At 44.2% G+C, this 72,089-nt stretch overlaps 1 long non-coding RNA gene across 8 annotated transcripts; it reads left to right on the top strand.

Moving 5' to 3' along the window:
- The first annotated feature begins 39,332 nt into the window (after positions 1 to 39,332).
- LOC123052633 (uncharacterized) lies at positions 39,333 to 44,248 on the top strand. 8 transcript variants are annotated; one of them, XR_006424862.1, is made up of 6 exons: positions 39,333 to 39,874; positions 39,994 to 40,095; positions 40,172 to 40,515; positions 42,011 to 42,094; positions 43,011 to 43,131; positions 43,798 to 44,248. It is a non-coding gene; the product is annotated as an uncharacterized lncRNA (long non-coding RNA). The 8 variants fall into 8 exon arrangements; XR_006424861.1 differs by having other exon boundaries at positions 39,333 to 39,908; XR_006424860.1 differs by having other exon boundaries at positions 39,994 to 40,515.
- Positions 44,249 to 72,089: the final 27,841 nt, after the last annotated feature.

The raw sequence follows: 72,089 nt of genomic DNA, 5'->3' as shown, positions 1-72,089 counted from the left end.
CGCGGTTGATGTAGTCGTACGTCTTCACGATCCGACCGATCAAGTACCGAACGCACGGCACCTCCGAGTTCAGCACACGTTCAGCTCGATGACGTCCCTTGAACTCGGATCCAGCCGAGTGTTGAGGGAGAGTTTCGTCAGCACGACGGCATGGTGACGATGATGATGTTCTACCGACGCAGGGCTTCGCCTAAGCACCGCTACGATATTATCGAGGTGTAATATGGTGGAGGGGGCACCGCACACGGCTAAAAGATCGTTGATCAATTGTTGTGTCCTTGGGGTGCTCCCCTGCCCCCGTATATAAAGGAGCAAGGGGGAAGGCGGGCGGCCTAGGAGGAGGGAGCGCCAAGGGGGGAGTCCTACTCCCACCGGGAGTAGGACTCCTCCTTTCCTTGTGGGAGTAGGAGAAGGGAAGGGAGAAGGAGAAGGAAGGAAGGGGGCGCCCCCCCTCCCTAGTCCAATTCGGACTAGTCCATGGGGAGCGGTGCGGCCACCCTTTGGGCCTTTCTCTCCTTTCCCGTATGGCCCATTAAGGCCCAATACGAATTCCCGTAACTCTCCGGTACTCCGAAAAATACCCGAATCACTCGGAACATTTCCGATGTCCGAATAAAGTCGTCCAATATATCGATCTTTACGTCTCGACCATTTCGAGACTCCTCGTCATGTCCCTGATCTCATCCGGGACTCCGAACTCTTTCGGTACATACAAAACTCATAATATAACCGTCATCTAACTTTAAGCGTGCGGACCCTACGGGTTCGAGAACTATGTAGACATGACCGAGACACGTCTCCGGTCAATAACCAATAGCGGAACCTGGATGCTCATATTGGCTCCCACATATTCTACGAAGATCTTTATCGGTCAAACTGCATAACAACATACGTTGTTCCCTTTGTCATCGGTATGTTACCTGCCCGAGATTCGATCGTCGGTATCTCAATACCTAGTTCAATCTCGTTACCGGCAAGTCTCTTTACTCGTTCCGTAATACATCATCCCGCAACTAACTCATTAGTTACAATGCTTGCAAGGCTTATAGTGATGTGCATTACTCAGTGGGCCCAGAGATACCTCTCTGACAATCGAAGTGACAAATCCTAATCTCGAAATACGCCAACCCAACAAGTACCTTTCGAAGCACCTGTAGAGCACCTTTATAATCACCCAGTTACGTTGTGACGTTTGGTAGCACACAAAGTGTTCCTCCGGTAAACGGGAGTTGCATAATCTCATAGTCATAGGAACATGTATAAGTCATGAAGAAAGCAGTAGCAACATACTAAACGATCGAGTGCTAAGCTAATGGAATGGGTCAAGTCAATCACATCATTCTCCTAATGATGTGATCCCGTTAATCAAATGACAACTCATGTCTATGGCTAGGAAACATAACCATCTTTGATCAACGAGCTAGTCAAGTAGAGTCATACTAGTGACACTCTGTTTGTCTATGTATTCACACATGTATCAAGTTTCCGGTTAATACAATTCTAGCATGAATAATAAACATTTATCATGATATAAGGAAATAAATAATAACTTTATTATTGCCTCTAGGACATATTTCCTTTAGGTACCCCAAGGGCTCGGCTTTTGATCTCATTGGATATTCTGACTCTGACTATGCTGGTGATCGTGTGGACCGCAAGTCAACATCTGGTACATGTCATTTCCTGGGACGATCTTTGGTCTGTTGGTCCTCGAAGAAACAGAACTGTGTATCACTGTCTACTGCTGAAGCTGAGTACATTGCTGCTGGCTCTTGCTGTGCTCAATTGTTGTGGATGAAGCAAACTCTCAAGGACTACGGCGTCAACGTGGAGAATGTGCCTCTCTTCTGTGACAATGAGAGTGCCATCAAGATTGCTCACAACCCAGTTCAGCACTCGAAGACAAAGCACATTCGGATTTGTCATCATTTTCTTCGCGATCATGTGTTGAAGGGCGAGATTTCTATTGAGCATGTGAAGACTGAAGAACAGCTAGCAGATATCTTCACTAAGCCCTTGGATGAGAAGAGATTTAGCAAGTTGCGGTGTGAGCTAAATATCCTAGAATCTTCGAATGTTCTTTGAAAAGGACACTCATCCTAACACTTATATAAAATTGATGACTTAGATGTGCAACACATGAAGAAACGTTTTTCCTCAATCAATGAAGAATAACACTCTAAGTGTGAAGAAATTAACGAAGAATTTGATTGTCGGAACCCTACGACAATTGTACGCGGTGTCTGAAATCATCATTCTTATACGGTGGGTCACGCCACCACCAAAAGTTGAAAATCTTCAATTTGAGTTTTTCCTCAGTTTTGAAATTCCTCAGTTGTTCAAAATCTTCACTGTTTCCGTCGTTTTTCTTCATTGGCTATATATATATGAGTTTATGTCCTCTACAACATCCACTTATTGCTATTTCTTCAAGTTGCTATTCCTGCTAAGTGAATGTGATCGGACCCTTCCCCCTCTATGCTATACTCAACCCAATCTATTCACAAATTCTTCATGTGCGTTCTATTTGAAAATCGTTCAAAAACTTCACTATGTCCTTGTCAGCTGAAGAATTTGCGAACGGAACTTTTAACTTATCTTAACCAAATTTTCGGCTTTGCCGCTCAAACCGTTCCGCATCCCACGAAATACTTATCTATTCACCCACGATCTAACACGATCTCCACTTCTCAGTACGTGGGTGACACATGTCAAGCGAATGAGAAGGGTCAGGGGCACGTTCGTCCAATTTCTTCGGGTGAACCGTTTTTCACCGTGGCTATAAATACCCCCTCTCCCCTTCCTCACTTCCTTTACTCCGCTCGACCTCTCTCCAGCTCAAGCTTCTCAAACCCTAGCGCCGCCGCTACTTCATCGTCGCCGGTGAGGAAGAACTTCACTGCCTCGACCTCGTCGCCGTCATACTCGCGCCGGCCGCGGAAATCTTCACTCCGCCGCCGCCGTAGCCGTCTTCCTCCACCGAGTTAGGGCGTGGAAGATCTGCACAGACGAACTTCACTTCTCCACCTCACAGTTTGTCGTGTTCTTCGTTCAGGGTAATTAAAAGTTACTTTTAGTACCCTCTTTGATTCAAATGATTTCTGCAAAATCTTCAAAAGGTGTTTATTCTTCAAATTCTTCACACACTAAACACCTCACATGTCATCTGTTCTTGATTCGTTTCTCTAAGCAATAATTTTTCTTTAAGATTCCTCAATTGTGCGGATTTCTGATTTGTACAACTCTAGAACCTAAGACTAAGAACGCTTAGTGACATTCTTCAAGACACATCTGGTAAAATTCCTCAAACTTGTTCTTTTTGAAAAACCTTCTGAGAACGCATATGACCTCTCCAAATTCCTCGCAACTATACTCTGTTCACAGGTACTCATGTCCGCTGCTAAATCACTAGGTTCTCATCAACTTAACTCATTTGCAGCGTTCCTCAAAGAAAAGTTGCATACTTCTTCAGAGGATTCCATTGTTCAAATTCCTCATCTAAAGAAAATGGCTGACGGTAAGAAGCCACAGAAAGGAGGAAAGAGGCCTGAGGTCAACACTGCTTTTGAAATCCCTGAGGACATCTATGCTGGGTACTGCGCACCCCCTGAGGAGGATAAAAATCAGTGCAATGTGCGCATTCAAAAGATTGAGAGGAGATGGGCAAGAGAGTGGAGGGAGTACAGATATGTGACTCCAAAGTACATGAAGAAATTCGCTGTTACTCCTCCATGCTCAAGACCACCATTGGCACCTGGCCAAGAAGCAAATCCCACTAGCATCAAACGCGGTGAGGAGTTTCCTGAAGAATGGGCCAAGCGACAGGCCAAGTTGGCTAAAGAGGCAAAAGATGCAGTGAAGAAATTCAACGAAGATTCCACTGCTGCTGCTGCTGAGGCCTCTGTAAGGCCGAAGAAATCCATGGCAAAGAAGCCTGCACACAAGCCAAGTGCCTCTTCTTCAATGCCCTCACGGCCAATTTCCTCAGCTAAGCCCTCACAGCCAATTCCTCACGCTGCTCTTACTCCTCCAAAGTCCTCAGTTGCTCCGATAAAATCCTCAGCACCTGTGCATCTTGCCACGTGCAAAGGACTACAGGCATCTCTATTACCTCAGGAGCTTCAGCTAGTTCCTCAGCTGCACCAAATTCTTCAACAGGACCCTCTCTACTGAAGACTAAGACCACTGCTAGACGAGGCTCTCCCCCAAGTCCTCACAAGAAGCAGGTCGCCTTCCAAGTGCCGTCTGAAGAAGACGAAGCTGATGATGAAGAACTTGCTGAAATCATCAGAGACAGGCAAGTCAGGGCCGCTAGAGCCAAGGGCACAAATGTGCCTCTGCTTTTGGATCCAAAGTTGATCCTCGATTACATTGATCTCTGGCACAAGGACCCAAACACTCCTATGCCTGACTTCAAGCTGACTCCTGGTCAAAGTCATATGCTGACTGCCTTCATCCAATAAGAGAAATGGAAGTTTGAGAAGGCCAGGCAGCTCAAGATAGCACAGTACAGGAAGGAAAAATTCCTGAAGAACAACGTTGTCTCTATGACAACTGATGAACTTGTGAAGATCCAGTCTGAAATCAAAGTCCTCAACGATGATTTCAATGCTTACTATGCTGATTGGAAAGGAGCCAAGGTCAGGTTTGTCAAACTGACAAAGATGTTCACCTCAAATGTTGCAGCCCCATCGCAACAAGAATTCCTTAGGCTGAAGCATCTGCTCAGCCAACTGAAGAACATGCCAGCACCGCTGATGACAATCAGGCTGCTGAAGAAAATGTGAGTTCCAGGGCTGATGACTGCATTCCAGCTGCTAATGAAACTGCTAGGGCACCCACTAGTGGTGCGCCTGAAGAAAATGAAGAGGTCAGGGCAACTACATCAGTTGTGCCTGAAGAAAATCAACCACATTCCTCTGCTCCTCCTGCGCCTACACCAACTCCAATCCTTCCATCTGCATCAGATGTGAAGAGAACCAAGGCTGCAGAGCGTGCAACAGTGAAGAAAAGGAAAGCATCAGCTCCTTCAGATTCTTCGGCACCGAAGAAGATGAAGAAATTGACAAGCTCATTTGCTAATCCAATTGATGTTGTTACAGTTTCCTCCATGCCATCAAAGGAAATCATCCCTTTTGATGAAGAATATGTGATCCCTAGCGGATCTAATGAAGAAAATCCTTCTGCTGCTTCGTCAGAGCAGATGGATGAAGAAATTGAAGTGGATAAAATCCCTTCAACCCGCACAGTTTCCTCGCCTATGCCTCAGTTTACTGCTGAAGAGGCTGGCGTTGAAGAAATTGAAGAAGAAGAAGATGTGGACATTGGTTGTACCACACCAGTGATGAATGATGACTTTTGGGAAAGTCAGCACCCTAATTCTCCACTCTTCACTCCACTGCAGCAAATTCCTCAGTCCCCAGCCACTACAATTCAAATGGGATCTGATGAAGCTCATGAAGACATTCCAGCCGCTAGTGCTGAAGAAAATGAAAATGAAGATTTGAAGAACCAGGCTGCCACTAAAGAGGAACCAGAAATTCCTCAGCCTAAAGAACCTGAGATTGCGATTCCCGAGGTCATCATGCAACTGACTGACACTCCCCTGCCCAAGCCAAAGGATCCATTCTCAAGGAAGCAAAAATTCAAGGCTAATGATTTCTTCGGCGAGCACATATTCTTCACTGATTACAACCCTTATGACTCTGCTCGCATAAGGAAGAGGCGTTTCTGGACTGCCAGCCAGGCAAATTTCTATTCCTAAGTGCTGTTCGACAAAGACAAAGTCTTCGATCATGAGCACATTCCTCACGTGGATATGGAATCTCTGCCATGCTTTGGGCCAGTCCTCAGTGTTCTCTACGACGCTGGACTGTTAAATTTCTGCACTAACATATGTGATTGGAATGAAGAGCTAATTCTTCAATTTTATGCAACTCTGCACATCACCGGCAGCTCTGAAGACATGAATTCATGGGTGTTGGACTGGATGTCTGAAAACACTCACTACAAAGCACCAGCTACTGAATTGCTTCGTGCTTTGCCTCTCAGTCCGCCCCTTGAAGGTGCTTGTTGCGCCTACAATGAACCTGAGCTTACCGATCACTATATGCAAGTGCTGATGAAGTCTTTGTAGCCAAGTCAGGCCCCAAGAACAAAATTCCTTGTCAAGGAATTGTTGTATGTGCCTCGGACTGTCTATCACATTCTGACGAAGACATTGTGTCCTCTCAAGGGCCATGACTCGAATGAAGAAGAAGTCGTTGGCATCATGAAGAATCTGCTTTTCAATATCATTCATGGCGTTCCCGTCAACTTCCATGATTTCTTCATGAGGACTCTGGCCAATGTCGCAATGTCACCATTTGAGTTGAAGCCTTATGCACTGTCGATTATGAGATTCATCAGAACAAGGTCTTCACTCAACTACAAAGCTGATACACTGAACCATTGCAGCTACTTGCCCCCGATTGAAGTCCTCAAACAGACATTTTCCTCAGCTGATGAAAAGGGCAAGGCTACAGCTGTAATTGATGAAGGTATTCGTCCATTGGATGGTCAATTTCGCAAGGCTGCATCCTACTCCACCAAGGATGACTCTGCCACCCATGACTCTGCCGCCAACGCACCCAAGCAAAATCCTCAAGGCACAGCACCCAGGGTGATGACTGACCGTGAGCTTCTCCTCAGTCTTCACCAGAAGGTTGATCGCAATCATAAATGGGTCAAACGTCAGTTTGGTTCAATTCTTCACAACATGACTGCTACCCACAATGCAGTGAAGAAAAATCACTACTACCTTAATGAAACCCTCAACCGCACCTGCGCTGTTCTGTCGCACATATATGGTGAAGAAGATCTGAAGAAAATGGGTCTCAAGGAAGATCTTGACTGGGCTAGACCTCCTCCGAAGAAGTACAAGAAGGTCAATGTTCCTTCCTTGGTGGCCAGCTCCTATTCTTCATCACGTGACACTGATGAACATGAGGACTTGGACGACACTGCGGCAGGCCCTACTACAACAAACAACCCCGACAACGCTGACGCTCCTTCATCAACTTGATATTCTTCAGGGGCGTAGTCCTCATTTTCGAACCTTTTGGTCATTCGATGACAAAGGGGGAGAAATTTGAGTTAGTCTTCAAGCGGGTCTATTATATGGGCGTTTTTTTCCCTAAGTTACACTAGGGAACGTAGCAGAAATTTAAAATTTTCTACGTATCACCAAGATCAATCTATGGAGTCATATAGCAACGAGAGAGAGGGGAGTGCATCTACATACCCTTGTAGATCGCGCGCGGAAGCGTTCAAGAGAACGGGGTTGATGGAGTCGTACTCGTCGTGATCCAAATCACCGATGATCCTAGCGCCAAACGGACGGCACCTCCGCGTTCAACACACGTACGGAGCGGGGACGTCTCCTCCTTCTTGATCCAGCAAGGGGGGAGGAGAAGTTGATGGAGATCCAGCAGCACGATGGTATCCCGGCAGGGCTTCGCCAATTGCAAGCAGGGAGGAAGAGGTGTCACGGGAGGGAGGGAGGCGCCAGGGCTTGGGGTGCTGCTCCCATGCGCCTCCCCACTATATATAGGGGTGGAGGGGGCTGGTTTCTTGCCCTCCAAGTCCATTGGGGCGTTGGCAAAGGTGGGGGAAAGAAATCCCATCATTTCCCTTCCCCACCGATTGTTATCCCCCCTTTTTAGGGATCTTGATCTTATCCCTTCGGGATATGATCTTATTCCTTCTAAGGTGGGATCTTGGTGCGCCTTGACCAGGGGTGTGGGGCCTTTCCCCCACTACCTACGTTCATGTGGGTCCCCCCATGCAGGTGGGCCCCACTTCGGAACCTTCTAGAACCTTCCCGGTACAATACCGAAAAACCCTGAACATTTTCCGGTGGCCAAAATAGGACTTCCCATATATAAATCTTTACCTCCGGACCATTCCGGAACTCCTCGTGATGTCCAGGATCTCATCCGGGACTCCGAACAACTTTCGGTTAACCGCATACTAATATCTCTACAACTCTAGCGTCACCGAACCTTAAGTGTGTAGACCCTACGGGTTCGGGAGACATGCAGACATGACCGAGACGACTCTCCGGTCAATAACCAACAGCGGGATCTGGATACCCATGTTGGCTCGCACATGTTCCACGATGATCTCATCGGATGAACCACGATGTCGAGGATTCAATCAATCCCGTATACAATTCCCTTTGTCAATCGGTACGTTACTTGCCCGAGATTCGATCGTCGGTATCCCAATACCTTGTTCAATCTCGTTACCGGCAAGTCACTTTACTCGTACCGTAACGCATGATCCCGTGGATAACTCCTTAGGCACATTGAGCTCATTATGATGATGCATTACCGAGTGGGCCCAGAGATACCTCTCCGTCATACGGAGTGACAAATCCCCATCTCGATTCGTGCCAACCCAACAGACACTTTCGGAGATACCTGTAGTGCACCTTTATAGCCACCTAGTTACATTGTGACGTTTGGTACACCCAAAGCATTCCTACGGTATCCGGGAGTTGCGCAATCTCATGGTCTAAGGAAATGATACTTGACATTAGAAAAGCTCTAGCAAACGAACTACACGATCTTGTGCTATGCTTAGGATTGGGTCTTGTCCATCACATCATTCTCCTAATGATGTGATCCCATTATCAATGACATCCAATGTCCATCGTCAGGAAACCATAACCATCTATTGATCAACGAGCTAGTCAACTAGAGGCTTACTAGGGACATGTTGTGGTCTATGTATTCACACATGTATTACGGTTTCCAGTTAATACAATTATAGCATGAACAACAGACAATTATCATGAACAAGGAAATACAATAATAACCATTTTATTATTGCCTCTAGGGCATATTTCCAATAGGCTCCCACTTGCACTAGAGTCAATAATCTAGTTCACATCACCATGTGATTAACACTCAAAGTTCACATCGCCATGTGACTAATACCCAAGAATTTACTAGAGTCAATAATCTAGTTCACATCACCATGTGATTAACACTCAATGAGTTCTAGGGTTTGATCATGTTATGCTTATGAGAGAGGTTTTAGTCAACGGGTCTGCAACATTCAGATCCGTGTGTGCTTTACAAATCTCTATGTCATCTTGTAGATGCAGCTACCACGCGCTACTTGGAGCTATTCTAAATAACTACTCTACTATACGAATCCGGTTCACTACTCAGAGTCATCCGGATTAGTGTCAAAGTTTGCATCGACATAACCCTTTATGACGAACCCCCTTTCCACCTCCATAATCAAGAAAATTCCTTAGTCCACTAGATACTAAGGATAAGTTCGACCGCTGTCATGTGATCCCTTCCTGGATCACTATTGTACCCCTTGACTAACTCATGGCAAGGCACACTTCAGGTGCGGTACACAGCATAGCATATTGTAGAGCCCACGTCTAAAGCATAGGGGATGACCTTCGTCCTTTCTCTTTCTTCTGCCATGGTCAGCTCTTGAGTCTTACTCAATACTCACACCTTGTAACACAGCCAAGAACTCCTTCTTTGCTGATCTATTTTGAACTCCTTCAAAATCTTGTCACGGTATGTATTCATTTGAAAGTACTATTAAGCGTTTTTGATCTATCCTTATAGATCTTGATGCTCAATGGTCAAGTAGCTTAATCCAGGTTTTCCATTAAAAACACTTTTCAAATAACCCTGGATGCTTTCCAGAAATTCTACATCATTTCTGATCAACAATATGTTAACAACATATACTCATCAAAAATTCTATAGTGCTCCCACTCACTTCTTTGGAAATACAAGTTTCTCATGAACTTTGTATAAACCCAAAATCTTTGATCATCTCATCAAAGCGTTCATTCCAACTCCGAGATGCTTACTCCAATCCTTAGAAGGATTGCTGGAGCTTTGCATACTTGTTAGCATCTTTCAGGATGGACAAAACCTTCTGGTTGTATCACATACAACCTTTCCTCAAGAAAATCGTCGAGGAAACAATGTTTTGACATCCTATCTGCAAGATTTCATAAATAATGCAGTAACTGCTAATATAATTCTAACAGACTCTTAGCATCGCTACGAGTGAGAAAGTCTCATCGCAGTCAACTCCTTGAACTTGCCGGAAAACATCTTAACGACAAGTCGGGCTTTCTTAATGGTGACACTTACCATCATTGTCTGTCTTCCCTTTAAAATCCATCTGTACCCAAGAGCCTTACGACCATCAAGTAGTTCTTTCAAAGTCTATACTTTGTTTTCATACATGGATCCTCTCGGATTTTATGGCCTCGAGCCATTCGTCGGAATCCGGGCCCACCATCGCTTCTCCATAGCTCGTAGGTTCATTATTGTCTAGCAACATGACTTCCAAGACAGGATTACGTACCACTCTGAAGTAGTACGCATCCTTGTCGTCCTATGAGGTTTGGTAGTGACTTAATCTGAAGTTTCATGATCACTATCATAAGCTTCCACTTCAATTGGTGTAGGTGGCACAGGAACAACTTCCTGTGCCCTGCTACACATTAGTTGAAGTGACGGTTCAATGACCTCATCAAGTCTCCACCATCCTCCCACTCAATTCTTTCGAGAGAAACTTTTCCTCGAGAAAGGACCCGTTTCTAGAAACAATCACTTTTGCTTCCAGATCTGAAATAGGAGGTATACCCAACTGTTTTGGGTATTCTATGAAGATGCATTTATCCGCTTTGGGTTCGAGCTTATCAGCCTGAAACTTTTTCACATAAGCGTCGCAGCCCCAAACTTTTAAGAAACGATAGCTTAGGTTTCTCTAAACCATAGTTCATAGGGTGTCGTCTCAACGGAATTGCGTGGTGCCCTATTTAAAGTGAATGCGGTTGTCTCTAATGCCTAACCCATAAACGATAGTTGTAATTCGATAAGAGACATCATGGTATGCACCATATCCAATAGGGTGCAGTTATGATGTTCGGACACACCATCACAATATGGTGTTCCAGGCGGTATTAGTCATGAAATAATTTCCACAATTTCTTAATTGTGTGCCAAACTCGTAACTCAGATATTCATCTCTATGATCATATCACAGAAATTTTATCCTCTTGTCACGATGATCTTCAACTTCACTCTGAAATTACTTGAACCTTTCAATAATTCAGACTTGTGTTTCATCAAGTAAATCTACTCAAATCATGTGTGAAGTAAGAACATAACGATATCCACTGCGTGCGTCAGCACTCATTGGACTGCACACATCAAATGTATTACTTCCAACAAGTTGCTCTCTTGTTCCATCTTACTGAAAACGAGGCCTTTCAGTCATCTTGCCCATGTGGTATGATTTGCATGTCTCAAGTGATTCAAAATCAAGTGAGTCCAAATGATCCATCTGTATGGACTTTCTTCATGCATATATACTAATAGACATGGTTCGCATGTCTCATTCTTTTCAAAAACGAGTGAGTCCAAAGATCCATCAACATGGAGCTTCTTCATGCGTTTTATACCAATATGACTCAAGTGGCAGTGCCACAAGTATGTGGTACTATCATTACTATCTTATATCTTTTGGCATGAACATGTGTATCACTACGATTGAGATTCAATAAACCATTCATTTTAGGTGCAAGACCATTGAAGGTATTATTCAAATAGACAAAGTAACCATTATTCTCCTTTAATGAATAACCGTATTGCGATAAACATAATCCAATCATGTCTATGCTGAACGCAAACACCAAATAATAATTATTCAGGTTTAACCCCAATCTCGATGGTAGAGGGAGCATGCGATGCTTGATCACATCAACCTTGGAAACACTTCCAACACATATCGTCATCTCACCTTTAGCTAGTCTCCGTTTATTCCGCAGCTTTTATTTCGAGTTACTAACACTTAGCAACCGAACCGGTATCTAATACCCTGGTGCTACTAGGAGTACTAGTGAAGTACACATTAATATAATGTATATCCAATATACTTCTGTCGACCTTGCCAACCTTCTCATCTATGAAGTATCTAGGGTAGTTCTGCTTCAGTGACCGTTCCCCTCATTTTAGAAGCACTTAGTCTCGGGTTTGGGTTCAACCTTGGGTTTCTTCACTAGAGCAGCAACTGATTTGCCGTTTCATGAAGTATCCCTTCTTGCCCTTGCCCTTCTAGAAACTAGTGGTTTTACTAACCATCAACAATTGATGCTCCTTCTTGATTTCTACTTTCACGGTGTCAAACATCGCGAGTTGCTCAAGGATCATCATGTCTATCCCTGATATGTTATAGTTCATCACGAAGCTCTAATAGCTTGGTGGCAGTGACTATGGAGAACCATCACTATCTCATCTGGAAGATTAACTCCCACTCGATTCAAGTGATTGTAGTACTCAGACAATCTGAGCACATGCTCAACGATTGAGCTTTTCTCCCTTAGTTTGCAGGCTTAAGAAACTTGTCAGAGTTCTCATACCTCTTGACGTGGGCATTAGTCTGAAATCCCAATTTCAGTCTTTGGAACATCTCATATGTTTTGCGACGTTTCAAAACCGTCTTTGGTGCCACAATTTTAAACCGTTAGCATCACACACTGAACTATCACGTAGTCATCAAAACGTGTATGTCATATGTTTCGTAACATCTACAGACGACGCTCGAGGTTCAGCACACCGAGCGGTGCATTAAGGACATAAGCCTTCTGTGCAGCAATGAGGACAATCCGCAGTTTACGAACCCAGTCCGCATAATTGCTACTATCAACTTTCAAATAAAATTTTCTCTAGGAACATATCTTAGTAGAACTAAAGCGTAAGCTACGACATTATTTGCAAAGACCTTTTGACTATTTTCATGACAATTAAGTTCATCTGATTATTTAATGAACTCCCACTTAGATAGACATCCCTCTAGTCATCTAAGTGATACATGATCCGAATCGACTAGGCCGTGTCCGATCATCACGTGAGACGGACTAGTCATCATCGGTGAACATCTCCATGTTGATCGTATCTACTATACGACTCATGTTCGACCTTTCGGTCTCTTGTGTTCCGAGGCCATGTCTGTACATGCTAGGCTCGTCAAGTCAACCTAAGTGTTTTGCTTGTGTTCCGAGGCCATGTCTGTACATGCTAGGCTCGTCAACACCCGTTGTATGCGAACGTTACAATCTATCACACCCGATCATCACGTGGTGCTTCGAAACAACGAACCTTCGCAACGGTGCACAGTTAGGGGGAACACATCTCTTGAAATTTTAGTGAGGGATCATCTTATTTATGCTACCGTCGTTCTAAGCAAATAAGATGTAAACATGACAAACATCACATGCAAATCATAAAGTGACATGATATGGCCAATATCATCTTGCGCCTTTTGATCTCCATCTTCGAGGCGCGGCATGATCACCTTCGTCACCGGCATGACACCATGATCTCCATCATCATGATCTCCATCATCGTGTCTTCATGAAGTTGTCTCGCCAAGTATTACTCCTACTACTATGGCTAACGGTTAGCAATAAAGTAAAGTAATTACATGGCGTTTTTCATTGACACGCAGGTCATACAATAAATTAAGACAACTCTTATGGCTCCTGCCGGTTGTCATACTCATCTACATGCAAGTCGTGATTCCTATTACAAGAACATGATCAATCTCATACATCACATATATCATTCATCACATCCTTTTGGCCATATCACATCACATAGCATACCCTGCAAAAACAAGTTAGACGTCCTCTAATTGTTGTTGCATGTTTTACGTGGCTGCTATGGGTTTCTAGCAAGAACGTTTCTTACCTACGCAAAAGCCACAACGGTGATATGCCAATTGTTATTTACCCTTCATAAGGACCCTTTTCATCGAATCCGATCCGACAAAAGTGGGAGAGACAGACACCCGCTAGCCACCTTATGCATCAAGTGCATGTCAGTCGGTGGAACCTATCTCACGTAAGAGTACGTGTAAGGTCAGTCCGGGCCGCTTCATCCCACAATGCCGCCGAATCAAAATAAGACTAGTAACAGTAAGCAAATTGAACAAATCGTCGCCCACAACTACTTTGTGTTCTACTCGTGCATAGAATCTACGCATAAACCTGGCTCATGATGCCACTGTTGGGGAATGTAGCAGAAATTTAAAATCTTCTACGTATCACCAAGATCAATCTACGGAGTCATCTAGCAACGAGAGAGAGGGGAGTGCATCTACATACCCTTGTAGATCGCGCGCGGAAGTGTTCAACAGAACGGGGTTGATGGACTCGTACTCGCCGTGATCCAAATCACTGATGATCCTAGCGCCGAACGGACGGCACCTCCGCGTTCAACACACGTACGGAGCGGGGACGTCTCCTCCTTCTTGATCCAGCAAGGGGGGAGGAGAATTTTATGGAGATCCAGCAGCACGACAGCGTGGTGGTGGAAGTAGCGGGATCCCGGCAGGGCTTCGCCAAGCGCAAGCGGGGAGGAACAGGTGTCACGGGAGGGAGGGAGGCGCCAGGGCTTGGGGTGCTGCTCCCATGCGCCTCCACACTATATATAGGGGTGGAGGGGGCTGATTTCTTGCCCTCCAAGTCCATTGGGGCGTTGGCAAAGGTGGGGGAAAGAAATCCCATCATTTCCCTTCCCCACCGATTGTTATCCCCCCTTTTTAGGGATCTTGATCTTATCCCTTCGGGATATGATCTTATTCCTTCTAAGTTGGGATCTTGGTGCACCTTGACCAGGGGTGTGGGGCCTTGCCCCCACTACCCACGTTCATGTGGGTCCCCCCATGCAGGTGGGCCCCACTTCAGAACCTTCTAGAACCTTCCCGGTACAATACCGAAAAATCCCGAACATTTTCCGGTGGCCAAAATAGGACTTCCCATATATAAATCTTTACCCCCGGACCATTCCGGAACTCCTCGTGACGTCCGGGATCTCATCCGGGACTCCGAACAACTTTCGGTTAACCGCATACTAATATCTCTACAACTCTAGCGTCACCGAACCTTAAGTGTTTAGACCCTACGGGTTCGGGAGACATGCAGACATGACCGAGACGACTCTCCGGTCAATAACCAACAGCGGGATCTGGATACCCATGTTGGCTCCCAAATGTTCCACGATGATCTCATCGGATGAACCACGATGTCGAGGATTCAATCGACCCCGTATACAATTCCCTTTGTCAATCGATGCGTTACTTGCCCGAGATTCGATCGTCGGTATCCCAATACCTTGTTCAATCTCGTTACCGGCAAGTCACTTTACTCGTACCGTAACGCATGATCCCGTGGATAACTCCTTAGGCACATTGAGCTCATTATGATGATGCATTACCGAGTGGGCCCAGAGATACCTCTCCGTCATACGGAGTGACAAATCCCCATCTCGATTCGTGCCAACCCAACAGACACTTTCGGAGATACCTGTAGTGCACCTTTATAGCCACCTAGTTACATTGTGACGTTTGGTACACCCAAAGCATTCCTACGGTATCCGGGAGTTGCGCAATCTCATGGTCTAAGGAAATGATACTTGACATTAGAAAAGCTCTAGCAAACGAACTACACGATCTTGTGCTATGCTTAGGATTGGGTCTTGTCCATCACATCATTCTCCTAATGATGTGATCCCGTTATCAATGACATCCAATGTCCATGGTCAGGAAACCATAACCATCTATTGATCAACGAGCTAGTCAACTAGTGGCTTACTAGGGACATGTTGTGGTCTATGTATTCACACATGTATTACGGTTTCCAGTTAATACAATTATAGCATGAACAACAGACAATTATCATGAACAAGGAAATACAATAATAACCATTTTATTATTGCCTCTAGGGCATATTTCCAACAGTTACAACTCTCGTTCTTCTGATGACTTTGTTGGATCGAGTTGTAAACTTGAAACTCTATGGTGGCCTGATACTTTTGCTGTTTCTTCTGCATGCTTATTCCTCATGAATGTCATTGCACGCATGCTGAATTACATCAGTCACCATATTTCATCATGCATTTCAAATTCTTCATATATTATGTCAAATGTGTGTATGAATTACAAGATATAGGGGGAGATCTCCATGATTCAACTCTTCAAGTGTGCATTGCTTCAAAAGCAAATTCCTCACCATGCACATCTTCAGGGGGAGTTCTTCTATATCTTGCAATCAAATTCCTCAATATCAGTATTTACATTTCATATGTTTATCCCCATTGAAAACTTAACCTATATTGTCATCAATCACCAAAAAGGGGGAGATTGTAAGTGCATCTAGTGCCCCATAGTGATTTTGGTGTATTGAAGACTTATAGGTTAAGGGACTAATGTGTTTATGAGTGTACACAGGTCTATAAGTCTATGAGGAGTTTGATATTTACAGAGAAAGTCGACCCCTAAAAATGAAGTTCTTCGATTGAAGACTTTCTGAAGACTTTGAAAGTGAAGAAATTGGTGTGACCTTGAAGACTTGGTATTCATTTGAGGAACATGAAGCGTGAAGACTTTTGTTTACGTAGTTTCATTTTCTCTTTCTTGAGTCATAGGAAACACCGTACTGTTAAAGGGGGTCGAGGAAATACTAAGGAAAAATTTCCATGTGATGCTCAACTCAAGATCCTACACCTACCAACCCCTTCGAGTGAAGCCATTGGAAATCTCATACAGTTCAGTCATATTCTTCAGTTACAGAGACGAAGTTCTTCTAGTCTTTGAGGAATTTGTTCTGACTGAGGAGTTAGAAATTCGCCAGTGCGGATTGCCTACACAGTGAGGAACATGATAGCCCTGAGGAATTTGATACTCAAACTTCCGACCATTGCGGTGTTATACGCCAGCTGTCCTAAAATATCTACCCACCTAATGGTCATATCATTTAAGGGCATTTATGTCTTATTATGCCGGGCTGCTCCCTAGGCTATAAATAGCCGCCCCCTACAACCACTAGCTGGTTGGCTGCTCCGAGAGAAACTGACACTTGTCATTTGAGAGCATCCCATCCTCTGAGGACTTTGAGCGAAAATCATAAAGTGAGGAAAACCCAAACCCAAACACCCACAAACCTAAAGTGATTGAGCATCACTGAAGAGATTAATCCTGCGTGGATCCGATGCTTGTTACCTTTGAAGACTGTGCTTCTTCCAGACGGTTAGGTGTCATGGTCTAGAGCATCCAAGAGGAAATTGTGGATCGCCGAGTGACCGAGTCTGTGAAGTTTTGGAAGTCACCTGAAGACTTACCACGAGTGATTGGGCGAGGTCTGTGTGACCTAAGCTCAAGGAGAATACGGTGAGGACTGTGTGTCCTCAGGTTTAAATACCTAGCCGCTCCAACCAGACGTACAACTGAGACAGCAGTTGGAACTGGTCTACCGAATCATTATCTTCACCAAGCCTACTGGTTCTATTTCCTCAACTCTTTCATTTCCTCATAACTGTGTTGTGCACTTGTTCATATCTGTGTTTGAAGACTTTGACTGAAGACTTTCTCAATTTCCTTAGTTAAATTTCTTCAGTCTGTTTGTCTTCATCCTGTGCTATCCCGTGTTTACGCTTCTGTACTCTGTGCTTGTCTTCATTTCATCATGATGACCATGCTTGTGTTCTGCTATGCATACTTTTGAGTACTTATTCCGCTGCAAGTAGTTCTTCACTAAGGAATTTCCTCACTGGTAAATTCCTTAGTGAAGAATTCATAAAAATCGCCTATTCACCCCCCTAGTCGATATAACGCACTTTCATTCCTCCCACTCACATCTTTCGAAAGAAACTCCTTCTCTAGAAAGGACCCATTCTTGGCAACAAAGATCTTGCCCTCGGATCTATGATAGAAGGTATACCCAATGGCCTCTTTAGGGTATCCAAGATGCACTTCTCCACTTTGGGTTCATTCTTATCAGGCTGAAGCCTCTTGACATAAGCGTCGCATTCCCAAACATTAAGAAACGACGATTTAGGTTTCTTGCCAAACCATAGTTCATACGTTGTTGTCTCAACGAACTTGGCGCCCTATTTAAAGTGAATGCGGCTGTCTCTAATGCATAACCCCAAAATGGTAGTGGCAAATTGGTAAGAGACATCATAAAATGCACCATACCTAACAAAGTATGATCACGACGTTCGGACATACCATTACGCTGTGGCGTTCCAGGTGGCGTGAGTTGTGAAACAATTCCACATTGTCTTAAATGAGCGCCAAACTTGTAACTCAAATATTCACCTCTATGCTCAGATCATAGAAACTTTATTTTCTTGTTATGATGATTCTCCACTTCACTCATAAATTCCTCGAACATTTCAAATGTTTCAGACTTGTGTTTCATTAAGTAAATATACCCATATATACTCAAATCATCTGTGAAGGTAATAAAATAACGATATCCACCGCGTGCTTCACCACTCATCGGACCGCATACATCAGTATGTATTATTTCCAGTAAGTCACGAGACTGCTCCATTGTCCCAGAAAACAGGGTTTTAGTCATCTTGCCCATAAGGCATGATCCACATGTATCAAATGATTCATGACAAGTGATTCCAAAAGTCCATGAGCATGAAGTTTCTTCATGTGTTTTATACCAATAAGACCTAAGCGGCAGTGCCACAAGTATGTGGTACTCTCGTCATTAACTTTGCATCTTTTGGCATCAATATTATGAACATGTGTATCACTACGACTGAGATTCAATAAGAATAAACCATTCACAATGGGTGCATGATCATAAAAGATATTATCCATATGAATAGAACAACCATTGTTCTCTGACTCAAATGAATAACCATCTTGCAATAAACAATATACAAATATAATGTTTTATGCTCAACGTAGGCACCAAATAACCATTATTTAGATATAATAATATTCGTGAAGGTATTATGAGCGTGCCGCTGGTGATCATATCAACCTTGGAGACACATCCAACACTCATCGTCACCTCGCCCTCGGCTAGTCTCCGTTACTCTGCAGCTCCTGATTCGAGTTACTAATATTAGCAACTGAATCGGTATCAAATACCCAGACGCTATTACGAGCACTAGTGAGGTACACATCAATAATATGTATATCAAATATACCTACATTGATGTTGCCATCCTTCTTATCTGCCAAGTACTTGGGGCAGTTCCACTTCCAGTGACCATTCCCCTTGCAATAGAAGCACTCAGTCTTAGGTTTGGGCCCAGCCTTGGGCTTCTTCATGGGAGCGGCAACTAGTTTTCCATTCTTCTTGAAGTTCCCTTTCTTCTTGAAACTGGTGATCTTATTGACCATCAACACTCAATGCTCTTTCTTGATTTCTACCTCCGCGACCTTAAGCATCACGAATAGCTCTGGGATCATCTTTTCCATCCCTTGCATGTTATAGTTCGTCATGAAGCCTTTGTAGCTTGGTGGTAGTGACTGAAGAACTCTGTCAATCGCTACTTCATCCGGGAGATTAACTCCCAATTGATTCAGGCAGTTTTTGTACCCAGACATTTTGAGTACGTGCTCTCTAACGAGTTGTTCTCCTGCATATTGCAGCTAAAGAACCTGTTGGAGGTGTCATACCTCTCAACCCGGGCATGAGCTCAAAATACCAATTTCAGCTCCTCGAACATCTCATATGCTATGTATTGCTCAAAACGTCTTTGGAGCCCCAGTTCTAAGCCGTAAAGCATGGCGCACAGAACTATTGGGTAGTCATTAGAATGTGCCAGCCAGACGTTCATAACATCTGCAGGCGATCCGTGAGGGGGTGCATCACCAAGCGGTGCATTATCGACATAAGCCTTGTGTGCATCAGTGAGGATAATCCTCAAATTACGAACCTAGTCCGCATAGTTGCTTTCATCATCTTTCAACTTAGCTTTCTGATACGTCTCCATCGTATCTATAATTTTTGATTGTTCCATATCAATATTCTACAACTTTTACATACTTTTGGCAATTTTTTCTACTATTTTTGGGACTAACATATTGATCTAGTGCCTAGTGCCAGTTCCTGTTTATTGCATGTTTTTTTGTTTCGCGGAAAATCCATATCAAACGGAGTCCAAACGGGATAAACACCGACAAAGAATTTTTTCCGGAATATATGTGAATTTTGGGAAGTGGAATCATCGCGAGAAGATGCCCGAGGGGCCCACGGGGATGAGGGGCGCGCCCTGCGCCCTCGTAGCCACCCCATAAGGTGGTTGGTGCCCTTCTTTCACCGCAAGAAATCTAATATCCGGATAAAAATCGTGTCCAAATTTCAGCCCAATCGGAGTTACGGATCTCCGGGAATTTAAGAAACAGTGAAAGGGTAGAATCATAGAACGCAGAAACAGAGAGAGACAGAGAGACATATCCAATCTCGGGGGGCTTTCGCCCCTCCCATGCCATGTAAGCCAAGGACCAGAGGGGAAACCCTTCTCCCATGAGAAGGTCAAGGAAGAAGAAGAAGAAGAAGAAGAAGAAGGGGCACTACAGGAAACAGCTACTTTGCCGTCTGCCACGGCGGACGGCAAAGGCTCGAAAGGCGGACGGCAAAGACCTTTGCCGTCAGCCGCGGACGGCAAAAGGCTCCGGCAAAGAAGGCTATGGTAAACAGCTGCTTTGCCGTCTGCTTCCTGGCGGCGGACGGCAAAGAGCCTTTGCCGTCTGCGGCGGACGGCACAGAGGGTGGACGGCAATAATTGCGCTGTCAGTCCGTTAAGTGGCTAACGGCAGACCTTTGCCGTCCGCCGTGGACGGCAAAATTTCTCTGGTCTTTGTCGTCCGCCTTATGATGTCATCTACACGTCACTAGATGGCAGGTTCTTTGCCGTCTGCCACGGACGGCAAAGTCTTTGCCGTCTGCCACTGTAGGCAAACTGACCAAATGGGTCATCTCCCAGGAAGCACAGTTGGCTGCCACGTGGCTTCTTTGCCGTCTGCGGCAGACGGCAAAGAGCTCTTTGCCGTCGGTGGCAGACGGCAAAGAGCCTGCATATTGTCTGTTTTTTCTTTTTTTGTTAAATCCCACAATTTGCACAGAAAATATATATGACATATAGATATATTTCACAGGCATTCATCACATAAACAAGTTCATACATCATTTCATACATAAACAAGTTCCATCCATCATTTCATACATAAACAAGTTCCATCCATCATTTCATACATAAAGAAGTTCCATCCATACATAAAGAAGCACTCCATAGCTAAGGTGACTAGAATGAGAAGACAAGAAGAAGAAGAGTAGAACAAGCACTCCATCCAGCACATAATGAAATCTGCAAAATGGCAAAATAAGAAAGTTAGAAATGGATCGTTTTTGAGGTAACTAAGGTGAAATGGATCGTTTTTGAGGTAACTAAGGTGAAATGGATCGTTTTTTAGCTCACTTAGGTCAAATGGATCGTTTTTGAGCTAACTTAGTTGAAATGGATCGGTTTTGAGCTAACTTTGTTGAAATGGATCATTTTTGAGCTAATTTAGTTGAAATGGATCTTTTTGAGCTAACTTAGGTGAAATGGATCATTTAAGAGCTAATTTAGGTGAAATGGATCGTTTTTTAGCTCACTTAGGTCAAATGGATCGTTTATGAGCTAAATTAGTTGAAATGGATCGTTTATGAGATAACCTAGGTAAGATGGGTCATTTTGGAGTTAACGTAGGTGAAATGGGCCATTTTAAAGCTAACGTAGGTAAAATGGATCATTTAGGAGCTAATCTACGGTAAAAGGGGTCATTTTTGAGCTAACTTGGATGAACTGCATCATTTATAAGCTAACCTAGGTAAAATGGGTCATTTTGGAGGAAAATAAGCTAACTCTAGGTCATTATGGTAAGCATATAGGAGGAAATAAAGCTAAGTCTAGGTCTTTATGCATTTGTTAAGCAAAACACTAGAGAAACTTACCGTGATCAGGGAGGTGTAGGAGCGGGGTGGCTAGTGCCGCTACCTGGAGAAGGATCGTGCGATGCGTTTCTGGAGTTAAGCTGCACCAAAGATCATTTCCAATGTCTCGTTAGCATTACGACACTCAAATGTTAAGACTACCAAGTAATGTCATTCAAACTAAACTCACCGTGCTCCCAGGAGCAATCACTGGCATCGGCGGAGCGGGCTGACCGGACTTCTCGCACACAGACTGCACATTTGGTTTTCAGAACAGAGTCATACTAGTTAGTAATGAGACTCAAATGTTAAGACTAGCAAGTAATCTGCAGAAGAAACTTACCACAAGGAGCTCGTACATGGCCCTTGCCTGCATGTCATTCCGTGCCCTCTCCTCCTCCATCATCTTTCTCGTCCTCTCCTCCATCTCCCGCTGCCTCTCCGCCGCCTCCGCCAGAAGTTTCTCCGTTCTATCTCTCTCAGTCTGTATAGCAGCCTGCAACACCACTCACATGACCATTTGTAATCATTGATGGAAGCGCACACAATGTAATGGAGAAAGATAACTGAGTACGTATCACTAACCTTGATGGCGAGTTGCACTGGCCGTTCACGAGGCCTTATCTCAGGAGCGGAGCTCGACTGGCGCGCCTTGATCTCCGGGAGAGTGCTAGGACAACGGATAAGTCCATCTCCAATGGCTATGGAGCCATGGGACCTCCTGCCACCAGATATCATCACCAGGTCTGGATCAATGGGACCCTGGCTCGGGTTAAAGTCCTCCCCTTTCCTCGCCTTCCCCTCATCTCTATATCTCACGAGCTTGTTGTGGGAGGAGATGTTGGTGAAGTTGTTTGCATCATCGAGGTCAGACAGAGAGAAAGCCTTGACTTTCTTGAAAGAGCCAGTGTGGGCCATGGCATACAGGTCGTACACCTCTGGCACCTTATCCGCCTTATTGTGGCGTGCCTGAAAGAGAGAAACAATGAAAATTAGTAATTAAAGGGCTCAAGCTAGCATGATGAATGAATTGCATGAATCATATAGCAAACCACATACCCAGTTGCGCCCGAACTGATATAAGTTGGAGCTGCCTTGATGGTGTGGCACACCTTCCATTTGGGCACGTTTGTCCTTGGCCTGGATGTGGAGGGCTAGCCATTCTTGTGAGCACCACTCATCGACCAACACCTCCCAACAATCCATCCGATCCGCACACCATCTCGGAGGCGCCTAAGTTAGCAAATAGAAACTTGAGCGCTACGGCTAAGAATTACTAAATGAAGGAACTTAAGTAGAAGGCCTTAAGAATTACCTTCATGTACTGCTCCTTACTCAGGAACTTATCGCGGCACGCCGGCTTGGTCTTCTTGATACCACGCAAGGCGTAGTAGTCTCGAACAGCCTGCACCCGAGCCTCGTGCCGTAAGTTCTGGAGTAGGCGCTTGCAGACGTTCTGGATAACATTTGCGCTGTCCTCCTCGTATCCCTCCTCACACCTGTAGAATCTGCAATCAAATGAGACAATATTGATTAGTACAATTAATAACTAGCTAGTTGAAGATTTTGAAATGTGTAAAGGAGAAATTACCCAGAACGTCCTGATCACCATGTCTGCCCTCGTGTCGCACAAGACATCGTCGATAATGACATCCGGCGGGGCCGGGGCAGCCACGTAGTGCTCCCAGCTCAACCCAAGCTCTGGAAGCCGACCCTCACCAGGCAACGTGACAAACCCCGGGAAGTTTTGCCGGCAAAGAACTCCAAGGACGGAGTTGGGCCGGCGGACACTATGATGGTGGTCCCAACCCCTGCAGCATGACAAGGCCAACGCATTAGTTATTTGAAGAAATGTGAATGCAGAAGGTACAAAAATATTAAATGCACTTACGTACCTCTCCCCATCAGGGAAGATCAACCACCTCTGCTCGCGGGTCGCCGGCACGGACGGGAGCCGTGTAGCACCACGCTGGTACACGGTGCCACCCTCCTCCTCAAGATCAGTCGGCTCCCCGCCATCACCAGCATGGCCACTCGGCTCCTCGGGCTGATCCGGCCAGGTACCCCATCCGGACGTGTGCTCCTCCGGGGTCTCGTGGGCCAAAGGCCAGTCGACCCGAGGCTCGTGGGCCCAAGACCCGTGGACCGGAGGCTCGTGGACCGGAGTCCGTGTAGCCTCCTCCTCGGAGGAGTCCACCCTAGCAGTCACGTGCTCGGGTGAAACAGCTGGGGGTGGCGGCGAGGAAGGTGCCCTAGCAGTCACCCTACCTCCTCTCCCGCGACCACGTGCCCCACCTCCTCTATTCCTACCTCATCCCCTGCTGGGCACCGCGGTCGACGAAGAAGGGCCCGGCGGTGTGGACATACTGTCCAGCAACGCTCGGCGGAGAGGTACGTCTGGAATCGAAGACCTCAGACCACGCGCCGACGAAGAAGGGGCCTTGGCGCGCTCCTGACCAGCGCCCACCATCTTTCAACACCTGCCATGACAAACAGTAAACGAAATTAGTACAACATAAAAAAAGACCGACATGAATAATAATATGTGTATCACTTAAGTGTATCATCATCAAGTACAACATTAAAAAATTTAATACCTGACACTACTATTAATCTCGATCAGTATCATCAATAAATGCATAATCATCATCATCACTATAATCAATGACGGGCTCATAGGGTTCAGTGGCATCAACATGTGCAAGGCCACCTTGACGTAATCGGTGAAGCAATGACATGTCATCCGCAGCAGTAACCTCTTCTTGTTCCGGCTCTTCTTGTTCCTCCTCTGGGGTGATGTTGGATTCACTGTCGCTGTCTACTTCAATGTTTTGGGGTGAAGTATAGCGGTTCTTGAAACGCTTTTTGGAAAGACGTGTCTCTTGGAAGAATTCTCCTTCATATGTGTCTGGGTTAATGTGAGGTTCATAATCCTCTTCCTTTGGGGGAGATAGTCTAGCACATGGCGGCACTTCATAAACGACATCCCAACCTTTCAGATTTGGATTAGTTTGGCAGGCCCACGGTAGATAGAATACTTGGGTCACCTGTTGAGCCATAATATAGACATCAGGAACATCTAAATGGGTGCTTTGGTTGATTTCAACTAGCCCTATATGTTCATGAGTCCTTCTAGTCTCCTGGACGCTCTGGATCTGGCTTGAGAGCGTTTAACTGATCCAGGGTCTGTTGGCCTGTCAATGCATGTGGTGCAGAGTTTTTGACAACTCTACCTCTGATGAAGTTCTTCTTGTCTTTCCTGAACTTATGGCAAGGATTCAGGAACTGTCTATGCATGTCGAAGCAAGAAAACTTGCGACCGGCCTGAAGCCAACGAAACTCAAGAGCTCCCTTGCATGTGGGGCACGGGAACCTTCCATGCACACACCAGCCAACGAATAGCGCATACGCCGGCAAGTCATGCGTCGAGTACATGTACCAGACACGCATTATGAAGTTCCGTTTGCTATAGGCATCGTATGTCTTGAACCCATTATCCCAGGCTTCTTGCAATTCGTCCTTAAGCGGTTGCATGTACACATTCATATTTTTCCCCGGATAGTTGGGCCCTGGAATTATCAACGTCAGGAAAATGTTCTTTCTTTGCATAATCTGTCCGGGGGGAGATTGAGTGGAAAGACAAATACGGGCCAACAACTGTATTGGGCTGCCGTCATACCAAACACACTGAACCCATCCGTGCTGATGCCGACTCGAGGATGCCTCGGATCTGCCGCTTTGTCACCATGTAATTCATCAAACTTTTTCCACGCAACACCATCCGATGTGTGTACAATCATCAGATTCCCATCTGCATCTAGTTTGGTTCTTTTGCCCGTTTTGTGCCATGTCATCTGTCTGGCCGTCTCTTCGACCATGAAAAGACGTTGAAGTCTTGGTACGATTGGCATATACCGAAGAACACTAACGGGGATTTTGGTCTGTGTCTTCTCACCCATACCGTTGTCTACCACAACATACCTGGAAGACTTGCAAATGGGACAATAGTTCAAGTCCGCATAGTCAAGCCTAAACAAGACACATCCTTTCTCACAGGCATGTATCTTATCATAGGGCATCTTCAGTGCACGGAGGATTTTGTCCGACTGGTACAGGTTTGCAGGCATTACATGGCCTTTGGGTAGAAAGCGTCCAAATACTGTCATCATTGCATCGTAGCATTCTCTGCCCAAGTTGAACTGAGCCTTCAGAGCCATTACTTGTGAGATGGCATCCAACTGACAAAGCTCAGTGTGCTCATGGAGCGGACGTTTTGAAGACTCCAACATTTCATTGAAGGCCTTTGCAGATTCCTCCATCTCCTCGTCCGAATCCCGAGCATCATCAAAGTCTTGCACCATGTTTTCCATCCCGGTACCATGCTCGTCGGTGCGACGACGATCCACCTCAGCTCGGTCACGTTGGGCAGACTCACCATGAAATGTCCACACCGTATAATCGGGCGTAAAACCACTCTTCTGCAGGTGTTTTCCCATTTCAGCCTCTGTCCTCTTTTCCCAATTGCCGCACCGTAAACAGGGGCACCAGGTTTTCCTCCGGCCATTTGCAAATGCGGCTCGCACAAACCCCTTGGTTTTTGTGAACCATTCAGTGCTCCATTTGTTCTGACCAGTGTGACCGGTGTACATCCACGCACGATCACTCATCTTGACTTTCAGAGCTACTAGACACACAACAAATATATATATATAATTCAGCATGTATGTATTCATCAGTTGATCTACTTTGTCAATTTTATTACGTCCATGCAACCTACACTCTAATAGGTAATGATAGGTCCTAATCCCACCCGAGTATGTTTAGATTGGGTTCATTTTCCCATGCTATGCCCCGGATCCTACGCAAAATTTCGGCAGCACCTCCCCGCTGTTCTCCTGATACACGTCTCTGCAATAAACAGAGAGGATGTGTACCCGGAGAACAACAGGGGAGGCACTGACGAAATTTATGCGTCGGATCCGGAGCAAAGCATATGGGAAAACGAACCCAATCTAAACATACTCGGGCTGTCCATGGATAGCGTTGGACAATTCGAAAGAATCAAGGTTATAAATATGCAAATGCATGCATATTTATAACTATGACGCTTTCGAACGGGAGACACATATTGGTTACGCATACTGATGATTCAAGACACATATATATCTAGCTATAGAGTTTCATCGGAATAGATCAAATAATTAATGGGGGAGGAGGACATGTCATTTGTGCTCACCCACGAACGAAGGGGCAGAGCTCGTCAAATGCACGGCGAGGTCGTCGAACACCAAACCTCGCAGCGATGAAACAACTTCACATTTAAAACTACCCGATCAACACAATTATATATGATGTTTTTCATAACAAAATCGAAAGATATATGACCTAACTAATAATTCACAAATATATGACCCCATCGGCTTCTGGAAGGCCAAAGAACACCTTTTCGGGAGGTGTCGGGGGTCGGGGTGTCGTGTCGGTCTCGGGGTGCCGTGTCGGGGTCGGGGTCTCGGGGTCGGGGTGTCGGGTCGGGGTGCCGGGTCGGGGTCGGGGTGCCGTGTCGGTGTCGGGGTCGGGGTGTCGGGTCAAGCTCGGGGTCGGGGTGTCGGGGTCGGGGTCGGGGTCGGGGTCGGGGTCTCGGGGTCGGGGTGTCGGGGTGTCGGGGGTGTCGTGTCGGGGGTCGGGGTGTCGTGTCGGTCTCGGGGTGCCGTGTCGGGGTCGGGGTCTCGGGGTCGGGGTGTCAGGTCGGGGTGCCGGGTCGGGGTCGGGGTGCCGTGTCGGTGTCGGGGTCGGGGTGTCGGGTCAGGCTCAGGGTCGGGGTGTGGTGTCGGGGTGTGGTGTCGGGGTGTGGTGTCGGGGTTGGGGGGTCAGGGGGTTAGTGGGTCTTCTCATTCTTCTACTACTTCTACTTCTTCTCATTCTTTTACTTCTTCTCATCCCCCGTCTTCTTCTTCTTCTTTCTCCTCCTCCTCCTCCTCCTCCTCTTCTTCTTCTTCTTCTTCTTCTTCTTCTTCTTCTTCTTCTTCTTCTTCTTCTTCTTCTTCTTCTTCTTCTTCTTCTTCTTCTTCTTCTTCTTCTTCTTCTCCTCCTCCCCCTCCTCCTCCTCCTCTTCTTCTTCTTCTTCTTCTTCTTCTTCTTCTTCTTCTTCTTCTTCTTCTTCTTCTTCTTCTTCTTCTTCTTCTTCTCCTCCTCCTCCTCCTCCTCCTCCTCCTCCTCCTCTTCTTCTTCTTCTTCTTCCCCCTTCTACTTAACCTAAACCTAAACTAAAAACCTAAACTAATTAAAACTAAACTATTTAAACTAATTAAACCTAAACTAATTAAACTAAATAACCTACACTAATTAATTCTAAACTAAAAAAACTTAAACTAAAAAACCTTATCTAAACAGAAAAAAAACAAAAAAACAGAAAAAAAATGGGATCTAGGGGCTCACTGTGGGGGCGGCGACAGGTCGGGGAGGGGCCGGCGACGGGGGGCCGGGGCGGGGCGGTGGACGAGGCGGGGTGGCGGGGGCCCGGCCGGCGGGGGACCGGGGCGGCGGGGGGCCCGGCCGGCGGGGGGCCGGGGCGGGGCGGTGGAGGAGGCGTGGTGGCGGGGGCCCGGGCGGCGTGGGGCCGGGGCGGCGGGGGGGGGGGGGGGGGGCGGGCGGCGGGAGGCCGGGGCGGGGCGGTGGAGGAGGCGGCGGGGGGCGCGGGCCGGCGGGGGGCCGGGGCGGCTGTGGGCCGGGGCGGCGGTGGGGCGCGGGGCGGCGGGGGGCGGGGCGGGGGGGCGACGGGGCGGTGGGGGCGACGGGCAGCGGCGGCGGCGGCGGGGTCGGAGGAGAAGGGCGCGCGAGGACAAAGTGAGTAACGGGCGGGGGGGTACCTGCCGTTAGGCAAGTGCCCTCTTTGCCGTCAGCCAGCCTTTGCCGTCAGCCAGCCTTTGCCGTCCGCCTTTTTGCCTCTTTGCCGTCTGCTAGCGGACGACAAAGAGGTGGGCCGTTAAGATTTTTTCAAACGAGCGGGGGGTGGGGGCGACCACACTCTTTGCCGTCTGCCAGCGGACGGCAAAGATTCTTTGCCGTCTGCTGGCGGACGGCAAAGAGGTGGCTGATGGCAAAGAGCTTCTTTGCCGTCAGCCTTTTCTTTGCCGTCCGCTTACGTGTATCTGATGGCAAAGAGCTTCTTTGCCGTCAGCTAGCAGACGGCAAAGAGCTGGTAGATGGCAAATTAGCTGATTCCAGTAGTGGGGGGGGCTCTCTCCCTCTCTCTTCCGGTGGCGCCGGAACGCCGCCGGGGCCATCATCGTCACCGCAATCTACACCAACACCTCTGTCATCTTCACCAACATCTCCATCACCTTCCCCCATCTATCTACAACGGTCCACTCTCCCGCAACCCGCTGCACCCTCTACTTGAACATGGTGCTTTATGCTTCATATTATTATCCAATGATGTGTTGCTATCCTATGATGTTTGAGTAGATTTTCGTTGTCCTACCGGTAATTGGTGAATTGCTATGATTGGTTTAATTTGCTTGTGGTTATGTTGTTGTCCTTTGGTGCCCATCATATGAGCGCGCGCGTGGATCACACCATAGGGTTAGTTGTATGTTGATAGGACTATGTATTGGAGGGCAAGAGTGATAGAAGCTTCAACCTAGCATAGGAATTGATGCATACTGGATTGAAGGGGGACCAATATATCTTAATGCTATGGTTGGGTTTTACCTTAATGAACGTTAGTAGTTGCGGATTCTTGCTAATAGTTCCAATCATAAGTGCATAGAATTCCAAGTCAGGGATGACATGCTAGCAGTGGCCTCTCCCACATAAAACTTGCTATCGGTCTAGTAAAGTAGTCAATTGCTTAGGGACAATTTCACAACTCCTACCACCACTTTTCCACACTCGCTATACTAAATTTATTGTGTCTTTATCTAAACAGCCCCTAGATTTTGTTTACGTGCTCTTTATATTCTTGCAAACCTATCCAACAACACCTACAAAGTACTTCTAGTTTCATACTTGTTCTAGGTAAAGCGAATGTGAAGCGTGCGTAGAGTTGTATCGGTGGTCGATATAACTTGAGGGAATATTTGTTCTACCTTTAGCTCCTCGTTGGGTTCGACACTCTTACTTATCGAAAGAGGCTACAATTGATCCCCTATACTTGTGGGTTATCAAGACCTTTTTCTGGCGCCGTTGCCAGGGAGTTATAGCGTGGAGTGAATATTCTCGTGTGTGCTTGTTTGCTTTATCACTAAGTAATTTTTCTTTGCTGTTCTATGTTGTTCTCTATATTTAGTTATGGATATGGAACACGAAATACCAAAAAAATTAGGTTTACTTGCTACTCATGGAGATGGGGAACCTCCTAAAACCATCGATGCTCATTATGTGAAATATATTATGCACTACTTTAATAATCCTGAGAAAACCCCATTCAATTATATAATGGGAGACACGTTGGATCAACGTGAATACTTTAGGGATTATTGTTTGACTCAAAAAGGGAAACTATTATGGGATCAAATTCATATGTTGCATTGGTATGCTCGGCAACTATGCTTGAGATATGATTATACTTGTTGCTCTAGGGTGAAGGCTCCACACCTTCCCTTTTCATGCAAATTTAATGATGATAAAACCTTAGCTTCTTATGCTAGAGGTATATATGATTACTACGATGTGGAACGAATAGAAGAATTTGTTGCTTTTATGGGTGCATGTGAAATTGAATCTTTGTTTAAAGAGTTTGAAGATTTTGATGATTCAGTTTATAGACCTAAAAATTTAGCTATCCTTAAATATTGCTATGAGAATTATAAATACAATTATGATATTGATGAATTTATTGAGAAAGTCTCAGCTGTCCGAGAAGAGACTAATATTTTGCAGGAGCCTATGGTGAAGAAATTGATGAAACTGTGAGCTCATTGGATGAAAAAGATGATGAGGAGAGCGAAGAACAAACGAAGGAAGAGCGGATTAGCTACCCGTGCCCACCTTCTAATGAGAGTAACTCTTCAATTCATACATTGTTTAATTTCCCTTCGAATTTACCGAAGGATGAATGCTATGATGATTGTTATGATCCCGTTGATTCTTTTGCAATATCCCTTTTTGATGATGCTTGCTATGCTTGTGGCCAAGATGCCAATATGAATTATGCTTATGGAGATGAACTTGCTATAGTTCCTTATGTTAAACATGAAATTGCTGCTATTGCATCCATGCTTGATAGTCCTATTATCTTTTTGAATTCTCCCGACTACACTATATCGAAGAAGTTTGCCCTTATTAAGGATTATATTGATGGGTTGCATTTTACCGTTGCACATGATAATTTTGATAGATATAATATGCATGTGCTTGCTGCTCGTACTTGCAATTATTACGAGAGAGGAACTACATCTCCGCCTCTCCATGTTTCCAATAAGATAAAATTGCAAGAAACTGTTTATACTATGCATTGGCCTTTACTTTGTGTGCATGAATTGTTCTTTTATGACATGCTGATGCAGAGGAAGAGAGTTAGACTTCGTTGTTGTATGATATATGTTACTTTGTGCTCACTACTAAATCACAAATTATTGTTAATTAAAATTGGCTTTGATATACCTTGGGATCCGGGTGGATCCATTACTTGAGCACTATATGCCTAGCTTAATGGCTTTAAAGAAAGCGCTGCCAGGGAGACAACCCGGAAGTTTTAGAGAGTCATTTATTTCTGTTGTGTTCTTTTATAAAGTTTAAAAATAAAAATAATGTGCCAATATTTGCCTTTAGGATGTTTACATTGCTTGTTGGTTTGTGCGGTGCAAAACAGAAACTTTGGCTGTTGTGCGCGATTTTACGTTTTTCACTGGAACGTCAGTCGGTTTTGAAATTTTTTGCACTGTCTTTCTATACAAATTGTTTATTTTTCCTAATTGTTTCAGAATTTTTGCAGTACAGAAGTATGGTGAATGTTCAGATTACTACAGACTGTCCTGTTTTAGACAGATTCTGTTTTTGATGCATAGTTTGCTTGTTTTGATGAAACTACCGTTTCTATCAGTGGATTAAGCCATGGAAAATTTATATTACAGTAGCTACAATGCATGTGACGCCCCCGATTCAATCGTACACTAATCATGCACGCAAACGTGTACGATCAAGATCAGGGACTCATGGGAAGATATCATAACACAACTCTAAAAACATAAATAAGTCATACAAGCATCATAATACAAGCCAGGGGCCTCGAGGGCTCGAATACAAGTGCTCGATCATAGACGAGTCAGCGGAAGCAACAACATCTGAGTACAGACATAAGTTAAACAAGTTTGCCTTAAGAAGGCTAACACAAACTGGGATGCAGATCGAAAGAGGCGCAGGCCTCCTGTCTGGGATCCTCCTAAACTACTCCTGGTCGTCGTCTGCAGCCTGCACGTAGTAGTAGGCACCTCCGGTGTAGTAGGAGTCATCGTCAACGGTGGCGTCTGGCTCCTGGGCTCCAGCATCTGGTTGCGACAACCGGGTAGAAGGGAAAGGGGGAAAAGAGGGAGAAAAGCAACCGTGAGTACTCATCCAAAGTACTCGCAAGCAAGGATCTACACTACATATGCATGGGTATATGTGTAAAGAGGCAATATCGATGGACTGAACTGCAGAATGCCAGAATAAGAGGGGGGTAGCTAGTCCTATCGAAGACTATGCTTCTGGCAGCCTCCATCTTGCAGCATGTAGAAGAGAGTAGATGGTAAGTTCACCAAGAATCATCGCATATCATAATCCTACCCGGCGATCCTCCCCTCGTCGCCCTGTGTGAGAGCAATCACCGGGTTATATTTGGCACTTGGAAGGTTGTGTTCTATTAAGTATCCGGGTTCTAGTTGTCATAAGGTCAAGGTACAACTCCGGGTCGTCCTTTTACCGAGAGACACGGCTATTCGAATAGATAAACTTCCCTGCAGGGGTGCACCACATTACCCAACACGCTCGATCCCATTTTGCCGGACACACTTTCCTGGGTTATGCCCGGCCTCGTAAGATCAACACGTCGCAGCCCTACCTAGGCACAATAGAGAGGTCAGCACGCCGTTCTAAATCCTATGGCGCAGGGGTCTAGGCCCATCGCCCATTGCACACCTGCACGTTGCGAACGCGGTCGGTAAGCAGACCTAGCCTCCCTAATACAAGAGCAGGCGTTCCAGTCCAATCCGGCACGCGCCGCTCAGTCGCTGACGAAAAGAAGGCTTCGGCTGATACCACGATGTCGAGTGCCCATAACTGTTCCCGCGTAGTTGGTTAGTGTGTATAGGCCAGTGGCCAGACTCAGATCAAATACCAAGATCTCGTTAAGCATATTAATTGAAGTATCCGCGAACGCCGACCAGGGCCAGACCCACCTCTCTCCTAGGTGGTCTCAACCTGCCTTGTCGCTTCGCCACAAACTAACAGTCGGGGGCCTTCGGGAACCCAGGCCCACCTCTACCGGGATGGAGCCACCTGCCCCTTCAGCCCCCATCTCCGAAAAGTATCATAAGTAATGTAACAATATAAAGTATATAGCATATGCCCGTGATCACCTCCCGAAGTGATCACCTCCCGAAGTGATCACGGCCAAGTAGTATAGCATGGCAGATGGACAAGAGTGTAGGGCCAGTGATGGAGCACTAGCATCCTATACTAAGCATTTCGGATTGCAGGTAAGGGTAACAACTGTAGCAACAGTGACAGGCTATGCTGCAGAATAGGAGTGACCGAAAGCAGTAACATGCTACACTACTCTAATGCAAGTAGTAGAGAGAAGAATAGGCGATATCTGGTGATCAAGGGGGGGGGCTTGCCTGGAAGCTCAGCCGAGAAGGAGGGGTCGTCAACACCGTAGTCGTAGTGGGTAGCAGCGGCGTCGGTCTCGGTGTCTAACGAGAGAAGAGGGGGAAGAAACAATAAATATAACGCAAACATAAGCATGACGATGCATGACATGACAATGAGCGGTGCTAGGTGTGCCTTAACGCGGTAGGAGGTGATACCGACGAAGGGGGAAAACATCCGGGAAAGTATTCCTGGTGTTTCGCGTTTTTGGACAGATGAACAAGAGGGGGAATGTTGCATGTTTGCTATGCTAGGGATATGTGGCGGACGAATGGGCCACGTATCTGGATTCGTCTCGTCGTTCTGAGCAACTTCCATGTACAAAGTATTTTCATCAGAGTTACGGTTTATTTTCTATGATTTATCAAAGTTTTATGCATTTTTGAAATTTATTTTATTATTTAAACCGAACATTATCCAGAATAGTGCAAGGTGATGTCAGCATGACATCACCATGACGTCAGCAGGTCAAACCCAGCTGACCAGAGTCAAAGTTGGACTGTGGGTCCAGTGGGACCCACCTGTCATAGACTAACATGTTAATTAGGGTTTAATTAAGCAAGATTAATTAAGTTTAATTAATTGATTAGGTTAATTAAACACAATAAATTATGTTAATTAATTTAGTTAATTAATTAATTAATACCTGTATTTATTATTATTTTTAATTCTTTTTTACATCTTTTTTAATGTTCTAGGGGCTGGGCCCCATATGTCATTGGGCCAAGGGGGCCATAGTGGGTTCGGCGTTAGCGGGCGCTGGGCACCCGCCCAGGTCAACAGGGAGGAAATGGCGCTGGGCACCGGCGGCCAAAGCGGCGGAGGGGGCCAAGGCGGCACGTCGGCGGGCCGCGGCAGGGCCGCCGCGGGACGGAAACGGCAGCGGGCGGCGCGTGCGCGCGCACACGGCGGGGGCAGCAGCAGCGATGCGGAGCCAATGCGGCGCGCGGCGGGGCAAGGCCACGGTAGAGCAGGGCGAGGGGAGCAGGGGCTAGGCCACGCGCGGGGCGCGGGCGATGCGGCGCGTGCGTGCGCGGCGAAGGGCACCAGCGGGGAGGGTGGCCGGAGTAGGACATGTGCGGGGCACGGCTGGCGTGCAGGTGACGCGACGCGAGGCACGACCGATGAGCATAGGCGCGCGGGCCTGCGCGAGCGCGCGGTCGGGGGAGAGCCGGGGTCGGCGTGGTGGCGGGGCTAGCAGGCCGCGACGGGAGCGCTCGCGGCGTGCGCGGTCAGGGTGTGGCCTGGCCAGAGTGAGTACGACAGGGGCGCAGCGGAGCAGAGAAGGGGAGAGGAAGTTGAGGCTCACCGAGCCCTGTAGTTGAGCGAGGTGGGCTCGGGGAGGAGTCGAGGTTGGTCGCCGGCGACGTAGCTGTGGCGAGGTGGCGTCGGGCGGCGGTCGGTGTCGAGCGGCGATGGGGTCGGTGCGCGGCATCAGGGCGGCCTTGGTCGATCCGGCCACGGAGCTAGACGGCGGGGATGAGGAGGTGATGGTGTGCAGCGGCGGCAGCGGATCACGGGGAGGAACGGGCGGCGCGGCCGACGCGGTGGCTTCGGTTCCTTGCCCCGATCTCGATCCAGATCGGGGGGGAAGAAAGCGAGTGAGTGGGGTGAGCGAGGGAGACGTGGGGGGGCGAGTGGGGGCATGGGTAGGTTAGGTCACGGGGAGTGGGTTTAAGCTGGGGAGGTGAGGGGGCCAGCTGGGCCGGTCTGGTTGGCTGAGAGACCAGCTGGGCCGTGGCCCAGTGGGGGGGCCCTTTATTTTCCCTTTGTTTTCCATTTTGTCTTTTCTTTTCTTTTTATTTACTTTATTTCTTTTCTGTTTCTTTTAGTTGCTGTTTATCCTAGTGTTAACAATATACCAAAGTGGCACCTAAATTGATGTCACCAACTATGCTACTGCCACATAAATTTTGCTACCCAAAGTAAAATAGTTTCATAATTAATTATTGTTTAAAAGTATTTAAATAATAGTTTTCACTACTATTTTATTCACCTTAGGGTATTTAAGCATTCTATAAAAGTGTAGTTTCTCCACCATAATTACCTATGCAATATTTGGTTCACTCCAAACATTTTAGTTTTAATATTTGAAAACTTTTATTGTTTGCTTGATTTTGAATTTGAATTTGAATTGGTTTTAAACTAACGCGAGTTTATCGACAGTAACCGAGGTGACATGGCATCATTAGCAGAGGTTCGTTGTAGCTTAATTACCCGGGCGTCACAATTCTCCTCCACTACAAGAAATCTCGTCCCGAGATTTAAGAGGGGGACTAGGGGGTAAGGTCTGGTTACGAAATTCTAACGAATCTTCTGGATCTTTGTTGCTCTTCTTGGAGTGGTCGATCCATTACATTGATGTCTTCATTTTTCTGCTTCAGGTCATCAAGACGAAGTCGGCATCCTTTCTTCGGAAACTCCATCGTACTCACGAAAGAATAAAGGGGGAGCATAGCTACGACCTAATGCTTTTGAGGGAAACAATCTGGGGTTAACCTATGAATGAGCATAAGATTATCTCTCGAGTTGAACATATAAAATACATCGAGAGTAAGGTACGAAGGTACAATAAGAGGTTCCAAGCGGATAGATAGTTGTTCGAAGTCTGAACCAGAGTGAGGAAGTGGTTTCAGAGCAGCGGGAGTAAGTAGTGCGTCTAACACCAGAATAGAGCACTAGGAAGGTGTCCCGTGAATTAAATACGAAGCGAAGCGTGGGGAATAACTATTAGAAACAGGGTTGTACAGGAGAGTCAGGTTTCGATCATGTGGAACTGTTGGCTATGGGCCCACCATGTGAGTTAAAAGTAGGAAGGGCGGAGACGTCTTGCGTGATCATGCAAGCAAGGCATGTCAAAGGTTAGCCTGTCAGTTATGTCGGCCACAACATCGGTACCAAGGGAGAGGGACGAAGAGAACCATTTTCCTGCTCGTTGAACGAGGCGGACCAATAGGCAAAGTTCTCGTCCATCGGTGGTTACCAGAATGTTATCGAAAAAATGTAACAGGGTCTTACCGACACGGTTGTACACCAAGGTGTTTACATAAGCAAAACAATATTACTGCTTAGATCATATGGATCACAAGGAAGGCTAAACAAATCAATGGAAAGGAAAATGTGATCATCATATCAAACAGAATAATGGAAAGGAAAATGTGTTTGACACATATACCAAGGGTATTCCCTTCCCAACGACAAGCAGATCAAGATATCCATGACAGGATATAAAGTAGAAAATCATTTAGGTAAGGGGAGATATATTTAATGACATTACCCATACAACAGTGTTTGGATAATTGAGCAAGAAACATTTAGCATTGGGCTTCAAATGTTCTTGTTGAAAATCAGAGTACCATAGACATGCTTCGAGATAGCATTGACATGGTCATCAAGGAAGGGTCAGATTTTGGATTCACATAGGATCCATCATGAACAACTTATAGAATAAGTCTTATGATTTCTCATGGAAGAATCGCTAACCTTGCTAAAAAGGAAACTATAACAATAGGTCCTCCAGCCAGGTGTGTTAGGCATGACATCATCTTACCGGTTCATATAAGGACCAATGTTATATCTTTTGGAAGTATGCTCCAACCATCATATCCGACCGAGATTCAGATCTGTTTGATGTCAGGATACCTCAGACTCTGCATGCCTGAGAAGAAAAGTTGTGACACAATTGACGAGATGACATTGTAAGATTCTTGGGAAACGAACTATGGAAGCAAGTTCCGAATCATGAGTTCATAATTTAACCAAGGAGAGGATGAGGAGGTGGCTAATGAACTCAGCGACAATTCATTGAGACTTCCAAAAGAAGGATTTCCACAACTATGTGAACAAGGAGATAACATTTGTCAGACCAGATGACATAATGAGGTATGCTTGAGGAAAACATACACAATTTAACATTGGTTGAAAGGTGCACCCGAAATATGGGTTTATGTAGCATGATCAACGTTTGAATGGTGATTCAATAACCAGTAGTCTTACGATGAACTATCAGCCATTAACTTCAAAGCAATAGGGTTGCTAGAAGTTTTGAATCCGCACGTAATGGTTAAATTGTCGGGTTTCCAGTTAGAAACAACATGAGGACCAAGAAAAGAATGGTGATGGTAATAAGTATCACTTTTATGAATAATTCTTAAGGGTGGTGAATTTCTCGCAACATTCTTGACATAAAATACGATAGTGCTCCAAGGTAGGACATAACTTAAGCTGGATAGCAAGGAGCTCCATAACATGAACAAGTATGTGTTGGATGGAAGGCAATAATGTTGTCGATGATAACACAAACCATCGAGGGGGCAAGCATGGAATTTCTCATCAGGAACTCAATGTATGTCTCGGAAGACGTTAAAATGCTGACGATGATCATGACACATTTGTCGAGGGGTTTCAAGAAGATGTAATCGATCGGCGACGACATCAAGCCAAGGGAATGCTGAAGCAAAAGGTTATTATAACCATAGATAAGATGCCATCTCAGAATTCAGAGTTGTCTCTCAAGATGAACAAAATGATGCTGAAAGTGGATGTATTCTTAGAGCCGGCTATTAGAATAGATAAACTTCCCTGCAGGGGTGCACCACATTACCCAACACGCTCGGTTTTGGCCGGACACACTTTCCTGGGTCATGCCCAACCTCGTAAGATCAACACGCCGCAGCCCTACCTGGGCACAATAGAGAGGTCAGCACGCCGGTCTAAATCCTATGGCGCAGGGGTCTGGGCCCATCGCCCATTGCAGACCTGCACGTTGCGAACACGGCCGGTAAGCAGACCTAGCCTCCCTAATACAAGAGCAGGCGTTCCAGTCCAATCCGGCGCGCGCCACTCAGTCGCTGACGTCAAGAAGGCTTCGGCTGATACCACGACGTCGAGTGCCCATAACTTTTCCCGCGTAGTTGGTTAGTGTGTATAGGCCAGTGGCCAGACTCAGATCAAATACCAAGATCTCGTTAAGTGTATTAATTGAAGTATCCGTGAATGCCGACCAGGGCCAGACCCACCTCTCTCCTAGGTGGTCTCAACCTGCCCTGTCGCTCCGCCACAAAGTAATAGTCGGGGGCCATCGGGAACCCAGGCCCACCTCTACCGGGATGGAGCCACCTGCCCCTTCAGCCCCCATCTCCGAACAGTATCATAAGTAATGTAACAATATAAAGTATATAGCATATGCCCGTGATCACCTCCCGAAGTGATCACGACCCAGTAGTATAGCATGGCAGACGGACAAGAGTGTAGGGCCACTGATGGAACACTAGCGTCCTATACTAAGCATTTAGGATTGCTGGTAAGGGTAACAACTGTAGCAACAATGACAGGCTATGCAGCAGAATAGGAGTAACCGAAAGCAGTAACATGCTACACTACTCTAATTTAAAACAATACGGTGGCTAGCCAACTCGCTCCCAGGAAGCTCCCTCGATTTGCATCTTCGTTGGCCGTTGGATCTTGGTCCAAACTCGTTTTGGACGTTGGATTGGGACTCAGGTCTGTGTTATTACTTTTGACCGCACTATTGTTTGTCTGCGTCCATGACTGGTGGGCTCGTCCGAGCTTTCTATTGGCTGAGTGAACTCCTAGCGGGTGCAAACGAGCGTATCCTCGCGCGTCGTGCGTCTTCCTCTGCCCCAAACCCTACACCCCACCCCACCCCAATCCCTCCGGCCACCGCTACCCCACCCACGTTTCTCCTACACCCCCTCCTCCCTCCTCTCTCTCCCCCCTCCTCGTCCGCGCGCACATCGCCCAGTGCTCACGTGCTCGCCTCCCGGACCAGCCACCGTCGCGCCGCTGGGGCTCGTCCGCCGCGGGTTTCCACGGGGAAGGAGCAGCGACGGGGGTAGGCCCCAGGTGGCGCACACTTCATGGGGAGGCAAGGAACTAGGAGGTGATGGGGTCGGATCTTGTGGTGCTTTGTCGGAGCTCGATCCATCGCCTCCCAAACCAGCCGTCGCCGTGCCGCTGGGGCTTGGGTTTCCATGGGGAATCACTACACAGCAGCATGCCTCCCTCCTTCATCATCGTCATCAGAGCCACCGCACCTCTCCTTCCTCCTTGCTCGCACCCCTGCCGCGGCGCGCATCCCTCCCCTTTCGATCTAATTTCATTCTTGTTTCACATGTTGGTTTGGTTGGCAAGAGACGTTGCAGTGCCGACGGCAGTAGCCAGGGTTGGCGTTGCTGATGTCTGTAGGTATTTTCGTCCTCGCCAGTCACACATTTCCTAGGTTTGGTCAATGTCTCTGGAGCTAATGTATTATCCTTTGATTTCTCCTATATTTCCCTTCCTGATTTTGTTTGATGATTTGCGAGGTTATGGGATTGGATCTCCCTTTTCTAAGATTCTTAGCTGATAAGTATATTGTGCGGAAAAAGTCTACAGAATGATGTTGTGCACATCCAAATCCAAGCAGTGTAAGTGACCTAGCATTTCACTGGTGGTATGGTACATCTCATACAATTTCTGAATTCCAATACCGTTCCTGTGTAGCTGGATACTCCATGGGGCAAAGTTGAAGCTTTGTACATCACTTCTCTCCATGTTTATTAATGTTTCTTCATGTTTGGCAGTGATATGGGTTTCCATGTACTTGATATATGCATTCCTTGTGTTCCATCTATGTATATATGTTTCTGCCCATAAATGTATTTATGAGCTGACTCCATTTTTTACTGCTTTTCTGTGGCAATTTGAAAAGGACCCTTCCATGGTGCTCAGCCACCGTCCGATTTCGAGGGAGAATAGGAGACCCCGACGACGAAAACGAGCTTCCTAGTGGCGAACCCAAGGATGCCGGTGATTACGGCAGGTCCATGCTCCAGTTCTTCTATTGGGTGAGCTTCTGCACTCTTCTTGTCAAGGAGATGTTCATGTCTAGCTAGGTTCCTACAAAGAGGATTCTTTTTGTTTCTGCAGTTGACCAGATGCACAGATCTAGCTAGGCTTTCATATAAAAAATTTGTCCTCTTTTTAAGTTTGTTGGGTACCTCAGCTTAGTTTTTGCAAAGTGGATTTTTGTTTGTTACTGCTCAGGAGATGCTCTAGGATCTAGATATATTCCTAGAAGTTTTTTTGTTGGCTTTCTTGGTTTGTTTGGTTCCTAGATCTTTCCTCGTCGAGAAGGGGGTAGATTTGTCCGGAGCTCCTTTTCTCTTTATAGAGGAGTCTTTTGTTCCTTTGCTTGATTTGGTGCCTGGCGTGGGTAACGGGGACAGGCGACCACGGGCGGATTTTGGGGAGGTGCCAAGGTGAGCTTCCCCACCGCTCTTCATCTCTCTCTCTACAGACGTCTATGCAATATTTTTGTAGCGCAAATGCCCCTGTACCATGTAAGCCTTCCCTTGATTGTGTCATGACACACATTAGATATTCCTGGCAAGGGCACACCACACCACATACAGTACCAAATCAATGTAGATTTCAAAACACCACCTGAAAAAATTTGTAGGTCGTCATGGAAAGATAAGGAAAGGGGGAAGAAAAATAGGAAAAAACACACCTGTGCCATAGGGATAGGTGCCATTAATCAGTAGATATTCAACCATTGCCATTCCCTTCTCAACATCACAAGAGGATACCTCTGTACCTAATGCACACCATTAGTTTGATATCTACTGTATTAGTGCAATTACTTATACAGACCATTGACTGGTGTGCAGGGAGCCCTTCTAATTGGTGATCTATGTGTGTTTTCTTTTCTTTTTTGTTGTAGCAGCCTAGAAGGCATGGTTTAACCATAGGCTTCCAGTTACTCTATGTTTTGGGTGTCAAATAAATAGGCCGTTTTAGGCTATGCCTTACATTCTTTTCATACTCTGCAAATTAATATCATCCATTTTAAACCACAGCTACTCCCCCAATGGTGAAAATCCCCTACAGAATGGTGCTGGATGACCTTTTAGAATCTTTGGGCCTGCCAGTGGCTGAGTATCAAACCAAAGCATGCGAGGGTGGTTTGAAGTTACGAAGAACCCCATTTTCATTCAGATATGCATGCCTTTTTGTCATCCAAAGTGTTTGCATTTAGGTTTATATTATTGATTTGGGTTTAGTTGTTTAGATCAAAACTGCAATCTTGCATGTAGATTGGACAGATTAATTCTCACTTTGAGGACTCCGTTTTGTTCATCCGGAATGTTTTTTCAAGTGTCTCAAGAACTTCGCTATGATGTTTTTCAAGTGCCTTTCCATGTCTTCTTATTTTGCTAATTCGGAGTCGAGTAGAGATATTATACTCCACCATTCCTTCTGTTGTAAATAATTATCCCTTCTACTTCATTGTCTTAGTTTTTGTATAGATAACACTCACCTATTCCTTTGTTCTCTCAGGTATTCGCTCAGTTCATGTGCTTGGGATTTGTTTTGATTGATGGACCTCAAAGCTGATGCAATAATGCATGAACTTGCCAAAAGGTACACAATGACTTGGTTACTACATCTAAATCAATAAAAGAGCTTTTGACTAACCTATGAGAGGTTTCTAAGTACCTAAGAAATCACATTGTATGGTTTATTGGCCTAATAAGTTCTAGGGATGCATCTTTTTTATCAGTTATGATAAGAGTGTAAACAACATTCATGCTTGGTATAGAACGATTAACAAAACACTAAGTTGATGATCAGTATTTTGGCGTTACTTATTGTTTATCTTGGCCTCCATTGTTTATCTTGATTTACAATGCTGAAGGTGGATGAAATGCACTCTAATTGGCGTTATGTTCTGAAATTATGGTTCTGCCACATTAAAGATTGATCTATAATAATTTTATATGAAAATAAAGTCCTTTGCTATGCAAATAACACTTGGTTTAAATCGGGAACTCGTGCCAAGGATTGAGTCATAGCTTTTGTATGCGTCCCTATCACTATCACTCATGCTTTTGTTTTCGGTACAGATCTGTAAATGGTAGGCATTCTTATGCATAAATCGCTTCACTCTTCTTCCTTACATGACATGCAAGGTTATCATTAATCAAGGTTAATGCAATTGTTGTAATCAGGCAAAGCATCAACATTTGAGATGCAAATATAGACGTCCTAGAAAACCCAAGCATATAATTTGATGGCAAAGAGACCACAGAACACATGAATGATGTTATCTTGATGATGGTGCCTTAAACTACTACACCTAGCGTATTTCAAATGCAATACCTGCCAATCTGGAGCTACCAAAAAAGTCCTATGTAGTTATACACCTCATGGCTTCAACAATTTTACTTGCAAATGCACTAACCATTAATTAATAATGACAATATGGATGCTCTTATCTTAGAATATGCTCTAAAACCTGAAAAATATGATAATGAACCTGTCTCATCCTTACCACCAGGAAACTCTGTTTATCAGGGTCGTTTCAGTTTTCAAGTGTCATCAATGATACATGGATGGATGGTGTCGTCATTGCTCCGCTGCCCCGTGTTTTGGTTGTTTTGGTCCACGCCCAAGGCAAGGTTAGATTTGTTCTGATTGCTAGCCAGTTTGTGGGGTTTTCCTTTGGAGCTCATCATAAAAAATGTGGTTTTAATACAGTTTGTACCGCAATATCCTGCTGGTTTGTTTCATGCTTGATTGAGTGCTCATGTGCCATCGGTTCATATCCATGTTTGTAAGGCTTTATTGCTCCATTAACATGACTTTCTTCAGTTAAATGTGGTTCTAATCCGGTTTGTACAGAAATATCGTTGTTGAGTACCATGATCCCGTCGGTTAGGCTCACTTCTAATTCTGAATTGTGCTTGCTGAGTGCCTTCTTTTTTTACTAGCTTTCATTGGTGTATATGCAAGCTATAGAGGTTTGTTGAACAATCTGGTTATAGCTTTATTCTCTTATTTTCTTGCTCATTGCCATGTTGTTTTAGTTACCAGAAATATAAACAGACCATGTGAAAATAAGCAAGCTTCTTATTGGGATATATTTTTGTGACACTGTTTTGTACAACAAAAGCTTTTTCCTGCTATGTAAATAATATTTCGTGTCCAAAATCTTGCTGAACTCATGGTTTGTTACCTATATTACTGGTTTGCATGCTTTAAGAAGGTGATTATAACATGTTTGCATTCATATCTCTGGCCATCTCCGATGAATCTTTTTGTTAATTGCTCATGCCTTATTTCAGAAAACCAAATCTGCACCATGACGATATGCTTCATGACGAAACCACTTGCTTTCATATGTATTGGACTACTGCATCATCACCTTCATCAATGGGAGGACGAAATCAGTAGTAGCACCAGCCGGCCAGCGAGGAAAGCTGCTCGGATCTGCCACCATGCCCACCTGCAACTTCCGTAGGGTTGTTCGGCCACTTAGAGAACTTCTGGTGGCCATAAGCAATCTTAGTTGCTCACTGTGATAATCTAAATGTATGCAGTTTCCCTCTTTGCGTGTGTGCTTCTGTGTCTTTCCTAGTATATTCCCAGTCTATGGAATAGTCATATTAGGCATGTAGTTTATTTTAATTTCTGTATAAAAGCTTGGTACCAACATACAAATATGATTATTTTTTCAATTTCTCAGTGTGGTAACCGTATTTTCAACTTAAAAAAATCCCACAACCTTCTGAAACAATCAATCAGTTGAGATGCATCACATTATCTTTTTCTCTTGACATTGATGGGTATTGAACCCATAGATCAGCTTATCAATGGAACTCTTATTGGGTTGAGAAGGTGTCACAAAAACTAAAGAGCAGTTTTAACATGGTCCCTGATTAACTCTTACCTTCTTACGTATTATGTGAAGGGGGTAAGAGGGACCTTGTTAAAATTAGCGAAAACTCAAAAATAGGGCGATTAGCTAAGGAAAGAAGCTAAGAAGCATCAGGAAGGACTTTTAGGATGGTACCGCGGTCAAATGCATCCTAGGATAGGTACTTTAAGAATTATGGTGTGTTCTTCTCCTTTTTTGTTTACCTTAGCCACATAGGTTAGCCTCAATTTATTATTATCCTTCTGTTTAGAGTAGATACAGAACTGAGGCTTACCTATGCCTAGGTTGTGATAGGACATAGTTGCTGAAAAGTTGAAATACATCCTTAACTGCTTGTACATCTTATACAAATATGTTTTTATCAAGCTCAAATTTCTTAGCGTGATAACCATATTTTCAACTAAAAAAATGCTTCCTTAATTGGTCTATACATGTTATACAAATATGATTTTTTTTTTAAATTCACATTTTTCACCGTGATAAACATATTTTCAATATAGCATGATTTAACACATGGGCTTTCTACTACCAATATCGAATGTCCTTGCAAAATGAAACTATTTTCATCGACAACATGGCTTTAGCGGGTCTCTGCGCCATTTGGCGTAACAGATCAACTTTTGTCAACGGGCGCAATAAAACAGCAATCCTTCAACAGATTAAAACATAGTGCATATACAAAACTTTTTAGATCTTGTGAACGGTGAATTCTGGTTTCCCCTTGCGAGCTCGAAGGGAGAAAACGCAGATATCCTGTTTTGTCAGCTTTGCTTTCTCTGCAAAGTCACCCCAGTTGTGGGTTATGGTAGCCCTGTTGTCCACACCATTAATAAGGCGAACACACCTTATGCAGCGTCCAGATGATAGCTTGATCTTCACCCCATCAACCGGAGTAGTGATGAAATCCGCCAGATGCTTCTTAGTAAACAAAGCATAAAAGTACTACATATTCAAACTGCCCATATTCTTAGTAAACTTGCTAAAAAAATACAACCATGCCAACTTTACTCTCTCATCATAGTGGCCATATTTTCAAACTGAACATATTCATATTATGCAAAGTTTCCATCTTCCCAGACTATTATTTAACAACGTAATAAACATGTTTAAAAAATAGCATGATTGAGTTGAAGGTTCTTGCAGCATGAAACTATTTTCATCGACAACATGTCTTCATCAGGTCTCTGCGCCATTTGGCGCAACGGGTCAACTAGTGCAAGCAGTAGAGAGAAGAATAGGCGATATCTGGTGATCAAGGGGGGGGGCTTGCCTGGAAGCTCAGCCGAGAAGGACGGGTCGTCAACACCGTAGTCGTACTAGGTAGCAGCGGCGTCGGTCTCGGTGTCTAACGAGAGAAGAGGGGGAAGAAACAATAAATATAACGCAAACATAAGCATGACGATGCATGACATGACAATGAGCGGTGCTAGGTGTGCCCTAATGCGGTAGGAGGTGATACCGACGAAGGGGGAAAACATCCGGGAAAGTATTCCCGGTGTTTCGCGTTTTCAGACAGATGAACCGGAGGGGGAATTTTGCATGTTTGCTATGCTAGGGATGTGTGGCGGACGAACGGGCTACGTATCTAGATTTGTCTCGTCGTTCTAAGCAACTTTCATGTACAAAGTATTTTCATCCGAGTTACAGTTTATTTTCTATGATTTATCAAAGTTTTATGCATTTTTGAAATTTATTTTATTATTTAAACCGAACATTATCCAGAACAGTGCAAGGTGATGTCAGCATGACATCACCATGATGTCAGCAGGTCAAACCCAGCTGACCAGAGTCAAAGTTGGAATGTGGGTCCAGTGGGACCCACCTGTCATAGACTAACATGTTAATTAGGTTTTAATTAAGCAGGATTAATTAAGTTTAATGAATTGATTAGGTTATTAAACACAATTAATTATGTTAATTAATTTAGTTAATTAATTAATTAATACTTGTATTTATTATTATTTTTAATTCTTTTTTTATATCTTTTTTTAATGTTCTAGGGGCTGGGCCCCACATGTCATCGGACCAAGGGGGCCATAGTGGGTTCGGCGCTAGCGGGCGCCTGGAGCGGGCGGTAGGCACCCGCCCAGGTCTACAGGGAGGAAACGGCGCTGGGCGCCGGCCGCCACAGTGGCGTAGGGGGCCAAGGCTGCGCATCGGCGGGCCGCGGCAGGGCCACCGCAGGATGGAAACGGCAGCGGGCGGCGCGTGCGCGCGCGCACACGGCGGGGGCAGCAGCAGCGATGCGGAGCCAATGCGGTGCGCGGCGGAGCAAGGCCACGGTAGAGCGGGGTGAGGGGAGCTGGGGGCGAGGCCACACGTGGGGCGCAGGTGATGCGGCGCGTGCGCGCGCGGCGAAGGGCACCAGCGGGGAGGGTGGCCGGAGTAGTACATGTGCGGGGTGCGGCTGGCGTGGAGGTGACGCGGCGCGAGGCACGACCGATGAGCAGAGGCGTGCGGGCCTGCGCGAGCGCGCGGTCGGGTGAGAGCCGCGGTCGGCGTGGTGGCGGGGCTAGCAGGCCGCGACGGGAGCGCTCGCGGCGTGCATGGTTAGGGTGTGGCCTGGCCGGAGTGAGTACGACAGGGGCGCAGCGGAGCAGAGAAGGGGGAGAGGAAGTTGAGGCTCACCGAGCCCTATAGTTGAGCGAGGTGGGCTCGGGGAGTACTCGAGGTCGGTCGCCGGCGATGTAGCTGCGGCGAGGTGGCGTCGGGCCGCGGTCGGTGTCGAGCGGCGACGGGGTCGGGGCGAGGCGTCGGGGCGGCCTTGGTCGATCCAGCCACGGAGCTAGACGGCGGGGATGAGGAGGTGATGGTGTGCGGCGGCGGCGGTGGATCGCGGGGAGGAACGAGCGGCGCGGTCGGCGCGGTGGCTTCGGTTCCTTGCCCCGATCTCGATCCAGATCGGGGGGAGGGAAGAAAGCGAGCAAGTGGGGGAGCGAGGGAGACGTGGGGGGAGCGACTAGGGGCGTGGGCAGGTTAGGTCACGAGGAGTGGGGTTAAGCTGGGGAGGTGAGGGGGCCGGCTGGGCCGGTCTAGTTGGCTCAGAGACCAGCTGGGCCGTGGCCCAGTGGGGGGGTCCTTTATTTTCCCTTTGTTTTCCATTTTGTCTTTTCTTTTCTTTTTATTTACTTTATTTCTTTTTTGTTTCTTTTAGTTGCTGTTTATCCTAGTGTTAACAATATACCAAAGTGGCACCTAAATTGATGTCACCAACTATGCTACTGCCACATAAATTTTGCTACCCAAAGTAAAATAGTTTCATAATTAATTATTATTTAAAAGTATTTAAATAATAGTTTTTGCTACTGTTTTATTCACCTTAGGGTATTTAAGCATTCTATAAAAGTGTGGTTTCTCCACCATAATTACCTATGCAATATTTAGTTCACTCCAAACATTTTAGTTTTAATATTTGAAAACTTTTATTGTTTGCTTGATTTTGAATTTGAATTCGAATCGGTTTTAAACTACCGCGAGTTTATGGACAGTAACCGAGGTGACATCGCATCATTAGCTTAGGTTCACTGTAGCTTAATTACCCGGGCGTCACAATGCAAAAACAAAATATGAATTGGTTTGCAACAGTACTTAGAGTAGTGATTTGCATTATTATACTAACGGATCTTACCGACCTTTCTGTTGAGTTTTGTGTGGATGAAGTGTTCGAAGATCGACGATGTCTCGATGTGAGGAGAAGGAGGAGAGGCAAGAGCTCAAGCTTGGGGTTGCCCAAGGCACCCCAAGTAAATATTCAAGGAGACTCAAGTGTCTAAGCTTGGGGATGCCCCGGAAGGCATCCCATCTTTCTTCAACAAGTATCGGTATGTTTTCAGATTCATTTCGTTCATGCGATATGTGCAAATCTTGGAGCGTCTTTTGCACTTAGTTTTCACTGTTCTTTTGTGCACCATGCTGGTATGAGATAGTCCTTGGTTGATTTATAGAATGCTCTTTGCACTTCACTTATATCTTTTGAGTATGGCTTTATAGAATGCTTCATGTGATTCACTTATATCATTTGAAGTTTGGATTGCCTGTTTTCCTACACATAGGAAACCACCATTTGTAGAATGCTCTTTTGCTTCACTTATATTTGTTAGAGCGTGGGTGTATGTTTTGTAGAAAGAATTAAACTCTCTTACTTCACTTATATCTATTTAGAGAGATGGCAGGAATCAGTCATTCACATGGTTAGTCATAAAATCCTACATAAAACTTGTAGATCACTGAATATGATATGTTTGATTCCTTGCGATAGTTTTGCCATATAAAGATGGCGATCTTAGAGTCATGATAGTGGGTAGTTGTGGATTGTAGAAATACTTGTGTTGAAGTTTGTGATTCCCGTAGCATGCACGTATGGTGAACCGTTATGTAACGAAGTTGGAACATGAGGTATTTATTGATTGTCTTCCTTACGAGTGGCGGTCGGGGATGAGCGATGGTCTTTTCCTACCAATCTATCCCCCTAGGAGCATGCGCATAGTACTTTGTTTCATGACTAATATATTTTTGCAATAAGTATGTGAGTTCTTTATGACTAATGTTGAGTCCATGGATTATACACACTCTCACCCTTCCATCATTGCTAGCCTCTTCGGTACTGTGCATTGCCCTTTCTCACCTCGAGAGTTGGTGCAAACTTCGCCGGTGCATCCAAACCCCATGATACGATACGCTCTATCACACACAAGCCTCCTTATATCTTCCTCAAAACAGCCACCATACCTACCTATCATGGCATTTCCATAGCCATTCCAAGATATATTGCCATGCAACTTCCATCATCATCATATACATGACTTGAGAATTTATTGTCATATTGCTTTGCATGATCGTAAGATAGCTAGCATGATGTTTTTATGGCTTGTCCGTTTTTTGATTTCATTGCTACGCTAGATCATTGCACATCCCGGTACACCGCCGGAGGCATTCATATAGAGTCATATCTTTCTTCTAGTATCGAGTTGTAATATTGAGTTGTAAGTAAATAAAAGTGTGATGATCATCATTATTAGAACATTGTCCCATGTGAGGTTATCAAAATAAAAGTGGCCAGAGAAGCACCCCCCCCCCCGCCCCAAAAAAGAGAGAGGCCGAAGAAAAAATAAAAAAATGAGAGAAAAGAGAGAAGGGACAATGTTACTATCCTTTTACCACACTTGTGCTTCAGAGTAGCACCATGTTCTTCATATAGAGAGTCTCTTGAGTTATCACTTTTATATACTAGTGGGAATTTTCATTATAGAACTTGGCTTGTATATTCCAACGATGGGCTTCCTCAAATGCCCTAGGTCTTCATGAGCAAGCAAGTTGGATGCACACCCACTTAGTTTCAGTTTGAGCTTTCATACATTTATAGCTCTAGTGCATCCGTTGCATGGCAATCCCTACTCCTCGCATTGACACAATTGATGGGCATCTCCCTAGCCCGTTGATTAGCCGCGTCAATGTGAGACTTTCTCCTTTTTTGTCTTCTCCACACAACCTCCACCATCATATTCTATTCCACCTATAGTGCTATTTCCATGGCTCACGCTCATGTATTGCGTGAAGGTTGAAAATGTTTGAGAACGTCAAAAGTATGAAACAATTGCTTGGCTTGTCATCGGGGTTGTGCATGATTTGAATTTTTTGTGTGATGAAGATGGAGCATAGCCAGACCGTATGATTTTGTAGAGATAACTTTCTTTGGCCATGTTATTTTGAAAATACATGATTGCTTTATTAGTATTCTTGAATTATTGTTGTCTTAATGTCAAAAGATAGACTATTGCTTTGAATCACTCGTGTCTTAATATTCATGCCATGATTAGATTACATGATCAAGATTATGCTAGGTAGCATTCCACATCAAAACTTATTTTTTATCATTTACCTACTCGAGGATGAGAAAGAATTAAGCTTGGGGATGCTGATACATCTCCGTCGTATCTATAATTTTTGATTGTTCCATGCCAATATTCTACATCTTTTACATACTTTTGGCAACTTTTTATACTATTTTTGGGACTAACATATTGATCCAGTGACCAGTGCCAGTTCCTATTTGTTGCATGTTTTTTTTTTCACAGAAAATCCATATCAAACGGAGTCCAAACGGGATAAAAACTGACAGAGATTTTTTTTGGAATATATGTGAATTTTGGGAAGTGGAATCATCGCGAGACGACGCCCGAGGGGCCCACGAGGGTGAGGGGCGCGCCCCAGGGGGTCAGGCGCACCCGCGTGGCCACCCTGTAAGGTGGTTGGTGCCCTTCTCTCGCTGCAAGAAAGCCAATATCCGGATAAAAATCGTGTCGAAATTTCAGCCCAATCGGAGTTACGGATCTCCGGGAATTTAAGAAACAGTGAAAGGGCAGAATCAGAGAACGCGGAAACAAAGAGAGACAGAGAGACAGATCCAATCTCGGGGGGGGGGGGCTCTCGCCCCTCCCATGCCATGGAAGCTAAGGACCAGAGGGGAAACCCTTATCCCATCTAGGGAGAAGGTCAAGTAAGAAGAATAAGAAGGGGGCTCTCTCCCCATCTCTTCCGGTGGCACCGGAACGCCGCCGGGGCCATCATCGTAGCCGCAATCTACACCAACACCTCCGTCATCTTCACCAACATCTCCATCACCTTCCCCCATCTATCTACAGTGGTCCACTCTCCCGCAACCCGCTCTACCCTCTACTTGAACATGGTGCTTTATGCTTCATATTATTATCCTATGATGTCTGAGTAGATTTTCGTTGTCCTACCGGTAGTTGGTGAATTGCTATGATGGGTTTAATTTGCTTATGGTTATGTTGCTGTCCTTTGGTGCCCATCATATGAGCGCGTGCGTGGATCACACCATAGGGTTAGTTGTATGTTGATAGGACTATGTATTGGAGGGCAAGAGTGACAGAAGCTTCAACCTAGCATAGAAATTGATGCATACGGGATTGAAGGGGGACCAATATATCTTAATGCTATGGTTGGGTCTTACCTTAAGGAACGTTAGTAGTTGCGGATGCTTGCTAATAGTTCCAATCATAAGTGCATAGAATTCCAAGTCATGGATGACATGCTAGCAGTGGCCTCTCCCACATAAAACTTGCTATCGGTCTAGTAAAGTAGTCAATTGCTTAGGGACAATTTCGCAACTCCTACCACCACTTTTCCACACTCGCTATACTAAATTTATTGTGTCTTTATCTAAATAGCCCCTAGATTTTGTTTACGTGCTCTTTATATTCTTGCAAACCTATCCAACAACACCTACAAAGTACTTCTAGTTTCATACTTGTTCTAGGTAAAGCGAACGTTAACCGTGCGTAGAGTTGTATCGGTGGTCGATAGAACTTGAGGGAATATTTGTTCTACCTTTAGCTCCTCGTTGGGTTCGACACTCTTACTTATCGTAAGAGGCTACAATTGATCCCCTATACTTGTGGGTTATCACTTTCTCCAGGAATGCATTAAAATTCAAGGAAGCTACATCGCGAGCCATTAATCTACAACATTAATTTGCAAAGACATTAAGACTATGTTCATGATAATTGGTTTAGTTAATCAAATTACTAGTGAACTCCCACTTAAATTAACATCCTCAAGTTCTCTAATTGTTACATGATCCATATCAAGTAATCCATGTCCGATCATCACGTGAGATGGGGTAGTCATTAATGGTGAACATCTCCATGTTGATCATATTTACTATATGACTCATGCTCGACATGTCGGCCTTTGTGTTCCGAGGCCATGACTGTACATGCTAGGCTCGTTATGTTTAACCCAAGTATTCCGCAAGTGTAAAAACTGGGTTACACCCGTTGTATGTGAACGTAGAATCTATCACACCCGATCATCACACGGTGTCTCGAAACGACAAACTGTCGCAATGGTGCATACTTTGGGAGAACACTTTGATCTTGAAATTAAGTGAAGGGATCATCTTATAATGCTACAGTTGTCCGAAGCAAAATAAGATGCATAAAAGATAAACATCACATGCAATCAAAATGTGTGATATGATATGGCCATTATCATCTTGTGCTTTTGATCTCCATCTCCAAAGCACCGACATGATCTCCATCATCACCGGCAAGACACCATGATCTCCACCATCATGATCACCATCATCGTGTCGTCACGTGGTTGTCTCGCCAACTATTGCTTCTACAAATATTGCTAATGCACAGTGATAAAGTAAAGCAATTACATGGCATTTAATGATTGACACGCAGGTCATACAATATATTAAAGATAACCCTATTACAAAACATAACCCTATTGCGGTTGCCGTACTCATCGACATGAAAGTCATTAACCTATTACAAAACATGATCATCTCATATATCAACATATATCACATCACAAGATGCTTTGCAAAAACAAGTTAGACGTCCTCTACATTGTTGTTGCAATTTTGACTTGCCTGCTAGAGCATACTATAGGAGCCATTCTTATCTATGCAAAATCACAATGGTGATATAGAAGTTGCCTTTTAAACATCTACAAGGACCGCCTTTGTTAAATCAGATTCAACTAAAATGGGAGAGATAGACACCCGCAAAGCCTTCATGCAATACAAGTTGCATGTCAAACAGTGGAACCAGTCTCATGTGCGAGGACATGTAAGTGGTCTGTGCTGCTTCTTCCCACACTACCGCTGAATCCAAATAAGACAAGGGAAGTAAGCAATCTAAACATCAACGCCAACAATCATACGTCCATTTTGCATCATGCTTTTATATCGATATTTATTGCATTATGGGCTGTTATTACACATTATGTCACAATACTCATGCCTATTCTCTCTTATTTTACAAGGTTTACATAAAGAGGGAGAATGCCGGCAGCTGGAATTCTGGGCTGGAAAAGGAGCAAATATTAGAGACCTATTCTGCACAACTCCCAAAGTCCTGAAACTCCATGGAAGTTAATTTTTGTAAATAATAGAAAATACTGAGCGAAGAAAATACCAGAGGGGGCCCACACCCTGGCCACGAGGGTGGGGGCGCGCACTACCCCCCTGGGCACGCCGCCCTGCCTCATGGGCCCCCTAGTGGCCCTCTGGTGCCCATCTTATGCTATATGAAGCCTTTCGTCCGAAAAAAATCAGAAGCAAGCTTTCGGGACGAGACTCGGCTGCCACGAGGCGGAACCTTGGCGGAACCAATCTAGGGCTCTGGCGGAGCTGTTCTGCCGGGGACACTTCCCTCCGGGAGGGGGAAATCATCGCCATCGTCATCACCAACGCTCCTCTCAACGGGAGGGGGCCAATCTCCATCAACATCTTCACCAGCACCATCTCCTCTCAAACCCTAGTTTATCTCTTGTATCCAATCTTTGTCTCATAGCCTGGGATTGGTACCTATGGGTTGCTAGTAGTGTTGATTACTCCTTGTAGTTGATGCTAGTTGGTTTCCTTGGTGGAAGATCATATGTTCAGATCCAATATGGATATTAATACCCCTCTGATTATGAACGTGGATATGCTTTGTGAGTAGTTACGTTTGTTCCTGAGGACATGGGAGAAGTCTTGCTATTAGTAGTCATGTGAATTTGGTATTCGTTCGATATTTTGATGAGATGTATGTTGTCTCTCCTCTAGTGGTGTCATGTGAACGTCGACTACATGACACTTCACCATTGTTTGGGCCTAGAGGAAGGCATTGGGAAGTAATAAGTAGATGATGGGTTGCCAGAGTGACAGAAGCTTAAACCCTAGTTTATGCGTTGCTTCGTAAGGGGCTGATTTGGATTCATATGTTTCATGCTATGGTTAGGTTTACCTTAATACTTCTTTTGTAGTTGCGGATGCTTGCAATAGGACTTAAGCATATGTGGGATGTTTGTCCAAGTAAGGACAGCACCCAAGCACCGGTCCACCCACATATCAAATTATCAAAGTACCGAACACGAATCATATGAACGTGATGAAAACTAGCTTGACGATAATTCCCATGTGTCCTCGGGAGCGTTTTTCTCTATATAAGAGTTTGTCCAGGCTTGTACTTTGCTACAAAAAGGATTGGGCCACCTTGCTGCACCTTATTTACTTTCATTACTTGTTACCCGTTACAAATAATCTTATCATAAAACTATCTGTTACCTATAATTTCAGTGCTTGCAGAGAATACCTTGCTGAAAACCGCTTATCATTCCCTTCTGCTCCTCATTGGGTTCGACACTCTTACTTATCAAAAGGACTATGATAGATCCCCTATACTTTTGGACATCAAGACTCTTTTCTGGCGCCGTTGCTGGGGAGTGAAGCGCCTTTGGTAGGTGGAATTTGGTAAGGAAAAATTTATATAGTGTGCCGAAATTTACTGTCACTTGTTACTATGGAAAGTAATCCTTTGAGGTGCTTGTTCGGGTATCGTCACCTCGACCAGTAGAGCAAAGAGTTGCTCCTCAACCTACTGAACCTACTGAAAATGAAAATGTTCACTTTGAAATTCCTTCGGGTATGATAGAGAAACTGCTAGCTAATCCTTTTGCAGGAGATGGAACATTGCATCCCGATTTACACTTAATCTATGTGGATGAAGTTTGTGGATTATTTAAGCTTGCAGGTATGCCTGATGATGTTATCAAGAAGAAGGTCTTCCCTTTATCTTTGAAGGGAGATGCATTGACATGGTATAGGCTATGTGATGATATGGGATCATGGGACTACAAACGGTTGAAATTGGAATTCCATCAGAAGTTTTATCTTATGCATCTTGTTCATCGTGATCGTAATTATATATATAATTTTTGGCCTCGCGAAGGAGAAAGCATCGCTCAATCTTGGGGGAGGCTTAAGTCAATGTTATATTCATGCCCCAATCATGAGCTCTCAAGAGAGATGATTATTCAAAAAATTTATGCTCGGCTTTCTGACAACAATCGCTCCATGCTCGATACTTCTTGTACTGGTTCCTTTGTGATGAAGACTATTGAATTCAAATGGGATTTATTGGAAAGAATTAAACGAAACTCTGAAGATTGGGATCTCGATGAAGGTAAAGAGTCAGGTATAACACCTAAGTTTGATTGTGTTAAATCTTTTATGGATACCGATGTTTTCCGTAAATTTAGCACTAAATATGGACTTGACTCTGAGATAGTAGCTTCTTTTTGTGAATCTTTTGCTGCTCACGTTGATCTCCCTAAGGAGAAGTGGTTTAAATATAATCCCCCCGTTGAAGTAAAAGTAGTTGCACCTATTAAAGTTGAAGAAAAGACTATCACTTATAATGATCCTATTGTTCCTACTGCTTATGTTGAGAAACCACCCTTTCCTGTTAGGATAAAGGAACATGTGGACATATTTATCATTATTGGCTACCGCTTGAGGACAAGCGAGGTCTAAGCTTGGGGGAGTTGATACGTCCATTTTGCATCATGCTTTTATATCGATATATATTGCATTATGGGCTGTTATTACACATTATGTCACAATACTTATGCCTATTCTCTCTTATTTTACAAGGTTTACATAAAGAGGGAGAATGTCGGCAGCTGGAATTCTGGGCTGGAAAAGGAGCAAATATTAGAGACCTATTCTGCACAACTCTAAAAGTCCTGAAACTGCACGGAAGTTATTTTTGGAAATAATAAAAAATACTGAGCGAAGAAAATAACAGAGGGGGCCCACACCCTGGCCACGAGGGTGCGGGGGCGCGCCCTACCCCCCTGGGAGCGCCCCCTGCCTCGTGGGCCCCCTGGTGGCCCTCCGGTGCCCATCTTCTGCTATATGAAGTCTTTCGTCTGAGAAAAAATCAGAAGCAAGCTTTTGGGACGAGACTCCGCCGCCACGAGGCGGAACCAATCTAGGGCTCTGGCGGGGCTGTTCTGCCAGGGATACTTCCCTTTGGGAGGGGGAAATCATCGCCATCATCATCACCAACGCTCCTCTCATCGGGAGCGGGCCAATCTCCATCAACATCTTCACCAACACCATCTCCTCTCAAACCCTAGTTTATCTCTTGTATCCAATCTTTGTCTCATAACCTAGGATTGGTACCTGTGTGTTGCTAGTAGTGTTGATTACTCCTTGTAGTTGATGCTAGTTGGTTTACTTGGTGGAAGATCATATGTTCAGATCCAATATGCACATTAATACCCCTCTGATTATGAAAATGAATATGCTTTGTGAGTAGTTACGTTTGTTCCTAAGGACATGGGAGAAGTCTTGCTATTAGTAGTCATGTGAATTTGGTATTCGTTCGATATTTTGATGAGATGTATGTTGTCTCTCCTCTAGTGGTGTCATGTGAACGTCGACTACATGACACTTCACCATTGTTTGGGCCTAGATGAAGGCATTGGGAAGTAATAAGTAGATGATGGGTTGCCAGAGTGACAGAAGCTTAAACCCTAGTTTATGCGTTGCTTCGTAAGGGGCTGATTTGGATTCATATGTTTCATGCTATGGTTAGGTTTACCTTAATACTTCTTTTGTAGTTGCGGATGCTTGCAATAGGACTTAAGCATATGTGGGATGTTTGTCCAAGTAAGGACAGCACCCAAGCACCGGTCCACCCACATATCAAATTATCAAAGTACCGAACACGAATCATATGAACGTGATGAAAACTAGCTTGACGATAATTCCCATGTGTCCTCGGGAGCGTTTTTCTCTATATAAGAGTTTGTCCAGGCTTGTACTTTGCTACAAAAAGGATTGGGCCACCTTGCTGCACCTTATTTACTTTCATTACTTGTTACCCATTACAAATTATCTTATCATAAAACTATCTGTTACCTATAATTTCCGTGCTTGCAGAGAATACCTTGCTGAAAACCGCTTATCATTCCCTTCTGCTCCTCGTTGGGTTCGACACTCTTACTTATCGAAAGGACTATGATAGATCCCCTATACTTTTGGACATCAAGACTCTTTTCTGGCGCCGTTGCTGGGGAGTGAAGCGCCTTTGGTAGGTGGAATTTGGTAAGGAAAAATTTATATAGTGTGCCGAAATTTACTGTCACTTGTTACTATGGAAAGTAATCCTTTGAGGTGCTTGTTCGGGTATCTTCACCTCGACCAGTAGAGCAAAGAGTTGCTCCTCAACCTACTGAACCTACTGAAAATGAAAATGTTCACTTTGAAATTCCTTCGGGTATGATAGAGAAACTGCTAGCTAATCCTTTTGCAGGAGATGGAACATTGCATCCCGATTTACACTTAATCTATGTGGATGAAGTTTGTGGATTATTTAAGCTTGCAGGTATGCCTGATGATGTTATCAAGAAGAAGGTCTTCCCTTTATCTTTGAAGGGAGATGCATTGACATGGTATAGGCTATGTGATGATATGGGATCATGGGACTACAAACGGTTGAAATTGGAATTCCATCAGAAGTTTTATCCTATGCATCTTGTTCATCGTGATCATAATTATATATATAATTTTTGGCCTCGCGAAGGAGAAAGCACCGCTCAATCTTGGGGGAGGCTTAAGTCAATGTTATATTCATGCCCCAATCATGAGCTCTCAAGAGAGATGATTATTCAAAAAATTTATGCTCGGCTTTCTGACAACAATCGCTCCATGCTCGATACTTCTTGTACTGGTTCCTTTGTGATGAAGACTATTGAATTCAAATGGGATTTATTGGAAATAATTAAACGCAACTCTGAAGATTGGGATATCGATGAAGGTAAAGAGTCAGGTATAACACCTAAGTTTGATTGTGTTAAATCTTTTATGGAGACCGATGTTTTCCGTAAATTTAGCACTAAATATGGACTTGACTCTGAGATAGTAGCTTCTTTTTGTGAATCTTTTGCTGCTCACGTTGATCTCCCTAAGGAGAAGTGGTTTAAATATAATCCCCCCGTTGAAGTAATAGTAGTTGCACCTATTAAAGTTGAAGAAAAGACTATCACTTATAATGATCCTATTGTTCCTACTGCTTATGTTGAGAAACCACCCTTTCCTGTTAGGATAAAGGATCATGCTAAAGCTTCAACTGTGGTTCGTAAAAGTAATATTAGAACTTATGCAACCCCTGAGCAAGTCAAAGTTGAACCTAATATTGCTATTGTTAAGGATCTCTTGGCTGATAATATTGATGGGCATGTTATTTATTTCTGTGAGGAAACTGCTAGAATTGCTAAACCTGGTGCTAAAGATAAACATAGACCTGTGGTAGGCATGCCTGTTATTTCTCTTAAAATTGGAGATCATTGTTATCATGGCTTGTGTGATATGGGTGCTAGTGCTATTGCAATACCTATCTCTTTATACAAAGAAATTATGCATGATATTGCACCTGCTGAGATAGAAGAAATTGATGTTACCATTAAGCTTGCCAATAGAGATACAATTTCACCGATTGGGATTGGTAGAGATGTTGAAGTCTTGTGTGGGAAGGTTAAATATCTTGCTGATTTTCTTGTTCTTGGTCCCCGCAAGATAGCTTTTGTCCCATTATATTTGGTAGACCCTTCTTGAATACTGTTAATGCTAAGATAGACTGCGAAAAGGATGTTGTTACTATTGGTTTGGGTGATATGTCTCATGAGTTTAATTTTTCTAAATTTCGTAGACAACACCATGAAGAGGAATTGCCTAGTAAGGATAAAATTATTGGTCTTGCTTCTATTGCTGTGCCTCCTAATGATCCTTTAGAACAATATTTGCTAGACCATGAAAATGATATGTTTATGAATGAAAGAAGGGAAATAGATGAAGTATTCTTTAAACAGGGACCTATTCTGAAACACAACTTGCCTGGTGAAAATCCTAGGGGATCCTCCTCCACCCAAGGGTGATCCCGTGTTTGAGCTTAAACCTTTGCCTGATACTCTTAAATATGCTTATCTCGATGAAAAGAAGATATATCCTGTTATTATTAGTGCTAACCTTTCAGAGCATGAAGAAGAGAAATTATTGAAAACTCTGAAGAAGCACCGTGCTGCTATTGGATATACTCTTGATGATCTTAAGGGCATTAGTCCCACTCTATGTCAACACAAAATAAATTTGGAGAAAGATGCCAAACCAGTTATTGATCATCAACGACGGCTGAATCCTAAGATTAAAGAAGTGGTAAGAAAGTCAATACTAATGCTCCTTAAGGCAGGTATAATTTATCCCGTTGCTGATAGTCAGTGGGTAAGTCCTGTCCATTATGTCCCTAAGAAGGGAGGTATTAGTGTCGTTCCTAATGATAAAGATGAATTGATTCCGCGAAGAATTATTACACGTTATAGGATGGTAATTGATTTCCGCAAATTAAATAAAGCTACTAAAAAGGATCATTACCCCTTGCCATTCATAGATCAAATGCTAGAAAGATTATCCAAACATACACATTTTTGCTTTCTAGATGGTTATTCTGGTTTCTCTCAAATACCTGTGTCAGCTGATGATCAAGCAAAGACCACTTTTACTTTCCCTTTCGGTACTTTTCCTTATAGACATATGCCTTTTGGTTTATGTAATGCACCTGCTACCTTTCAAAGATGCATGATGGCTATATTCTCTGATTTTTGTGAAAAGATTTGTGAGGTTTTCATGGACGATTTCTCCGTTTATGGATCCTGTTTGGATGATTGCTTGAGCAACCTTGATCGAGTTTTGCAGAGATCTGAAGAAACTAACCTTGTCTTGAATTGGGAGAAGTGCCAATTTATGGTTAATGAAGGTATTGTCTTGGGGCATAAAATTTCTGAAAGAGGCATTGAAGTTGATAAAGCTAAAGTTGATGCTATTGAAAAGATGCCATTTCCCAAGGAATTAAAGGTATAAGAAGTTTCCTTGGTCATGCCGGTTTTTATAGGAGGTTCATTAAGGACTTCTCAAAAATTTCTCGGCCTCTGACTAATCTCTTACAAAAAGATGTACCTTTCATTTTTGATGATGATTGTGTAGAAGCATTTGAAATACTTAAGAAAGCGTTGATTTCTGCACCTATTGTTCAGCCACCTGATTGGAATTTACCCTTTGAAATTATGTGTGATGCTAGTGATTATGCGGTAGGTGTTGTTCTAGGGCAAAGAGTTGATAAGAAATTAAATGTTATGCAATATGCTAGTAAAACTCTAGACAATGCCCAGAGAAATTATGCCACTACTGAAAAAGAATTCTTAGCAGTTGTATTTGCTTTGATAAGTTCAGACCTTATATTGTTGATTCTAAAGTAACTATTCACACTGATCATGCTGCTATTAAATATCTTATGTAAAATAAAGATGCTAAACCTAGACTTATTAGATGGGTTCTCTTGCTACAAGAATTTGATTTGCATATTATTGATAGAAAGGGAGCTGAGAACCCCGTTGCAGACAACTTGTCTAGGTTAGATAATGTTCTTGATGACCCACTACCTACTGATGATATCTTTCCTGATGAACAACTAAATGTCATAAATGCTTCCCGTACTGCTCCATGGTATGCGGATTATGCTAATTACATTGTTGCTAACTTCATACCACCTAGTTTCACATACCAGCAAAAGAAAAAGTTTTTCTATGATTTAAGACATTACTTCTGGGATGACCCACATCTTTATAAAGAAGGAGTAGATGGTGTTATTAGGCATTGTGTACCTGAGCATGAACAGGAACAAATCCTACGCAAGTGTCACTCCGAGGCTTATGGAGGACACCACGCTGGAGACAGAATTGCGCATAAGGCACTGCAATCCGGTTTTTATTGGCCTACTCTCTTCAAGGATGCTCGTAAGTTTGTCTTATCTTGTGATGAATGTCAACGAATTGGTAATATTAGTAGACGTCAAGAAATGCCTATGAATTATTCACTTGTTATTGAACCATTTGATGTTTGGGGCTTTGATTATATGGGACCGTTTCCTGCCTCTAATGGATATACACATATTTTAGTTGCTTTTGATTATGTTACTAAGTGGGTGGAAGCTATTCCAACTAGTAGTGCTGATCATAACACTTCTATTAAGATGCTTAAAGAAGTTATTTTTCCGAGGTTTGGAGTCCCTAGATATTTAATGACTAATGGTGGTTCACATTTTATTCATGGTGCCTTTCTTAAAAAGCTTGCCAAGTATGATGTTAATCATAGAATTGCATCTCCTTATCACCCACAGTCTAGTGGTCAAGTAGAATTGAGTAATAGAGAGCTCAAATTAAGTTTGCAAAAGACTGTTAATAGGTCTAGAAAGAATTTGTCCAAGAAGCTTGATGATGCATTATGGGCCTATAGAACTGCTTATAAGAATCCTATGGGTATGTCTCCATATAAAATGGTTTACGGAAAAGCATGTCACTTGCATCTCGAACTAGAACATAAGGCATATTGGCCTATTAAAGAGCTCAACTATGATTTCAAACTTGCCGGTGAGAAGAGGCTATTTGACATTAGCTCACTTGATGAATGGAGAACCCAGGCTTATGAGAATGCCAAACTGTTTAAAGAGAAAGTTAAAAGATGGCATGACAAAAGGATACAAAAGCGTGAGTTTAATGTAGGTGACTATGTGTTGCTATTCAATTCTCGTTTAAGATTTTTTGCAGGAAAACTTCTCTCTAAATGGGAAGGTCCTTACGTTATCGAGGAGGTCTATCGTTCCGCTGCCATAAAAATCAACAACTTCGAAGGCACAAACCCAAAGGTGGTGAACGGTCAAAGAATCAAACATTATATCTCAGGTAATCCTATAAATGTTGAAACTAATATTATTGAAACCGTAACACCGGAGGAATACATAAGAGACACTTTCCAGAACGTTTCAGACCCCGAAAAGGAATAGGTACGTGGTACGGTAAGTAAACCGACTCCAAAATAGTTCTAATGGCAATTTTTCTCCGTTTTGGAATATTTTAAAAAATAGGAAAATAAGAAGCAATCTGGGAAGGACACGAGGCTTCCACGAGGGTGGGAGGCACGCCCTACCCCTGGGTGCGCCCCCTGCCTCATGGGCACTTCGTTTTCTTGCACGATACTTCTTTTAGTCAGTAAAAATTCATTATATAATCTCCCGAAGGTTTTGACTCCTGTGTCACGCAATTATCCTCTGCTCTTGTTTCGAGCTGTTTTCTGTCAGGGTTGTCAAGGCCAGGCATCATGTCATCCCCCTCCTCCAACAATGGTGACAACGATGCTTGGCTTATGAAGATAGAGTTGAAGAGGGAAGAACCCATGGAGATCAACGAGGATGAAGGGATCAAGAAGGCCACGGAGGACCAAGCTCCGGCAGCAGAAGACATCCTTCAACTTGATCACAATCTTCTTACCCCAACTGAGATCGAAGCTTTCAAGATGATTGAGTTAGCTCGTATACAAAACAAGTATCTCACACGTGAAAATATTTTGTTGAAGGAGCATATCACCGCACTCAAGGGCATTATCCGAAAGTTGGAGGACCTCTTACGCTTGATGTGCGACTATCCATCATCACCTCCATCTCCTTCACCAGTAAAAGAGATATAATTACATGGGTATGGGCACTCCCCTTGGCAACTGCCAAGCTTGGGGGAGGTGCCCCGGTATCGTATCACCATCATACTCCTATCTTTACCGTTTTCTTAGTTCGATCCTTTTAGTAATATCTTGATCTAGAAGAATAAAAGTTTTTGGTATGATCTAGTTGTGAGTTTTGCTTTATGATCTTTCTATGTAATCGAGTCCGTGAGCTATATAATAAAGATTAGTGTTGAGTCAAGGGCTTGATTACCTTGCTATGATTATGAGTGAATAAAAGAAAAAGAAAGAATAAAAAGAAATAAAAAGAGATCATATTGATCTTATGGAGAGTAATGACTTCACATATAAAGAGTATGATGATTAAAAGTTGTTGAGAGTTGACAAACATAGCTTTGGTCATTGTTGCAATTAATAGGAAGTAATAAAGAAAGAGAGGTTTCACATATAAATATACTATCTTGGACATCTTTTATGATTGTGAGCACTCATTAAAATATGACATGCTAAAGAGTTGATGTTGGACAAGGAAGACAACGTAATGGGTTATGTTTTCTTACATCTGAAATAAAGTATATTGTCATGGATCATCCAACATGTTGAGTATGCCTTTCTCCCTCATGCTAGCCAATTCTTTGCACCAAGTAGAAATACTACTTGTGCTTCCAAATATCCTTAAACCCAGTTTTGCCATGAGAGTCCACCATATCTACCTATGGATTGAGTAAGATCCTTCAAGTATGTTGTCATCGGTGCAAGCAATAAAAATTGCTCTCTAAATATGTATGACTTATTAGTGTGGGATAAAATAAGCTTTATACGATCTTGTGATGTGGAAGAAATAAAAGCGACAGACTGCATAATAAAGGTCCATATCACAAGTGGCAATATAAAGTGAGGCTCTTTCGCATTAAGATTTTGTGCATCCAACCCTGAAAGCGCATGAAAACCTCTGATTCCCTCCGCGAAGGGCCTATCTTTTACTTTTATCTTCTACCTTATGCAAGAGTCATGGTGATCTTCACCTTTCCTTTTTACATTTTATCCTTTGGCAAGCACATTGTGTTGGAAAGATCCTGTGGATGTAAGTTTGCATGAACTATTATTGTTGACATTACCCTTGAGGTAAAAGGTTGGGAGGCGAAACTATAAGCCCCTATCTTTCTCTGTGTCCGATTAAAACTCCTTAACCACAAGTATTGCGTGAGTGTTAGCAATTGTGAAAGACTAAATGATAGTTGAGTATGTGGACTTGCTGAAAAGCTCTTATATTGACTCTTTCTGATGTTATGATAAATTGCAATTGCTTCAATGACTGAGATTATAGTTTGTTAGTTCTCAATAAAGTTTCTGATTCATACTTGACATTGTGGATAGATTGTTACTTTATCATAAGAAATGATATGACAATATCCATAAATGTTGTTGTTATAAGAATGATCATGATGCCCTCATGCCCGTATTTTATTTTATCGACACCTCTACCTCTAAACATGTGGACATATTTATCATTATTGGCTACCGCTTGAGGACAAGCGAGGTCTAAGCTTGGGGGAGTTGATACGTCCATTTTGCATCATGCTTTTATATCGATATTTATTGCATTATGGGCTGTTATTACACATTATGTCACAATACTCATGCCTATTCTCTCTTATTTTACAAGGTTTACATAAAGAGGGAGAATGCCGGCAGCTGGAATTCTGGGCTGGAAAAGGAGAAAATATTAGAGACCTATTCTGCACAACTCCCAAAGTCCTGAAACTCCATGGAAGTTAATTTTTGGAAATAATAAAAAATCCTGAGCGACGAAAATACCAGAGGGGGCCCACACCCTGGCCACGAGGGTGGGGGCGCGCACTACCCCCCTGGGCACGCCGCCCTGCCTCATGGGCCCCCTAGTGGCCCTCTGGTGCCCATCTTCTGCTATATGAAGCCTTTCATCCGAAAAAAAATCAGAAGCAAGCTTTCGGGACGAGACTCGGCTGCCACGAGGCGGAACCTTGGCGGAACCAATCTAGGGCTCTGGCGGAGCTGTTCTGCCGGGGACACTTCCCTCCGGGAGGAGGAAATCATCGCCATCGTCATCACCAACGCTCCTCTCATCGGGAGGGGGCCAATCTCCATCAACATCTTCACCAGCACCATCTCCTCTCCAACCCTAGTTTATCTCTTGTATCCAATCTTTGTCTCATAGCCTGGGATTGGTACCTATGGGTTGCTAGTAGTGTTGATTACTCCTTGTAGTTGATGCTAGTTGGTTTACTTGGTGGAAGATCATATGTTCAGATCCAATATGGATATTAATACCCCTCTGATTATGAACGTGGATATGCTTTGTGAGTAGTTACGTTTGTTCCTGAGGACATGGGAGAAGTCTTGCTATTAGTAGTCATGTGAATTTGGTATTCGTTCGATATTTTGATGAGATGTATGTTGTCTCTCCTCTAGTGGTGTCATGTGAACGTCGACTACATGACACTTCACCATTGTTTGGGCCTAGAGGAAGGCATTGGGAAGTAATAAGTAGATGATGGGTTGCCAGAGTGACAGAAGCTTAAACCCTAGTTTATGCGTTGCTTCGTAAGGGGCTGATTTGGATTCATATGTTTCATGCTATGGTTAGGTTTACCTTAATACTTCTTTTGTAGTTGCGGATGCTTGCAATAGGACTTAAGCATATGTGGGATGTTTGTCCAAGTAAGGACAGCACCCAAGCACCGGTCCACCCACATATCAAATTATCAAAGTACCGAACACGAATCATATGAACGTGATGAAAACTAGCTTGACGATAATTCCCATGTGTCCTCGGGAGCGTTTTTCTCTATATAAGAGTTTGTCCAGGCTTGTACTTTGCTACAAAAAGGATTGGGCCACCTTGCTGCACCTTATTTACTTTCATTACTTGTTACCCGTTACAAATTATTTTATCATAAAACTATCTGTTACCTATAATTTCAGTGCTTGCAGAGAATACCTTGCTGAAAACCGCTTATCATTCCCTTCTGCTCCTCATTGGGTTCGACACTCTTACTTATCGAAAGGACTATGATAGATCCCCTATACTTTTGGACATCAGGACTCTTTTCTGGCGCCGTTGCTGGGGAGTGAAGCGCCTTTGGTAGGTGGAATTTGGTAAGGAAAAATTTATATAGTGTGCCGAAATTTACTGTCACTTGTTACTATGGAAAGTAATCCTTTGAGGTGCTTGTTCGGGTATCGTCACCTCGACCAGTAGAGCAAAGAGTTGCTCCTCAACCTACTGAACCTACTGAAAATGAAAATGTTCACTTTGAAATTCCTTCGGGTATGATAGAGAAACTGCTAGCTAATCCTTTTGCAGGAGATGGAACATTGCATCCCGATTTACACTTAATCTATGTGGATGAAGTTTGTGGATTATTTAAGCTTGCAGGTATGCCTGATGATGTTATCAAGAAGAAGGTCTTCCCTTTATCTTTGAAGGGAGATGCATTGACATGGTATAGGCTATGTGATGATATGGGATCATGGGACTACAAACGGTTGAAATTGGAATTCCATCAGAAGTTTTATCCTATGCATCTTGTTCATCGTGATCGTAATTATATATATAATTTTTGGCCTCGCGAAGGAGAAAGCATCGCTCAATCTTGGGGGAGGCTTAAGTCAATGTTATATTCATGCCCCAATCATGAGCTCTCAAGAGAGATGATTATTCAAAAAATTTATGCTCGGCTTTCTGACAACAATCGCTCCATGCTCGATACTTCTTGTACTGGTTCCTTTGTGATGAAGACTATTGAATTCAAATGGGATTTATTGGAAAGAATTAAACGCAACTCTGAAGATTGGGATCTCGATGAAGGTAAAGAGTCAGGTATAACACCTAAGTTTGATTGTGTTAAATCTTTTATGGATACCGATGTTTTCCGTAAATTTAGCACTAAATATGGACTTGACTCTGAGATAGTAGCTTCTTTTTGTGAATCTTTTGCTGCTCACGTTGATCTCCCTAAGGAGAAGTGGTTTAAATATAATCCCCCCGTTGAAGTAAAAGTAGTTGCACCTATTAAAGTTGAAGAAAAGACTATCACTTATAATGATCCTATTGTTCCTACTGCTTATGTTGAGAAACCACCCTTTCCTGTTAGGATAAAGGAACATGTGGACATATTTATCATTATTGGCTACCGCTTGAGGACAAGCGAGGTCTAAGCTTGGGGGAGTTGATACGTCCATTTTGCATCATGCTTTTATATCGATATATATTGCATTATGGGCTGTTATTACACATTATGTCACAATACTTATGCCTATTCTCTCTTATTTTACAAGGTTTACATAAAGAGGGAGAATGTCGGCAGCTGGAATTCTGGGCTGGAAAAGGAGCAAATATTAGAGACCTATTCTGCACAACTCTAAAAGTCCTGAGACTCCACGGAAGTTATTTTTGGAAATAATAAAAAATACTGAGCGAAGAAAATAACAGAGGGGGCCCACACCCTGGCCACGAGGGTGCGGGGGCGCGCCCTACCCCCCTGGGAGCGCCCCCTGCCTCGTGGGCCCCCTGGTGGCCCTCCGGTGCCCATCTTCTGCTATATGAAGTCTTTCGTCCGAGAAAAAATCAGAAGCAAGTTTTTGGGACGAGACTCCGCCGCCACGAGGCGGAACCAATCTAGGGCTCTGGCGGGGCTGTTCTGCCAGGGATACTTCCCTTTGGGAGGGGGAAATCATCGCCATCATCATCACCAACGCTCCTCTCATCGGGAGCGGGCCAATCTCCATCAACATCTTCACCAACACCATCTCCTCTCAAACCCTAGTTTATCTCTTGTATCCAATCTTTGTCTCATAACCTAGGATTGGTACCTGTGTGTTGCTAGTAGTGTTGATTACTCCTTGTAGTTGATGCTAGTTGGTTTACTTGGTGGAAGATCATATGTTCAGATCCAATATGCACATTAATACCCCTCTGATTATGAAAATGAATATGCTTTATGAGTAGTTACGTTTGTTCCTAAGGACATGGGAGAAGTCTTGCTATTAGTAGTCATGTGAATTTGGTATTCGTTCGATATTTTGATGAGATGTATGTTGTCTCTCCTCTAGTGGTGTCATGTGAACGTCGACTACATGACACCTCACCATTGTTTGGGCCTAGAGGAAGGCATTGGGAAGTAATAAGTAGATGATGGGTTGCCAGAGTGACAGAAGCTTAAACCCTAGTTTATGCGTTGCTTCGTAAGGGGCTGATTTGGATTCATATGTTTCATGCTATGGTTAGGTTTACCTTAATACTTCTTTTGTAGTTGCGGATGCTTGCAATAGGACTTAAGCATATGTGGGATGTTTGTCCAAGTAAGGACAGCACCCAAGCACCGGTCCACCCACATATCAAATTATCAAAGTACCGAACACGAATCATATGAACGTGATGAAAACTAGCTTGACGATAATTCCCATGTGTCCTCGGGAGCGCTTTTCTCTATATAAGAGTTTGTCCAGGCTTGTCCTTTGCTACAAAAAGGATTGGGCCACCTTGCTGCACCTTATTTACTTTCATTACTTGTTACCCGTTACAAATTATCTTATCACAAACTATATGTTACCTATAATTTCAGTGCTTGCAGAGAATACCTTGCTGAAAACCGCTTATCATTCCCTTCTGCTCCTCGTTGGGTTTGACACTCTTACTTATTGAAAGGACTACGATAGATCCCCTATACTTGTGGGTCATCACACAACAATTTTGTGTTCTACTCATGCAAATACATCTACGCATAGACCTAGCTTTGATATCACTGATAGGGAACGTTGCATCAAAATCAAAAAAATTCCTACTAAACACCCAAAGATTCAATCTAGGAGATGTATAGCTATGAGAGGGGAGTGTTTCTACATACCCTTGTAGAACAAAAGCGTTAGCATAGTAACACGGTTGATGTAGTCGTACTCTTCACGATCCAATCGCGATCCAATCCGATCTAGTGCCGAACGGACGACACCTTCGAGTTTAGCACATGTATGGCTCGGTGGCGTCCTCTTCTTCTTGATCTAGCAAGTGGGGGAGAGGAGATAGATGAGATTTGAACCAACATGACGGCATGGTGGTGGTGGAAGCGGAACTCCGTCAGGGCTTCGTCAAGTGCGTACCGGTGAAACGTGGGAGGAGTTGGGAGAGGTAACGGGCAAGGGTCAAAGGGGGGCTGCCCCCAATGCCTCCCCACCTTTATATAGGCGTGGAGGGGGCTGGTGGCTTGCCCTCTAAGGCCCTAGGGTCGTTGGTCAAATGGGAGGAAGGAAACCAATCCTTTCCTTCTCCACAGATCGTTATCCCTTTTTTAGAGATCCTGATCTTATCCCTTCGGGATTTGATACTATTCCTTTTAAGGGAGGATCTTGGTGCGCCTAGACCAGGGTTGTGGGGACTTTCCCCACTACCCAACTTCATGTGGGTCCACCAAAGAAGGTGGGTCCCACTCCCGAACCTTATAGAACCTTCCCGGTACAATACCGGAAAGAGTCATACTTTTTCCGGAACCCCGATAAAAACTTTCCATAGATGAATCTTTACCTCCGGACCATTCCAGAGCTCCTCTTGATGTCCCGGATCCCATCTAGGTCTCAGAACAACCTTCGCACTTTCCACTATTATTATCTCAACACTACCCTAACACTACCGAACGTTAAGCATGCGACCCTACAAGTTCGGGAACATGCAGACATGACCGAGACTTCTCTCTGGTCTATAACCAATAGTGGAACATGGATGCCCATTTTGATTCCTACATATTGAATGAAGATCTTTATCAGTTGAATCACGATGTTAAGGATTTAGTCAATCCCCTATGCAATTCTCTTGGTCCAGCGAAATGTTACTTGCCCGAGATTCGATCGTCGGTATCTCCATACCTAGTTCAATCTCGTTACCGGCTAGTCTCTTTACTTGTCCTGTAATACAAGATCCCGTGACTAAACTCATTAGGCACATGAAGCTTCTTATGATGTTGTATTACCGAGAGGGCCCAGAGATATCTCTCCGTCACACCGAGTGACAAACCCCAGTCTCGATCCACACAACCCAACAGACACCTTCAGAGATACCTGTAGATCACCTTTATGATCACCCAGTTATGAAGTGACGTTAGATAGCATACAAGGCATTACTTCGGTATCCGGGAGTAGCATGATCTCATGCATGGTCGAAGGAACAAATACTTAACATGAAGAAAGCTATAGCAGATAACTAAACGATCTGACGCTAAGCTTACGGTTGGGTCTGTTCATCACATCATTCTCCTAGTGATGTGATCCTGTTATCAAATGACAACTCATGTGCATGGTTAGGAAACCTTAACCATCTTTGATCAACGAGCTAGTCTAGTAGAGGCTTACTAGGGACACAGTGTTGTCTATGTATTCACACATGTATTTAAGTTTCTGGTCAATACAATTCTAGCATGAATAATAAACATTTATAATGAACGGGAAATATGATAATAACCATTTTATTATTGCCTCAAGGGCATATTTCCAACAATAATGGGGGTGCTGCACACTCATTCAGTTGATCGCTTCAGCGCCATTAATAGGGTTTTGCATGTGTTGTAACTAGCCACCTCCACTCTCCGCCGACTGTGTGATCGGACCTAGCAGTCTGCAGGACGGTGTTCTTCCCGCACGCGTGGATACCGTTAGAGGCCGTGCACTTGGGCCGCTCCGGCGAACCTGTTCGAGGGATCCGATCGACTACATGGGAGATCGACGAGGAGGAGATGAATCTGGAGACGCACTGCCCCAACTCTTCTTCCGCTTCACGGCACTACATGTCTAGTGGTAACAACGTGTGATCCATCTCTCGTACATGTTCATGGATGTTCTGTGGGTAGGAATTTTTAATTTGCAGTCGACGAACCCTACCTTAGATCCCAACACATATATACTTTAAATACATCTACTAATGAAGTCTCTTTGCTTGATTCAAATGGTTTGTTTTCTAAAGATCTAAAATAATTGCAACTAGAGTTCCGGAAGTACACCGGATAGAAACACACTTTGGGATTTGTATCCCAGGCTGATCAGGATGGTTATTAGTTAAACCTTGTGGATATTAAATAGGTACCCAGAGATGGGCAACAAAATGAAGGAGCACCAAAGAACTCATAGAGCATGGGGAAAAAGTCCAAATTCATGAGCTCATGTCTGTAGTAGCAACAGGAGAAAGAAGAAACTAAGATCAATATGCGCGCAATGAGACATTTAGAATCCTGTGACACCCAAAAATTTTATTTGGCTTTATCAAACTTTTATTTGATTTGAGGGAGGTTATTTAAATTTTTCTTCTAAAGGACTCTCCTTCTCAAAAACCTTCTTTTTATGACAAGTATTTTTGCTTGGTTTCATCCAAGACTTGATCTTTGGTCTTGGAGGTTTTTCATCTTGTGTTGACTCAACACCAATGTTTTTCATTGGAAAAGTTTTTGAAAATCTTTTCTTTTTAAAATAGCCCTATGGCTTATGGAGTGATCCTTTCCCCTTCCAAAATCTCCTCTTGCCATGACCTAAGTGGAAATCCCCTCCCAAAAGGCCATCTCCCCTCTTGGTGTCAAGATAAACTTCAAATCCAGCAAGTTGAACTCCCCCATGATTTTGTTTCCATTTATTTCTTATCAAAAACTTTTTCTGCCTTCTATTTTGATCCTTGGAGATTTACAAAGGAACTACCATTCCTCCTTTGAGTTTTGCCTCGAAACAAATTTCCCTGGCTAGTCCTTAGAACCCTCAACCCAGATCCATGTAGATCCACTGGTCTCCAGTTCAAAAATTTCAAAATGTGCTTGCTGCAGGTTTGGACCATATTTGTCAAATTTGATGAAATTCGTTTGTTTTCTCCTCCTAAAAATCTGAGAAAATTCAAGCAGCCTTTGGATGCATCGAGAGGTCACCTCACCAAGCCACAGCTCCAGAATTTTTTTTCCTCATGCCAAGTCATATCATCAAACACATGGTGTGCACTGTTACTGTCAAAGTTCAGTGTTCAGAGATACAGTTTCAGAGCCGCCGTCGTTTTCTTCAGAAACCTACCTCGATCTCGCCAGTAGCCGTGGTGGCGCCTTGCTCCCTGTTCCTTCCTTCTTATCCCTGCGCCGCACGATCGCCTGGACACTTGCGGGCATCGGCGACGAGCTGGCAGAGGTGCGCCTCCCCGTGAGTGGCAGCAGCAGCACCCATTGCGGCTGCAAGAGAGGCGCAGCATTGGACGGCGCCGTCCAACGCCGCCCAAGCCACCAGAGGCCACCGCGTGGCCGTCCACTCACCTGTGCACGCTGCAGGGCCGTCGTCGT

This window comes from Triticum aestivum, chromosome 2D, assembly GCF_018294505.1.
Source record: "Triticum aestivum cultivar Chinese Spring chromosome 2D, IWGSC CS RefSeq v2.1, whole genome shotgun sequence".
Taxonomy (NCBI): Eukaryota; Viridiplantae; Streptophyta; class Magnoliopsida; order Poales; family Poaceae; genus Triticum; species Triticum aestivum.
Note: the sequence above shows the minus strand (reverse complement) of the source record. Positions and strands in the feature narration are given on the sequence as shown.